Source organism: Adiantum capillus-veneris, chromosome 1, assembly GCF_014529385.1.
Source record: "Adiantum capillus-veneris isolate H3 chromosome 1, ASM1452938v2, whole genome shotgun sequence".
Taxonomy (NCBI): Eukaryota; Viridiplantae; Streptophyta; class Polypodiopsida; order Polypodiales; family Pteridaceae; genus Adiantum; species Adiantum capillus-veneris.
Genome location: NC_140931.1, coordinates 48,399,901 through 48,471,989, shown reverse-complemented (window position 1 = coordinate 48,471,989; position 72,089 = coordinate 48,399,901). Strand labels below are relative to the sequence as shown.

Genomic DNA, 72,089 nt, shown 5'->3' with positions numbered 1-72,089 from the left:
GGCGGGCAAGCAGACAGCGAGGGGCGCAGGGGGTGAGATGATGCTTGTAGCGCCTTCCCTGAGGCTCAGACAGGCACGCTCGTGAAGCGAAAACTCCTCGACATCCCAGGGCGACCACTTTCGGAGCCTGTCACGGCAAATTTCATGCTAGTCGAACCCCGGCCCTGCCACTTCATAAATAGGACTCCCACGCCACGTCACTGACGGCGCCGTCGTTGTGCAGGTTGTTGGTAAGTGAGACCGGGTGAGTAAAGAGAAAAAAATATAGGGTTACGAGGGGGAAGCAAGAGAGGCATGAGGAGGATATCAATTAGGAGAAAAAGAAACGCTCTCTCTCTCCCGCTCTCTCTCTCTCGTTTGTGTTGGGGACGACACGGCAAGGAAGGCTCTCTCTCTCTCTCTCTCTCTCTCTCTCTCTCTCTCTCTCTCTCTCTCTCTCTCTCTCTCTCTCTCTCTCTCTCTCTCTCTCTCTCTCTCTCTCTCTCTCTCTCTCTCTCTCTCTCTCTCTCTCTCTCTCGTTTTCACAAGGGGCAAGCCAAGGCGAGGAGGAAGAAGTCAAGCAAGCGGAGCTTGAGAAGAGCTTGTCGAGGCAAGCAAGCAAACCAAGGGAGGAAGCGTGTCGAGGCAAGCAAGTGGGTCGAGAAGAGCTTGTAGAGGCAAGCAAGCGAAGCAAGAGAGGCATGAGGAGGATCTCGATTAGGAGGAAAAGAAACGATCTCTCTCTCCCGCTCTCTCTCTCTCGTTCGTGTTGGGGATGACACGGCAACGAAGGCTTTTTCCCTCTCTCTCTCTCTCTCTCTCTCTCTCTCTCTCTCTCTCTCTCTCTCTCTCGTTTTCACAAGGGGCAAGCCAAGGCGAGGAGGAAGAAGGCAAGCAAGCGGATCTTGAGAAGAGCTTGTCGAGGCAAGCAAGCAAAGCAAGGGAGGAAGCTTGTCGAGGCAAGCAAGTAGGTCAAGAAGAGCATGTCGAGGCAAGCAAGCAAAGCAAGGGAGGAAGCTTGTCGAGGCAAGCAAGTAGGTCGAGAAGAAGCTTGTCCAAGCAAGCAAGCTTGACCAAGGCAAAGATCTCTCAAACTCTCTTTCGATCTCGTTCTTGAAGCTAAGCAAGGAAGAGCTTGGACAACTACAAACCCCTAAGCTATCGGGGCGAGTTTGGAAGATCTCTTAAGGGAAAGTGAAGGAGTAAAATGAGGAATCTGTGAAGGGGGTGAAGACCGAGAAAGACGGGGGGGGGGGGTGTTGAAAGATCTCTCTCAATTTTTCTCTCAATTAAGCATAAAAAGGACGACAGAGGCGATCAGAGGATGCTACATAGAGATAGCTTGCAGAGAATTTGGCAATAATTGAAGCATAAAGATTTAGGCAATGAGTAGAATTAGGTACATGAGACAGATAAAGCGACAAAAGGGAATCTCATCACCGACAATAGTCTGAAGGTTGATTAAGCATTGTATTAAGTCCGGTGTCGTTAACGGCCCGGTTAATCCGGTAAACTGGAGCTTAAACTCCTAGTTAGCAGATGATCCAAGTGACGGTGCTGTTAACAGCCCGCCTTGGCTAAGAATTCAATTGTACTCAAATATTTAATCAATTAATTGAAGGGTACGATGATTTCCAGATTCAGTTGCATCTGTTTCTCTCATTCTCTCTCTTTCACACCTCTCACAACCAGAGGCCCGGCGCCTGCCTGGCTCACGTAGCGAACACATATCCCCAAACAACGCACAAACTCCCCGACTTCAAAAGATTCAACAAACTCATTGACAAACACTTCTGTGACAACAAAGGTGACAGTGTTCTTGGACTCTCTGTCTATTAAGTCAGCCTTCAAATGTTGCGCATAGCTAGCTTTAGGTATTTTATAAGTACCATACTTGCATAACACTTTTCCCTCAAATGCAAAACGAAAGGTAATAGCAGCAGAAAGCTATGATATGGAAAAAACCCTAAGAGAAGGCACTAATGCCAATTGCGAGCCAAAGTTGTCACTTATTGGTTCATCACTCTCCTTTGGTGCGACAAAAGTGGAGCTCGAGTCACGAGGCTGTACAGAGAGGCCTGTGACATAAATATGTTATTCACAACCTTAAACAAGCTTCAAATCATGGACATAATAGAAATACATTACCACGTGCATAGCTTAGAGCTTTTCTTAAGGCTTTAGAAGGGGATGACCTCTTCAACTTTGGAGCAAGATTTTTCAAAAGCTTTGGGGACAAATTGGATTTGAAAGAAGGAGAGAAATGTGTTTCAGGTAAATCTAACAAACCAGAGGAAGCAGGAAGGTCTATCGTAGCTTGCACACCCTCTTTACCCACATTAGAACACTCAAGGTCATCTTCAAAATCAAAAGCAAGTTCCTCCTTATTCAAGTTAGGATCGGTAAGAATGTATTATAAGTTTCGAGCAAGAAATCAAGGCAAAACGTGTAACAATAGCTCAAAACTCAATAGAGACGAGTTCAAAAGGCCCTAACCAGACATTGGATGATCCATGGAGACCTGGTATGTAGGTAGAGCTAAGACTTGATAGTACAAGTCCAAAAAAGGGAGAGCTGAAGTGAGGAAACAACAACACAGCAGAAATATCCCAGCACGTTATCAGGAAGACCAGAGGAGCAGAAAACGCCTTGCAAACTCTATATATAGCTGGATGGCTAGAGGCTTTTATAAAGAATGCAAACGTGATGGATATTAAGAAAATAAGTTGGACAATCATAAGCTAAATATCCAGGTCTTAAAAGCGGATCTCTAGAGAGAGAAGGCTACAATTCAGGTCTTTTAAAAGCCACTTTCTAGTGAGAGAAGATAATAATAAACAAAATTGGAAATCGAGGCAAACAAGTTTCTTCTTTACGGTGGGTGACAGCTGGCACCAAGATATGTGAGAATATCCAAGCTAAAAACAAAAGCCGATAAGATTTTTCACTGTTAACAAGGCATTTATCAGACATACAGAAAGATATAATACATCAAGGACCAAACTCGATTTAAAAATATAAACCCAAGCTCAATCAAAACACCATATGGTCACTTTCATATCCGCAACGAACCCACAGCAGAAACAACAATCCAAAATATTGTTCAAAAATAATAACAAGAAAATAGAAACTGCTTCTTCAAAATATTATCCGTTCAAATAAAGCTAGCTCAGGGCTAGACTTTTCCGAGTATCACAACTTCTATCTGTAGTGACGCAGACCTGCATATGCCATACACCAAAACTGAAGGCTGCAAACGAACACCAAATTACATTTCTATATAGCATGCCAAATCACAAACGCCAAAAACTTGTTACAAAATTCACAGAAAAACCAGAGCATGTTAAGCATAACACAAACCATACACAAATTTCACCCAGCAGCTAGCTTGCACGACATCGAATATATAAACAGTGTTAATTGACAGATATGAATGTGAGACTTTCACAAAACAAATCCATATTACATCAACAAGCCGCAGACAGAGTAAGAAACATAGATACTCCAATCCTGTTAATTCTGCCAGCAACCTGGAAAAGGTACAGATAACCCTCCATCCAGAAAAGAACCCAATATTTGCAATAATAATCTGTATACAATCATAGAACAAAAACGAAGCGAAAGCTGCACCATCTTGAAAGATTTCCATCCACATGATTTCTGCTGTTCCCGCGCATTGTAGCTGAAACCCAGCAATTCACTGCCAATATACAAACATGTAGACATTCAGATGCTCAAACCTTTTAGCAACAACCAAAAAGGACTTAAACAACCACCTGCATCAGCCTATTTCACATGATTTCCACTATCTAACAGAGCCGGCACCGTCCTCCTCACGGGTAGAATACATCAGACGAGTAGAGGTCAAGCATGACATGCCTCCCATCGCATGGAACAATGGGGCACCATTCTTCTCCCGGGTAGCACACATCAGGACGACAGAGGGCAGGCATGAATCGGGCCGAAGCAGCATTCTTCAGAGACAGTGCTTCGACAGAGGGCAAGCATAAATTGGCCGGAATCAGCGAGTCGCAGCACCAACAACAGTGCTTCGGGAACAAAACAGGGGCGAAACCATCGCTGTCCACATGGCAAACCCTAGCGCTTAACGCAAGCAGCACCTAACACGGAACACCAAAACACAAGCAGAGAAACGTGCGCAGGGTTCCGCAGCTTACTCGAGGAGCAATGACACATCCCCTGTCGAACAACGACTTAAGACACACATGGAAAGACCGACTGAGGATACGCGCGTGCCTTCAAACGCCTAGATGGCTACCGCAAGCAGCAAATCAGAAAAAACAAGGCCAGCAGGTACTCACGCCATCTGTGCAAATAAGCTCACGGACGTCACTGAACAGCAGGCAAACGTTCTACAAACAGAAGCCTAACCTAAAACATAACAAACAAAGCTTTAGTCTTCATCGCGCAAGCTCAGACACAGGCTCGGAACCCAAAAGTAATGCAGACACAGAGGTCTCGCAAAGCGGGAGTAGGCGAGCGAAACGAGGTCTCCAGTTATGACCACCCTATAAGTTTTATAGGGGGGCCTTCTTGAGCTCCACCTGATAACGCTCCAATCACAAGACCCTACGTGGCCTCATCTATCCCCACTCACCTAGGATACCCTCACTTAGCATACCCTCGCCTTGCAAGCCTTTCCTCGGCCCACCCAACTCAATCATGGTGCTCATTCATTATTTTTATTATTAAACACCAAAGTTATTCTTTCTAATTTTAGCAAATAAAAAGAGAACTCAACACTATGGCCTTTGCCCTTTGGGCATGCCAAACAAATGAAGTGAGCCAATGAGTGACACATGGATACCCTCTCCTTCCTTAAAACTTTTAAGCTGCATTATATATAGTATAGATATAGATAGAATATAGAAGTATAGAAGACAACAAATGAGTACCTTAATTGTCAGCACGTTGTACCTTGAGGCTACCTTGCATTTTTCACATTCAATGAGGGATTTCCATTACATAAGTGTAGTAGAGCGGCTAGAGCCTAGAAGGCAAGTAGATATGGCTATCTCCATTGGGAGCTTTAGTTGGGATACGTGCACTTAGAGTAAATACATACATAAAAGGTGCAGGGCCGTAGGCCACAAACGAAACCATAATGAACCTTTTGAACTAGAGATCTGTCTTGAGAATATAGCATGAATCACTAGGCTTGTAAAAGAGTAAGCAAACATTGGGAGTTTTGAGTAGCTAAGGGAATAGTTTTGGAGGAATAAGTAGAAGAGTCCATGCAATAAAGTATGTTTTTATTTTGATCATATAATTGCCTAGGGTTGACTTTTTAGACGGGCACACGCCTTTCCAATTTCAAGGTCTTCAATAATAATTTTTAAATAGTTTAATATATGTTGTAAATGGTAGCGCACACTTTTACCCACAAAGGAGGGGCAAACATCGTGCTTGACATGTTATCCCTTTAAAAAAAACAAGAAAAGAGCACAAAAGCACCTTTATGAGTACTCCTTACAAATGCTAGCAAAGCCTTTAATCATGCCCAAACTTGCTTGTTAATACCACCCAACTAGGTCACGTGGTTTTCCCTACGCTCACCATCCTATTCAATCATGCGCCTCTTTGTGATTTTAATGAGAGATGCTATGGTTGGGTTCAGGCGGTGCGGAGGAAGTCGAGAGATCAAGATTTGTCTTCGAGCCTGTTGCTCACATGAGCTGCAGGTAAAGAGGTAAATCACTAATGACTCATGAAAATATTTCATTGGTTTGCAGTTAAATGCTAGCCTTGCTAGCTGCACACAATGCATCATCTTTGTTGAAGTTTGTCTTCTTCTTCGTGGCACTTCGTTCTTTCGGGGGGGGGGTCCCTCTCCATAGGTTTTGTTCAACTTATCTTCCTTTTATTTACCCCTTGTCGGACACTCAGTCCTTAACTGAGATGTATCTCACAACCCCCTCGCTTCGAAGAACTCTCTATAATGTTTTGTTTGCAGTCCCATAGGTCATATCTGACCTTCGTGGATGATAATTGATCTCTCTCTCTCTCTCTCTCTCTCTCTCTCTCTCTCTCTCTCTCTCTCTCTGTGTGCAATGAAAAATCCTACTTTCTTCGCCATTGCCGATCCCCTTCCCCCCCAAGGTGTGAGGGGCAGCCTTGCAAGGGGGGTGTTAAGCATAAGTTTTATTGGTGTTGTACCAACATTGATGTTGTTGATAGACATACAATTATCAGGTGGAAATCCAAAGTGTTGCCTACATGACAAATCACATGGTGTTGATAACAATGCCATATGCCCACATGATTCATTACATTTAGAGGTTGATGGTGTGAGCATAAATGGTGATGACAATCATATGTGCCTAGCAGAGGTACCACGCAACCTTGTTGTTGATGTTTGTGAGCCATTAATATGACATGAGAATCTGATGAGCAGAATCTTTGCGTTCAAAAGAGAGAGGCATGATTGCGATCTTGAATTTCAGCAAGGCTAATTGCAATCTCAGGGAAGGCACGTCGACGCGCCCTCTTCCAAGTAATAAATTTGCAGCAATCTCAGGGAGGGCATGTGGACATGCCCTCCTCCAAACAATAAATTTACAATTGGAAAGTCCAATCTCAAGGAGGGCAAGGCGACATGCGCTCATCCAATGATGAAATATGGAAAGGAAAATATCAAAATTTCTTAAAGGAAACGTTGAGGTGTCCTTCCAATGATGTTAACCACTGGCGTCCACTTCTAGTAGTCATGGGCCAAGCTTGTTGGTCCAATAGGAAAAGGGTTAGAGTGATCGGCGATGAGAGGTGCACTCTAACTGGAACATTCAAGGGTTAGTTGGCTAAGCATGGGCGCCCAAGTGTGAATGGGTGAGCTCATATAAAAGTCACCTAAACCTAAAAATCACTTATTCTCTCATTTGTGCAATTGAAAAGTGCTCTTGCTCCATCTCCATCTTCTTCTTCATCTCCTTGTGTGTGTGTGTGTGTGTGTGCGTGTGAGAGAGAGAGAGAGAGAGAGAGAGAGAGAGTGAGTGAGAGAGCATTGCGACAGCATGGCAACGGTGAGGTGGTTGAGCGTGGCACGACAGTAGCTCCCTCTTCTTTGCGGCGAGGAATTCTCCACGAAGGTGAGCGTAGGGCGGGAGTGGCACACCCTTGCTCTTTTGAGTTTGCTAGATTAGTTTGGTTGTGTGCTTGCATCCATTTGTGGCTCGCACAAAGTGTACGGCAAGTCCCTTGCTTTGACATGTGCGACAAATGCGCCCATTTTTGGCACCGCTGTCGGGGAAATGCCCTGCACTAAGCTCGAATAGCACTCTATGCTGCTTTGTGGTGCAATGTGAAACGTAGGAAAGGTAGAGAAAGAAGGCGTGTGGCTGTTGAGAAGGATTTGTGAAGTTTGTTTTTGCTACAGTGTACTATTTTCTGTTAATAAGGTGTTAGTTTTTTGCTGCAATGTACTGTTTTTTGTTCATAAGGTGTTAGCTTTAAGGTATTAGTATTAGATCTCTAATGTTAGATCTGTAAGGTACAGTAAGTAGATCTATTAGTTAATTAGTTGTGTGCTAGTGTGTAACGGTAGCTCTATTAGTTGCAAATAGGTAGGTTAAGTGTGTGTGTGCTCACGCGCACAGTGCAACCGCGACAACTTTATTCCAAAAAAAAAAAGGGTAGGACCGGAATCAGGAACATTCCCCAGGCCCAAGCCCAAGCCCAAGCCCACGCTCAGGCTCAGGCCTTAGTCACTCTTTGCAATTACTTATTTTAGCCTCACGTCTAAGTAAAAATTGACCCTTTTGAGGAACATAGGAGCTCGGATAACCAAACGTTGTGCTGTAAAACACACCACAACCCCGTGAGAGATACAATCATTTCAAGCTATCACACGCTCTAATCAAAAAATCGATCGTAAAAAGACATTAAAAAACATCAAAATGAGTGAAAAAGGGGTGCAAAACGCCCAAAAATCCAAGCGGCTAACCTTTGAGGGTATTCGTCGACGCTTGTAGGGTGCCAAAGGCACATGCATCTGCACTCTAGTCGTGTGCTAGAGGCCAAGAAACTAGCGAGCATTTCGACTTACGCAAATTCTCGATACCCACCTACCTTAGGTTCCGGGCCCTAGCGGGAACCTAGGTAGTACCACTCAGGACCCGCATATTACGTCTAGTGACTCTTCCTTTGACTACAATGTCATGGAGGGTTACCCAATGTCTAATCCTGATAGCTCAAGGCAAGACATGCATGCCATGGGCCCATGGTCAGGGCCGAGCGTGCTTAGTCAGTAGAAGGAAACCTTTAGTAGAGCCACTCGCTCCGAACATAGAGCTAACAATATAAATGAGGGGGGTGGGGAAGTAAATTCTCCATTCATGACCAACGTAAACCACATGCTCTTGCAGAGTGTGCATGTAAATACTCTATTCATTGCACCCTTTGACTCTTCAGAGCTATTCCAGATTATATTACCTGATGGTAGAAGCCTTGCCAAAGTGCAAGAGGTTGAGTGATATATCATTGCGGCTAGGGAAAAGGAAATTGAGAGCTTACGCAAGGTGGAGCAACAAAGAGAGTTAAAATAAAAATCCCCTATGTCCATATCCTTGCTAGGAGAGCAATCGAGTGCTCTTGAATTAGTGACCATTAAGGATCAACCCATAGAGAGCCACATTGCATCTAGTTCAAAGGACACCCATAGCACCTCAATCCTAGATGGAGCGTTCCTAAATGAGAATTGGGAGTACGAACTACAAACTAAAACTCTAACCGACCTATACACAGGTCACATCTATCACGTGGGTTGGTTAGATGTCCTACAATCCACAACGGGTGTTGCTAGCATAGAGGAAGAACAACAAAGAGTGTGTGACGTCATCCATAGGGTGATTGAGCTGGAGAGGCAGAACAAAGGAATCCACATGTCTTCAACGGGTCTCTGTTACCATATACATGTGGTAGTGATGTGTGTGAACACACTAGGACCGTCTTTAGGAGGTTTTTTCCCCCGTGCATTGTATATACGCCCATCACTCTAGGGCTATCAATTTTTTAATTGCACACTAAGTAACACACTCTCTATTGTGTGCCTTGAGCTTCCTTCATCTTCTCCAAGCTGTGTGTGTTTCTCTGCAACCCTAATTCCAACAATTGGTATCAGAGCAGGTCACGTCCTCCCGGGCTTAGTTGCCAGCTGCTCCAGAACATGCCTGCTCACTTTCTCCGATTTCAGTGAGCTTTGGCAAGCGTTCACAGGTCGAAAAATATTTTGGGTAAGCTCATAGAGCTTGGTCTGCTCAGAATTTTGATTTGGACTCATTTCGGCCTCCGTTTCCACTACAGGCAGTACTGCACATGCTATTTCATCATTTTGTGCAAAATTTCTGTCAGTGCCATTTTTTGCATAACAGGTGCCTTATAGTCTTCTACGGTTTGTGCTATATAGCACCGGTTGTTCTCGCTCCATTTCTCCTATTTTCGGGCAGTTTTCACATCAAGTGCAGCATTTACCATGGCTGACAACAACAACACAGATGTGTTCAAGATGTTTGTTGTTGAGGACAGGTTGGATGGGGACAACTACCCTATGTGGGCTTATATGATGCAACATGTTCTTGTGTCAAAGGGTGTCTGGAACATTGTGCAGGGCATTGATGTACGTCCTGGTTTTGAGGATGTAGGCGATGTTGAGGATGTTGCAGGTCTTGCTGCAAGGATTGCAGCTGTTAGAGTTGTTTTGCCTACGGCAGAAGAAGCTCGTTGGGATGTTAAGGATGCGTAGGCTCATGCATTGATTGCGTTGTCTGTGAAGCGCACCATTGTTCCTCACATCCGTTCAACAAAATCTGCAAAACAGGCTTGGGATATTCTAGCAGGTCTTTATGCAAGACGCAATGAGGATAAAATTGCTTTGCTGCGTAAAGAGCTGGAGTCGAAGATTATGCATGAGGAAGATGATATGGACACTTTCCTTGCTAGTGTCAAGGATATCAATGAGAAACTTATTTCTGCAGCTAAAGTCATTTCAGACAGTTCCCTTGTGCAAACTGTTCTTGATGCCTTACCAGATTCTTACCAGAATTTTGCTAGTACTTGGAGACTTATGACCCAAGGAAATCCAGAAGTTGTCAAGTTTGATGCATTATGCACATTGCTGTTGCAAGAGTCACTTTCCAGAAAAAACAGTACAAGGCAGCATGCAGTTGAATAGGCTTTTATTGCTTCTCAAAGAAAGGGTGGTAACAGCAATGCAACCACTTCTTATGGTTCTGCTGCGACTGGAAAAAATTATGTTCCTAATGCTTCTGCTGGCAGCAATTCGTCTGGAAATTCTGGTGATAAGGGCAAAAAGAAGATGCGTTGCCATTATTATAAAGCCAATGATCACTTGATCAAGTCGTGTCCTAAGTTGAAGGCCAAAGAGGCTAAGAAGAAAGAGGGTGGTTCCACTGCAAATGCTGGTTCCACTACAAATGCAGCCATTGTTGAGTCTTCTGTGAAAGGAGACTGTAATGCTGATGTTGATGCAGAATGGGCTTTTAGCGCAGAGTGCACTTACAATCCTTCTGTCCATGATGCATGCTTGTCAGTTGCTGCAGATTCACATGTGTGGTATTTCGACAGTGGTGCTACAAAGCACATTACCTCACATCGTGAATTGGTTACCTCTCTTGAGTCTGTCCCTCATGGGAATTCAGTCACTTGTACCAACAACGCCTCTTATCCAGTTCAGGGAGTTGGAAAGGTTGTGCTTACTGCTGCTAATGGCAGTTCTTTCACACTTGTTGATGCACTTTATGTACCTGGGATCGAGAAGAATCTCTTGTCTGTATCCGCACTGGCTAGACTTGGACTTCTAGTCAAATTTGTGGATGACAGATATACAGTTCATGATCTCAATTTTGGTGATGAAATTGTTGCATCTGGGCTTTTGTGCCGTGGGCTGTATAAGCTCACTTTGTATGACAAGTGTGGACAAAATTTTGCAAATGCTGTTGCAGATTCAAGGGCTATTTCAGATGCAAAACTTTGGCATGCTCGTTTTGGTCATCCGAATTTTGCCAGTTTGCTGTGTTTGCAGAAATCTAATATGGTTGCTTCTTTGCCACCTCTTGAAGCACCTGTCAAACATGTTTGTGAAGGCTGTATTTTGGGTAAGATGTAGCGTTCTAAATTTCCAAAGGATGGTTTAGTTCGGCCACATGCAGGTTGTAGCTTGTGCATAGTGATGTTTGTGGGCCCATGCAAACTCCGTCCTTGGGCAATTACCTATACTTCGTGACTTTCATTGATGATTACTCCAGGCATGCATGGGTATTTCAACTTAAAGCGAAGTCCAAAGTTTTTATGTGCTTCAAACAATTTCTGGCTATGGCTGAAAATGTCTCGAAATGTACTATGGGCACCCTCCGTTCAGATCGAGGGGGGGAGTATATGTCTCATGAATTTAATGCATTTCTGGCTAGTCGTGGGATAAAACACCAATGTACAGTGCCTTATACACCTCAGCAAAATGGTGTTGCTGAGAGGAAAAACAGGTCACTGGCGGAAATGGCACGATGTATGGTCAAAAGTCAAGCTTCACCGCATTCTTTTTGGCTTGAGGCCATCATGTGTGCCACTTATGTACTTAACAGGTGTCCTACAAAATCTTTGCAGTCTATTACTCCATATGAAGCATGGCATGATAGAAAGCCTTCTATTGAGCACATGCGTGTTTTTGGTTGTTTTTGCATATGCTTTGGTGCCACAAGTGCAGCGCAGAAAATTGGATGATAAGGCTGTCAAATGTATTTTTGTTGGTTATAGTGCTGAAAGCAAAGGTTACAGGTTGTATCATCCGCACACAAAACGTATTCTGGTTTCTCGGGATGTAGTGTTTGTGGAAGATTCTGTTCAGCACTTACTGTCATGTACTAGAGACAGTAATGTAAGCTCACGGGACATTTATGACACTTTGTTGCCTCTTTTCAGTGGTAGAAATACGAATGTAAGTTCCAATGAGGCAAATGTACAGCCTATGGGGGTTTCTGAAAATGTTACAGATCAGCCTATTACTGATGCAGATGTACATGATGTACTTGATGAGGAAAGGGCTGAAAATGAGCAGGCTTGAGGTATGCCAAAATGGCTAGTGCACACTTTGCGTGACAGTAAATTGGATGCACCTTTGTCTATTCGTACTCGTTCAGGCTCTCGCCATGCATCTTATGCATCAGATTGTTATGCTTTGGTTGTGTCTAGTTTACATGATGTTGAGGAGCTTCTGTCTTTTGATGAAGCACAAAATTCAAAAAATTGGATGGCTGCCATGCAATCAGAATATGATACACTTATAAAAAATGACACATGGAATTTATGTGATTTGCCTCCTGGCAAAAAGGCCATTGGTACAAAGTGGGTTTACAAGTTAAAACGCAAGCCGGATGGTGAGATCGATCGCCATAAGGCTCGACTTGTTGCAAAGGGTTATGCACATCAAAAAGGCATTGATTATGAAGAGACTTTTTATCCCACTTATCATATGACTACTATGCGTTTTCTATGTGCATTGGCAACTCATTTTGGTTGGGATGTACATCAATCAGACATTGTTACTGCTTTCTTGAATGGTGACATATTTGAGGAAGTTTATGTAACGCAGCTTCGCGGTTTTGTCATAAAAGGACAAGAGGACAAAGTGTGCAGATGTAAGAAGGCTTTGTATGGGTTGAAGCAATCTCCTCGTGCTTGGTATGAGAAATCTGACACTCATTTGGTTAAACGAGGCTTTCGTAACAGTCCAACAGAAAGCACATTGTATGTAAAGTGTGAGGATGATGTATTTCTCATTGTGGTTCTTTATGTTGATGATTTGATGATCACTGGACCAAATGAGAGACATATTGCTGAATTTAAGGCTGATTTGAATGCTACTTTCAAGATGAAAGATTTGGGGCTGTTGCATCATTACTTGGGTATAGAGTTTAAGCAGTGTGATGGTGGTATTGCCTTGTGTCAGAAAAGTTACAAAGAGACATTGCTATGTAAGTTTGGACTTGAGGATTGCAAACCTATTGCCACTCCCATGGAAACAGGTTTGAAGTTGAGTCTACATGATGCTGGTGATCCTGCTGATGTCACTCTTTACCAAACTGCTGTTGGCTGCCTCATTTATGTATGCAACACGAGGCCAGATATTCAGTTTGCAGTCTCACAGGTCAGCAGATTTATGCATAGCCCAGGGTCTAAGCATTGGCACGCTGTCAAGAGGATTTTCCACTACCTTAGTGGCACTTTACATCTTGGCTTGTTTTATCCCAAGGGGGGATCATTGCCGCCAGACTTACATGCTTTTTCGAACTCAGATTGGGCTGGTTGTTTTGACACGCGAGTGTCCACAAGTAGTTTTTGTTTCATGCTTGGCAGTTCATGTATATCATGGTTGAGCAAGAAGCAACCTACTGTGGCCACTTTGAGTTGTGAGGCTGAGTATAGGGCAGTCTTCACATCTATGGTTGAGTGTGTATGGCTCATACACCTTATGGCTGATTTGGGTGTTGGACAGGACACTGCCAACACTATCTACACTGACAGTCAGAGCGCATTGGCAGTTTGCGAGGAAACCAGTTTTTCATGCTCGCACAAAGCACATTGAGGTGCATTACCACTATGTCAGGGAGAGGCTCTCAGCAGGAGAGATCAGCTTGGCTTATGTGCCAACACAGGACAACCTTGCAGATCTTTTCACAAAGGAATTGTCTCGTGAGAAGCTTGAAGCTTTCCACAAATCTTTGGGCTTACTCCCCTTTGTGGACTGATCCTGTCCTCAGGGCATGGCACTTCCCTTTACTCATGTGCCAACTCTCGTTCACCGCATCACTCCAGGGGGTATTTGTTACCATATACATGTGGTAGTGATGTGTGTGAACACACTAGGACCGTCGGGGCATTGTTTTCCTCTTTAGGAGGTTTTTTCCCCCATGCATTGTATATACGCCCATCAATCTAGGGCTATCAATTTTTTCATTGCACACTAAGTAACACACTCTCTATTGTGTGCCTTGAGCTTCCTTCGTCTACTCCAAGCTGTGTGTGTTTCTCTGCAACCCTAATTCCAACAGTCTCATGAGATTCTTGGATACAAGGAAGGCTAAACAACCAACCTTATCACAAATGGAGACTCCCTTGGTAAGATCAATGGATCCTCCATATGTTGTTTCTCTAGGGGTCTCAGTGCAATCTAAGCCCACAAGTGATAGCTTTACCTTTCCAAGTCTAGCTCATCTTTCCCTTGATGACACCACGGCTACCATGCCTACCCCAATGATAAACATGCCAAGAAACACGCCATGGACCTCATTTGTTAGTAAAGCACCACTACATGGTAGCTCAATGCCTGCAACAGTACCTACAAGTGTGTACCAATTGTATACACCTATAGGTCCTCGTACTCATGTAGTTCCTACCCCTCCCATTGTTTCAACAACCTATGCTCCACAACCACAACACCCAAGCTCTTTTTTCCATGGGACCATACCGGCTAGCATTAGCATCTTTCCCTTGATGTCACCACGGCTACCATGCCTACCCCAATGATAGACATGCGAAGAAACATGCCATGGATCTCATTTTTTCGTAAAGCACCGCTACATGGTAGCTCAATGCCTGCAACAGTACCTACAAGTGTGTACCAATCGTATACACTGTATAGGTCCTCGTACTCATGTAGATCCTACCTCTCCCATTGTTTCAACAACCTATGCTCCACAAACACAACACCCAAGCTCTTATTTCCATGGGCTAGCATTAGCATGTCACATCCGACGTCTACTATGCCTAGGGCCACACATATGAACTTTGGGCCGCCACATGGCACAACACCGTACCAAACGTGCATGGTGGGAACGGAAGCTAAGCCCTACACTATTATAAATTTTATGTGTATACCTTAAGTATGCATAAGTATATGCATTTTCCATTTAGCATGCAAAAAGCTAGTTGAAGTCTGATGTGTCACTCTTGTTGGGAATGGGCTTCCATCCCGTGCTTCTTTGTGAACCTCTTCTTGGAGCCATGATGAAATGAGCCTATAAAACATACCTCCTATCTACTAGGAATCCTAGGTGGCATATGACATGTATAGCATGGCCAAAAGTGGCCTTAGTCATACTATACCCCATGAGGTGTCATTCTACACATAGTAGGTGCACTTTGGAGTGATTATGGACCTAGAAAAATCCCTTTAAAAAAGTGGCTACGAGTTTGTTTGATGTCATCCATGATGTATGCCAAGCTCTCTCTCAATTTTTTATGAAGCTACTTTATGCACATGTTCTCACCATAGCTCAACAACTCTTGACATGTGGCGGCAAGGAGAAGATATTTGGAGAAAGATCTAGAAGAACCTCTAGATATTTCTTGAAGAGAAAGATCTAGAAACTTTGAAGATAATTTTGAGATATTTGGAAAAGAGAGACACTTTTCACACAAATCCCTTGGATATTTCTAAGCAAATATCTTCTTCTAGAGGCAACTTCACCTATAAATAGAGCCTCTTGCCCCTCACTTGGGCATCAAGCAAACCATCAAGCAATCAAGCGCTCAAGCAATCCCCATAATCAAGCCACTCTATCAAGACATCACCCAACCTCCTAGCCATCTCCTTGAAGAAAAATTTCTCTCAATTTCAGCCCAACACATCTTGAGCTTGCTACTTCGTGCCTCAAGCCTTCTATCTCCTCACTTGTAATACTCATACACTCTATGTAACTTTCTTTCGTCAATAAAGACGCATTGTTGATGGCTTGCAAACGGTGTTGGGGACTACTACGCAATATTTAATTCATCAAGTTGGCTACAATACCACAAAGTCTTGGTTGTGCTTCACTTCTTTGGCTTGAGCTTGTGTGGGTCTTTGTGTGTTGGTTGTCTCTCGTATCTCTTTCCTCCATTGTTTGACTGCTTTTTGAGCTTTCTTAGATGAATAACCCCAATGGTGTAACTTTTCAGCCCTTTCACTTTGTGCAACATATTAGAATTAACGTTTGTATTAGCCGTAAAATCCACTTCCAACAGAGAATTGTGTTACTCTTTGGGCCGGAAAGACTGCAAGAGATTCTCTTTCTCCACGTCCTCTTATTTTGCCACTACTAGACTACTCTAATTCTTTTGATGTGCACATATTTATTCTCCTCTAGGGGTTGAGTCTTGCTTTCTTAATATTACTATGAACCAAGAAGACTTGTACACATGGCTCACTCTTATCGCTAGGCAAAATATCTACATCTTTGGAAGCACTAAGTTACAGTTTCAAAGAACCATTCGCATTCTATTTGGAGCACAACGACTTGCTGTTATAAATGCATTGGTGAACCCTTTCATCTTACCTTTGATTAGATACGATCAAAGCCTCGATGTTTTCATCTTTGTTTTGTTTTGAGGGTTTCACGTGTGCGTATGTGTGTGTCTGCATGTAAGATTCCAATGGTTTCACACAATGTATTTTCTACAAACACTAAGCTTGCTTAAGTGAAAAGCTTCATAGTCTCCCCACAAACCCTCACAGCTAGAGGCCCGGCGCCTTCCTGGCAAGACCGCCAAATCTTTGACAACGTGGAACCCAAGGGCTTTCTATGTGCCAAGCCCAATGCCAATACCTACTCCACATGTAGTCTCTGGAGCACCTTCACCCATGGTGCCTGCTCACTTAGGTGACTTGGCAACATTTGATCAAGCTATCGGTCAATCTATTGCTGAGAATATGTGTAACATGCCTGATAGAGAACCTAGAAGTAATTAAGGTAGTACAAATAGCCAAGATCACACAAAAATTTAGTGGAGATGGGGATGTGAGAAAGCCTATCGACTTTAGCAGATCTCACCAAGGCCATTCAAGAGAGACTTAGAGACAATCGTGCTCCACAAAACAATCATATGTATCCAAGAAGAGAGCAACAATGGTGCTCAGTATGCTATGGTCCGCATAGTACCAGTGAATGCCCTACTTTTAGAGTAAAATTTAATGGGAATTGCAATGCCTGTGGTGGGAGGTATGGTCATCAAGCTAAGGGTTGGATAGTATTTAAGCGCGCGATGGCCAATAGACCAATCTTAGCATGGATAGACACACCTCAAGTGCCTGCATTGATGCAGGCCCCACCTCTTGAACAAACGTCACAACAAATGGTCTCTAGGGCCCAAAATGTTGTTCAAAAAACACCCTTACCACCTCTAGTGCTAGGATCGCAACCACCACATTCGAGAATCACGTCTGTGAATCAAGTGGGTTGTGAGTTATCTATTGCTTGTTTGGAAGGCTATGAGGAAGATATAGACCCTAATATTGCCAATGGGATTGATGCGCTTGAAGAAAGTCCACAATACTACATGGAGGACTATTGGAGACAAGTCAAACATGTCTATCAAGTAGTTTCTTTTGCTGCAAGAGGCCAAAATATCAATTACACTGCCAAGAGACCACCTCTTCAATGCTATGAGTGTGGAGGTCCACATCGCGTGGCCGAGTGTCCTACTAGGCTACAAAAGAATGCCACACTAATGCAAACCAATCAAGCGAGCACGTCTACAATGCCGATACTCATATAAATCAATGTGGCATAGATCATTTGATTTCCCAATGTTCAAATAATCCAAATGCGCCGAAGATCATGCCATTAAACTTGATTGAGGTTATTGAGGAGCCAACACAAAGTACACCTGTGGTACGAGTAAACCTACTCACATGATCGATGCTCCAAAAACAAAATTATATTCTTGAAGAAAGAGACACGGCATCAATTTCCCAATCTCAAGAAAAGAAGAAAACACGAAGGAAGAGATCGCAAAAAGCAACAAAGCCAGTCCCCAGTTCAAAGATAAACATAGGGACTGGTGATGACCCTGTACATATGAACGACGTTGAATAGGATTCTAATTCACGTGAAACCATGGAGACCAAAACGACCACTAAGAAAGAAACCAACAAGGAAGATCATCATGAGCCACAATGGCTAGGACCCAAGAAGAAGATAGGAACTTACCCAAACTCTACAGATTAAGCAAGTCAAGCAATTAAGGAGTTTGGTAGAAGATACCCAAAGGGATCTAGAGCCAACACCTAGGCAGATCCACATTACAGACACAGTATTCCCTACACAACAACAACCTCACCAAGTCCATAGACCGCCATACCTAATGTCATCCAAGGAGAAAGTGAATTAAAGTCATGGGAAAGTGGACATACTCACTTCTTGCTGGAAAGAATGTTTACAGAGGGACCACCTGACCCTATTGAAGAAATGGAGATCCCATCTTCCCCATGTCAAGGGATTGAAGCCCAAAAGGTGCCTTTAAATATTGTTGATTTCATGGCTTCAGAAGTCAAAACCACCATCATGTCCAAACTATATGGAGACCCTGAGCTATTCTTAGCTCTTTGATCTTTCCTCAATGGAGAACTGAAAGTTGGCCTACCACAGTTTGCACAGATGGATGGAGCTAGGGAGATGCCAATAGAGGAGGAACACTTAGATCCACAACCCAACCTAGATGAGAACCTTGTTGTAGAAATACCTCTTAACAAGTTGGGACGATACTTTGAGGGTGATGAATCCAATGCAACCATTCCAACCACTACCAAGGGATTAACTGTGAAGGGAATCCTTGATGGTGGCGTTGAGGCTAGCATTGTGACTAAAAATTGCTGGGAAACTATGCGAGGACCTCACCTTGAGACCACAACCATAGTAGTAAAGATGGCCAATGGGTCTATTGTTAAACCTATTGGGATTCTAGAAGATCTCAAGATCAAGGTCTTTGGACATAAAATAAGAAATACCTTCATTGTTATGGATTTCTCCAAGCACACTATGGCATCTGAGATGATCTGAGGACTTCCTTTCATGAGGGAAGCAAAAATTGTGCATGACTGGTCTAAAAACCATGTCTACTTGTTGCAGTTCCAGGGGTGCTTCATCTCAAAAGAAAAATCCATCTACGTATAGGATGTCTTCTCAACTACGCATAGGATGTCTTGCTCTGCCTCCTCTGCTCTACTCATGCATGCCCTGCTCACGTCCGCTCTACTCTGCTCGCGCCTGCCCTGCGTTGCCTTGCTGAGAGAGAGAGAGAGAGATGAAATGAAATTTTATACTAAACATCTTCAAAAGGTCAAAATGACCTATGAGATCAAACCGATACAATCTTGGTGGATCTAATACAATGTCTGGGTACAAAAATAAAATGAAGTGAAAAACTAAAATCTTCACTGATAGATGTGAACTAAGCAGCTAGCTGGAATTGTGTAGGATATGAGTAGGGGGGTGAAAGTAGTGACTTGGGGCTATTACAACACAATGTGGGTGTGCGTGTGGGAATATAGTGGGTGAGAACTGATACAAGATGATGAGCAAGGTGTACAATCCTCAAAAGAGCTAAAACATAGGAGATCCATCATTGTTCTTCGCTGGCGGATCTCATCAATCTCCTCCATGGTAGAGAGAGAGAGAGAGAGAGAGAGAGAGAGAGAGAGAGATAATGGTCCATTATTAATGCACTTTTGAAGTTCGAAGCCATAATTTGCAAAGAATTCTAGTAAAATACATGAACTTAGAACGTTATGATGATGTAGACAGGTTGACGAGTACTTTGGATGACAAGGGCTTTCCCCCTGATTTTGTAGCATGCACTTTGTTGATTGATATGAATTGCAAACTAAAGAGGCTTGATAAAGCTAGAGAGATGTTCGATGGAATACGTTCAATGAGCATGCAATAAAATGATTGAGTTTTACTCTGAAACTGGGAATCCTGAAGAGGGAGAAACATTGCTAGCAAAAATGGAGGAGGAAAAGCTGCATGTATCTGTTGATACTTACCTTACGGTTCTTAATGGCTATGGGAAACAAGGTTAAGCTGTAGAGGCCTTGAAAATTTTCTCAATTATGAACGAGGATGCCTTCTTAAGGTTACAGATGGCGCCTGGTATCTACTCAGCTCTTATGAATGCTTATATTCACTCAAATTTGCTACCATCTGCTGTCCTCAAAATGGAACATATGATGAATTCAGGATTTGCTCCTTTAGATGAGTCAGTCAGCATGCTTACTGCTGCCTTCGAGAAAAAAAATCAGTTTCAAAGGGCGGTAGACGTGCTGCTAAAGCTAGAAAGCATGGCGATAAGGCCCGGGGTGGAGACTCTGATGACGCTAATTGGATGGTTTGGAAAGCTGGGCTTGGTTGAGGAGGCAAAAACTCTTTTCAAGAACCTCAAAGAGAAAGTCGATGTTCCGGATTGCAAAGCTTACGCTAGTCTTTTTTCAGTGGATGCTAGAGCAGGTTTCGTTGATAAGGCGAAGGCTCTTCTCGCTGAGGAGGTTGAGATTAATGCTTCAGCTTACGAGCTAATGATTGTTTCCCTGCTGGATGGCAAGGATCGTGAGGAGGCTCAGTCCATGCGAGATCGGATGATTGCCCAAGGTCTCACCCCATCTGATGAGGTATTAGGAATTCAAGCAGAGAGCTTTCTTGCAGGTGTTAGCGAGCCTTCAGAAGGAGCAACACAAAGCTTAGGGATAGAAACCGAAAGTTTTCTTGCGGGTGTGAGTAAGCGTGCGGAGGAGGCACCCGACACTCTGTGAGGAATAATCACCACTCTGAATTTCATGTCAGCTTCTTTGAAGTCTTTATTGTTGCTATGACAGAGTGGTGCTCTTTTTCGAACCTTTTTCTTGAGTAGCAAGGTATATCTTCAATCAAAGTACGTATACGACATCTACAAACAAATGTTTGTACATTGATTCCACATATTTATCAAAGATTGGACAACGTTTCAACTGTTTGAAATGCTTATATTGCTTGGTTACAATCGTAGGTAGTTGTGATCATGGCAATCAGCTAAGATTCGGGCAGAGATAAGCCTGAATCATGCCAGATTGTCAGATAGCAAACAGGTGGTTCTTTTATTGATTTATTTTTTTTTTTTCAAAACTCACAATTGTGAGTGAATTATATTGAGCAGCCGAAAAAATTACAAGGTTTTGTCATGCTCATGTTAAGCCATGACAACATCCAGGAATCATAATTACAACGGCTATAAGGGCAGCCACTCCTACTGATGGCCAAGGTTTGCCCCCGGTATTCCGTCTACTTACAGCAAGGCACAAGTAGTCCTAGACCACTCCTCCGACTGATGCTTGCGCCCGAGTGCCCATATTAGCGCTTTGCTTTCCTGTATAATTTCTGCGAAGCTTGCCATGTCAAATCCTCCTTCAAACACACGGCAGTTCCTTGTTTGCCATACATTATGAAAGAAGAAGTATCTAACAATCTGAGTGCTGACGAGGACTACCTGAGTTTTTACCTCCAAAGCATAGGTCAGTCTTGAAAAAACTAATTTTCCATGTTCTCTGGACCCACTTGCATACTTTCCCTGCGAGGCCTTTTATAGCTGGGCAGTCCATGAAAAGGTGGGCCAGATCTTCACTAGTCAACCTGCACCCCAAGCATCGATCTAACCCAATCCCTCTCTCCTGAATCTTCACCCCCGTCGGTAGAGCACCCCAAATAACCTTCCATAAGAAAACCTTCATGTATTGTGGAACCTTTGGCTTCCATATGTTCTCCATTACATGTTCCCACCTTTCCTCCGGCCATTGCTTTTTCCATATCTTATTAAGGGGGCTAGACCAATTCTTCTTTTGCATCATTGTCTGATAAATGATTTTATTATGGGGTCTCCACAAGAGACTGCTTCCAGGCCATTTCCAGGCTTTCCAGTCCAACTCCGAGTCATAGATTTTGGCATCACTAGATTGTCAAGTTCTTTCATCACTTTGTGGACAAGCAAGACCTCCAAGCTATTGAGTTGGTACTGAGAAATCATAAGGTCAATGGTTTTCCAACTCTTGTTGGCATTGTCCCAGAAGTGCTCAAGTCGGATCAGACCCTTATTATTCAACTTCCTTGCTGTCTCAATCCAATAGGGATTTTGTGGAGGATATACAACTTTGGAGAGCCAGGGGGACCAATGTAAGATGGAGTTCTTAAAGTATCTGGCTTCTTCCCCCCACTTTAAGACTCTTGCTACTCTATTGGATTTTCTTACCAATTCTCCTGAGCCGCCCCCCAGTCTTAAGGTAGACCACGCCGGGGCAAGCAGCATGTCATGAATCTCCACCCCTCTCCACTTTCCTCCCTTCAAGCCAAGTTTAGCTGCTTCTATCATATCTCTGATCATAACTGCCCAAACTTGATCCTGTTTAGCCAAGGAAACCACAAATTTGGCGCAACAAGCTTCTGCATGGGTCACATGGTTAAGAATCCCGAGGCCTCCTTGATTCCCCAGCCAAGCAATAGACTCCCAACTGGCCCATTGGCATGGCCTGGAAGATTTCGTGTTATTTTTCCATAAAAATGTTTTTACTGGTTTTAAGAACTCTTTCCAGTGACACTTAGCCATCTTGAGAAGCGGGCTAGTGAAGGCAATATAAGGCATCATGAAGGCATTCATCACTTTTTTCCGACTTGGGAATGGGAGAAGAGCATACTCCCACCTACTCATTTTTGTTTTGATTTTTTCAAGCACCCACTCGAATCTTTGCTTGTGAGTTACGTCCACCCCCAAGGGGCTCCCAGATGTCTAAGAATCTTTCCTTTTGTGACAATCTCCCCTGATCAGACAGAAGGATCAAATGAGTCATTTTCTGATAGGGAAATCATCCTTGACTTCTCTATATTACACTGGGACACCGAAGCTACCAAGAACATTTGTACAATCTCCATAGCTTTTTTGATGACCTGGGGGCATGCCTTCAAGAAGAGGAGACAATCATCTGCAAAAAATTTTGCCAGGAGTTGTCTATTTCCTAGTAAAACAAGGCCTTGCACCTCCCCGCGCTCAGCACTAGCTTCGAGCTTCGTGATTAGAGGATGTGATCCTATGGCGAAAAGTAGGGGGGCAAGAGGGCATCCCTGTTTAATAGACCTTTTAACCTCAAAAGAGCCCACAATTCTACCGTTAAATAGGAGCTCTGACTGGCTTCCAGCCCCCATTACACGAACCATCCAACAGAGGCGCGGCCCAAAGCCTAGAGCTTCCATGATGGCTTCTATATATGTCCATGTTATTGTGTCATAGGCCTTGTCCAGGTCCAACTGCATTAGAATGCACTCCTACTTTGTGACAGTTGCGTACTCTATGCCCACCATTTCTGCCAATATGTTATCGTATATGGACCTTCCTTTAATGAAACCATGTTGATGGGGGGAGATGATCTTGGTTAGTAAGGGGGCTAGTCTGAGGGCCGCTGCTTTAGCTATAATTTTGTAGGCCACCGACATCATCATTATAGGGTGCCAATGTTGTAGTTTAGAGCAGTAGATCTGTTTTGGGATGGGCTTGATAAGCGCTCTCTTCACACTTGTCTCCAACGACCCATCGAACATGGCTTTATTAACCAAACTTGTGATTGGGGCCTTGAGATCATCCCAAAATTCTGCATAGAATTCCACTGTCATCCCATCCCGACCAGGGAAATTTTCCTTGCCAAGGGCTTGCAATGCTAGTGAACATTCGTCTTCAGAAAATGCCCATTCCAAGTTATTAGCTTCTGAGTGGGGAATTTCCTTTTTAACACTCTGTAGTAAGGTCCCTCTGGCTTCCTCCACTTCTTGGGACTGGGTCTCCAGCCGTCCAATGATTTGACTGAGATAGCTAGCATCATACCAGCCATTTCATCCCGGTTATGAACTGCTGTCCCTTTCTCATCATCGAACGAGCGGACGTGGCCCTGGCTCTTCTTGATTTTTTTAGAGCCCTAAAAAAATGAGCTTGATTGGAGGCTTCTGGTTGCAAATAAATCTCCCTAGAGAGAAGTCTAGCCTTTTTTATATCTTCTATCTACTCATTAGCGAGGTTCGATTTGGCTTCAAACCATCGTTTGTGTTTGCCCTCAGTAGTCTGCCCATTTTATAGTGGTAAGCAATTGTACCTCCACTGAAAGATGCAACAGGTGATCCTCCCTAGCTTTCTTGATTTGGGGGCCCGAGGTTTTGATTGCTTTCTGGATCCTCCGAGAAAAGAGGTCCCACGCATTGTGCTTGTTGAGGTCGACATATTTTTTTAGCTTACCCAGTGCTTTCTTGGCTAGATTCCTAAAAAGAGGGTCTTTGAAGAGGTGCCCCTGTTACCAACAGTTCTTTTTAACCTCTTGGGGCCTTCTCCTCCTCTTTATTCTTCTTAAATTGAATGCGCAGAGGAATGTGATCCAAGAGGATTGTTGTTGGGACTACCTTCATTTCCATCAGCGTTGGCATCCAGTCAGCTTGGTGCGAGCAATAGCATCTGTTCAGTCTGGAGGCAGTGCGGGCATACTGAAGGCTTGTGTAGGTGAACCCAAGAGTGCTGTTCCATGGGCCAACATCCCATAAGTGGATCATTGCCCACTTTGCGCACAAACTTTTCCATTTAGACCTTTCTGAGCCAGCCACCAGCACATTGGAGGATCCTGTTCTATCCTTGATCTTTTCTACCATGTTAAAGTCACCAACCAAAAACCACTCCCTTCAATAGGGGTATCTCTGACATGCATCCATAGTTTGGCTCTATATTTTGCATTGCAAGAGCTATACACATTCACAATGGTGAGGGGACGCCCTTCCCATCTGATTCTAATCCGCAGGATCCTGCCGGATGGGTGGTCAAGAACCAACTTCCGCTCCAATTCTCTGTCCACAATGCTAAGGACGCCACTGAAGGCGTTATTTCCTTCTCTATAGAATACCAGTTTCTTTCCTAGCATCTGCTTTCTCTTGCTATGGGCGTCTAAATGGTGTTCCTGAATGGCCCAAAGTTGATTGTCTTCTCCTTTTTTATTTCCTCCCAAAAAAAAGTACTCTTCTTCTGGGTTTTCAACCCCTTTACGTTCCAAGATTGGATAGTGAGAGACTCCATCATTAATACGGAGTTCATTGGGATAGAGGAACGAATTCTTCAGCATCCGAATCATTCCCCCCTGGTTTCAGGAGAATCCGGGGGTTCCAAGTCAGAGGATTTATTTTCTTGCAGTGTTGCAAATGGATTGTGCAGAGGGATAATGAACCCCCCTTATTTTGAAGGGGTGGAGGATGCATTAGATCCTTTCACCTCCAGCGTTCTGACGACTTGCAACACTTTGGAGTCTCTTACTACTGCCTACACTCTTTTGGCTCTTTTCAGACCCGGACTTGGACAGCCATCGCCGTTGTTACTGTCATAAATTTGGGGGTAGCAGCGGGAGTAATGATCCTATTAATATTTCCTCTACCTTCAGAAGCTTGTTGTATGGGAACCGATTCTTCCATCATCTTTTCCTTCATCTTTGTATCCATTTTCTCACACACCATCCCTCCTTCACCCTTCCCTGTATTTGTCCCTTCATTATTGTCTCCCTGCTTCTCAAGCCCTCCCATCGGGGATTCCATTTTATTGGGGCCCTGTACTGCCGGAGCTGTAGTACCATTAGAATTCAATGGGAAATCCTTGGCAAAGTGACCAAAGTTGTTGCATTTAAAACATGCCCCAAAGTAAGTTTCAAAGTTTAGCGGAATGGTAACAAGCCCAACTCCGACATTGATAACCATGCTTTTAGGTGGCGTTTTAGACAAATCCCATCCTATACAAACCCTGTTTGAAGTTCTGTCAAACCCTCTCTTACTAGGTATAAATAAGGGAGTGCCCAGTTGGCTAGCAAGCATCCTGAGATTATCCCACAGCCAGCTAGGCAGTCCCACAAACTCTACCCAGACCGGATGAACCGCTTGCAAAGATTCAGCCGAGTCGAACACTAGCTCCCAAGGCACCACACACACCGTAGTCCTATTAAATACTAGGGGCCCTTTGTCGAGGATCTTATCCACATCAGAGGCCTCTTTGAATCTCACTGAGCAAAACCCGTTAGCTAGGTATGAAGTACTTTCAACTGCTCCTCCATGACCAAGGATTTGAGGGCCTTGCAGCCATTGGATCATCTCAAATCTGTTCGGGATTCTTCCACTGAATCCAAATACAAGCGTCATCTTAGCTTGGATGGCTAGCTGTTTTTTTATCCGTGCTGGTGGAATCGCTACAGTAATAGCCTCGACAACCTCCACATGTTGTGGAGGAGGGATTTTTAAAAGCAGAGAAGGCTCGATCTACCAACCCGTCTTCTACCAGCACACTGAGTTCTGAATGGGAGCAAGTTCTTTTGTTGTTGTTAGGGCCGGACTCAAGCATCTTGTTGACTTCCAAGAGCTCTTGTTGCAGTCTAGCTTTTGTATTCTTTAGGTTTTTGATATCCCCTGCACTTGACATCCCTTCTGCTGAGCTTTTTCCATTATCCCTAGAGTTAGGCCCCTTGAGTATGCTAGCAAACGATATACCTGGCCTGCAAGTAGCCGATGAACTTGACGCTTTATTTACATTCACACAGATTGGTCCCTGAGGAACCCCGTCTTTGATGGTTTTTACTTCGAATTTGAACCCTTGTGCTGAGCCCATTTTCACTCCTGTTTCCTCAGAGGGGACTTTTTCGGTCGGAGCAATTTTGAGCTCTTGCATGGTTGATACCTTTGGCGAGCTGGGGCCTGACATTTCCGTGTCATGCTCCGATCTCAAGACCAAGACGCCGCCTATATTCATTGGCACCGCTAGCTCCGTTTCGGACATTTTCCTTGCCGCTAATATCTGCGAGAATTTGCAAATGTCATCATTTACGGCGAGACCGTCGAATTCCATTAGCATATAACCTTTAGTAGCTTATCAATCGCTCAATTCCACAATTGGGCCAACCGCAAACTCCCGGCTTTAAGGCTCTGGTGTGAAAGGGGTACCATGCAAAAGGGAGGTCTTAAAGAGCAAGGGTGATAATTAACTAAAGCTGCCAACGATTATTAACACTTGCTACCAACGATAATTAACGTATGTTGCAAACGATTATTAACTATGATGCCATCGCGATTATTAAGTGCTGAGGGGTATTGTGCAGCAGGTTGAGTGGAGGTGGGCGTGCTGGAGTGGGGGGGGGGAGATGCGATGCACTAGCAGCTTGGCGCTACCCTATTCATCTCCTCCAAGCCGCTGAGGCTGACATCCAAAAGCTCCCTATTTTGTGGGTCCAGAATGGCCTCGGCGCACAAGGAGCAGACCTCGCAGGTGAACAAACCTCACTCCGGAGTATGCCACACACTCATGCACAGCGAGACCTAGTCCCAAGAAGCCTGCACGCTTCTTCTACCCTGCTACCGCCATCGCCACGCTACTATTGAAACTTTCTTCTGTGTCATGCATTTTTCTTTCATCATTTCACTTCCTAATCTTACCGGAATGCTCATACTTTACTCTTTTATTGAAATGTTAACGGACGTCATTGTCATACCAATATTTTTGGTTTTGGCCCCCCTTCTCTCTCTCTCTCTCTCTCTCTCTCTCTCTCTCTCTCTCTCTCTCTCTCTCTCTCTCTCTCTCTCTCTCTCTCTCTCTCTCTCTCTCTCGTGTCACTACCGGTTGAACAAATGCTAAGCCTTGTATTGGCTTAAGAGTAGCAGAGTCACATGCCATATTTAACTTATAGGTCTTTGTTCTTTTTTATCTTGCTTGCCCAATGCCTTCTTCAATTCATAGCCCATGGGGCAAGCGCGTGCACGCACACCCGTGTTTTCCAAAACTTGGAAAACCTAAAAATAAGAGTCATATTGAATATATTTAAGGTTTTTAGATTTATTTTCCACAATTTCAAAGGTCATCTCTTATAGGTCTTTGCTCGTTTTGATCTTGCTTGTCAAATGCCTTCTTTGACTCACAGCCCATGGGGCAAGCGTGTGCATGTGCACGAACGCACACCCTTGTTTTCCAAAACTTGGAAAATGTACAACTAAGAGTCATATTGAGTATATTTGAAGGTTTTAAGATTTAATTTTCCACTATTTAAGAGGTCGTCTCACCTTCAAATGTTTAATTTGGCAGTAAATTTCAAATTTTGTAGGTGCGAGGTTTATTTCGAGCATGTGCAGTATGCAAACACGTTCTCTCATAATGATTTTCACACTTCGCAAGGAGTACCAAAATGTCATCCAAAGAGTTTCATAAAAAAGTCACTAGGTAATTTATTAAAAAACAATTTTAAACACTAAATTTGTTGTCCATCTTTCCCACTTCAAGTTGGGTGCCATGTGCACACACAAACTTACACACCTTTCTTTGTTTACCGATTTAGCTCTTCACTTATGGGTAAGGTCATTGAACCCTTGCCCATGATTCTTCCATACCCGTGTGAACAGTGTCTATGATGAGATTGCCTCACTCCATATTCTCTAAGTTTAATTTTGCCAAGAATCCCCATCAATTTAAACTTTTCTATGGAACTTCTCTCCTAGATTTCCCCCCTTACTCACTATGTGATATGAGGCACACTTGCTAGTTGGCCTTCTTTGACATCGCTCATACCATTAGGGTTGCACTAGTCCTCTCAATTGAGCAATAGATCTGAGTTCAAACTATGCAATCTATAAATCATGCCGAATAGTGAGCGGTAGTATACTTTTGGCCGAGGAGGGGCTCGCCCAAAATGGAGGTGGGTGCGTAAGGGATGGATAATAAATCATACAAAACACACACACGTTGGCGTGCACGTGCTCACACTATGTTTTATGCAGTCATGATTTCAACCTTGTAGAACGAGTCCAATACTTAAACACCAAGCTACACATTCATTACTCCCCTTTAAATAACAAGACAACAAATGAGTGCCAGTTTAATTGTCAGCATGTTGTACCTTGAGGCTACCCATCATTTTTCACATTCAATGAGGGATTTCCATTACATAAAAGTAGTAGAGCGGCTAGAAGGCAAGTAGGTTGAGAGACATGACTATCTCCAGGGGGAGCTTTAGTTGGGATACGTGCACTTAGAGTAAATACATGCATAAAAGGTGTAGGCCACAAACGAAACCATAGTGGACCTTAAGAACTAGAGATATGCCTTGAGAATATAGTATGCATCACTAGCCTTGTAAGAATGTATGGCACACAAGGAACCGCCGTGTGTTTGAAGGTGGATCTAAGGTGGCAAGCTTCACAGAAATTATACACGAAAGCAAAGTGCTAATATGGATGCTCGGGCGCAAGCAAAACTTGGAGGATTGGTCAAGGACTATTGGTGCCTTGTTGTCAGCAGATGGAATGCCTAGGAAGGGGGAAAACCTTGGCCAATGGTAAAAATAGAAGATCTCAGAAGGACATGGTAATTGACCTTGTGTATCAAGGATAGGGAGCGGTTCGTAAGGGGTGGCTACCCATATAGCCAATGTAACTGTGGTCCCTGGATGATGTCATGGCTCAACACGAGCATGGCAAGACCTTGTAATTTTTACAGATGATCAATATAATGCACTCACAATTGTGAGTTCTGCTTTTTTTTTTTTTTTAAGGGCTTGTACAAGAGTAAAAAAACATTGGGAGTTTTGCGTAGTTAAGGGAATAGTTTTGGAGGAATAATAGAAGAGTCCATGCAATAAAGTATGTTCTTATTTTGATCATATAAGAGCCATTATTGCCTAGGGTTGATTTTTTAGACGGGCACACGCCTTTCAAATTTCAAGGTATTCAATAATAATTTTAATATATGTTGTAAATGGTAGCCTTCAAAAACAAGGTGAGAGATCACAGAGGCCTGCAACATGATGAATAAATGGGGAGTGGCTATGTCAAAGGTGGTCAGAAGGTAGCATAATGTATGTCGCGGAGTGATCGGTCCAGTACATGTAGCTGGATCCTGATTCGTATTCGAAGATTGCAGAGCTCGCCCAAATATGGTCCAAAGAAGATCCGTACATAGTTGTAACATCTTTTACCAATTGTCGGATGTTATATTTGTTTAGGAAAGAGGAAAGCTGATATTAGGAAGTATTAGGAACTTTAATGTCAATGTTGAAGTCACCCAAGATAATGATTGGAATTTCCATAGTGTGTTGTTGAAGCAATGTTTTTAATACGTCTATTAAATTTGTTAGCCTTGTTGAAGGTGAATTTTAAAGGGAAACTATTTTGATGATTTTGTTGTTTGTGAACTTGATTTTTGTATGCAACATCTCAATTCCCGGACGAGAAATATTCCCATGGTCAAAGTGGATTAGTGTTTCTTGTTGGAGAACTGAAACACCCAGCTTTGCATTAAATTGGTGTTGTAGAAAGCCTAGTATTGGATGTGGTATTAATTTTTTTAGTCTTGTCTCTTGCAAACAAAGTACATGCGATGTCATGAGGATGGAATTTGTTGTAATCTTTCTTATGTGTTTATTGAAGGACACAATGTTGAGAGATTGAATTATAATATGTGTGTTTGAGTAAGCTTTTAATGACTTTTGAGTGGAGATCCATTTAGCTTGTGCTTTTAGGCGATCTAGTTCTTTTAGTACAGGTTGGTAGACCTTGATATGGGAAGGTTGTATTCTTTTGAGCAGGTAAAGATTAGTTGGGTCTCGGACGCATGACAATGCTGTGTATGTGAGACCATGTGTTCTTATGTGTTCAGGATTGAAGGTTAGTGTTTGCAATATAAGACCCTTGGAGCAATGAATTGTTCGAGCACTAGCTGGTTGCAATGGGAATTGGTATCTGGAGATGATGTTCAAGCTTTTTCCGACTTGGAATTCACGAACGACTCGTTCTACTGGGGTCCATTCTTTGTTAATGGTCGATGAATACAATGCTTGATTTTCATAGCGTTTTCTCTTTCCAATGAGAGAGTTGGAGAAATGAACCTAAATTATTGTTTTTTTGCTTGTTTTTGTACTCCCCTTCTGCTCCGTTAACCAATCCATCAAGAATATCCAAGTTCCCTGCGCATAACTCGACAACAATGCCTGCTTTTAGGTTGAGTGTGGAATGCAATCCTCTAGTGGATTTGGGATCTGCAAGAATGCTAATTGTTTTGTTGCATGAGTTATTTCTTTTGTCAATAGCGATGAAAGTTTGAGGCGTTCCCTCCATTTGATTGAAAATGGCAATATTATGAGCGTCCTTTTCTTTGTTGGAGTAAAACAGATGAGAAACTTGACGGTTGGTTGGAACAGGTCTATAGTAGTTGTTGTTAAGATATTCCAAGTCCTTAGAAGTATGTTGTGCAATTCGAAGTCTATTAAGAATATCTATGAATGTTCGATCATTTTGTCGCATTGTTAGTGTAAGTTCGTAGCATTGTGGATGAGTGTGCCAATATGATGGGAAAATTGCTTCTAAAAGCGTATGTTTTTGCGAGAGTATCCTTAATAGAGCTTGCCTGACACAGATCACCACAAAGAACGACATCCAACCCACCTAACGATTTATCGTGATTGCGCTTGATTGCTTGCAAACAAGAGTCAGTCATGGAGAATACTCTTGAACCTATCAAGGAGACCTCATCAAAAACTACAAGTCTCAAGTCTTTATAAAGGAGAGAAAGCGCATTCAACTTTTCAGCACTCAATCTTGTTTGTGTAGAAGTAATTAGAGGCAAGTAAAGTGCTAAGTGGATTGTGGTGCCACCAATATTAAAAGTTGCCTTTCCTGTGTATGTCATTAGCAATGCTTTTGGAGATTCTGGACTTGGTGCGCTTCTATGGTTGTAAAATCGTTGCAATGCTTCCACTAACAATAGTAATGTGAATTTTTTTCCTGTTCTTGCACCTCCTATGAGAAAGAGGTGTATTTGTTTATTGGGTTGAATTCGTTTTTTCAACATTATGTCGTCAAATATGTGTCGTTGTTGGTCATTTAATTTGTCAATGCCTGCATGGAAGTCATCATTTTTCATGGAGGTGTACTTGAAATGTTGCAAGTGGAAAGTATTTTTAGAGTGCATATTAATGTGCAGGTCATTAAAAATGTTTGCATCATGCGAGGCATGTGAGTCATTGTTGGTTGTACTAGTTGTGGTCGGGGAGGAAATGTAATACATTTGGTTTTTTTCTATTGGGCTTGGGTCTTTATTGAACTTGAGCTCATTTGATTTTATGGCTTGTATATGTTCATTATATACATCACTCCATGTACAAGATTCTGTCAAATGTTGGTCTTCGTTATTGTCCAAGGAAGGTATAACAAGCATTGTTCTCTATAGTGGTCTTTTGGGTTTTTAAGGATGTTATATTTCATGAATCTTATGATCTTAGCTTTGCCCAATGGTTTGTAAGTCGTTCCGTCTTGTTTAATTGTTGATGCATATTCAGCCAAGCATAGATGATGGAGACTTTGTGGTCTTTCAGCATATTTATCAATAATGTTTTGGAAGAATATGTTTGTGTCAGATGAGTGTAGTTTTTGTAGAGATGCTTTTCTTTTGAGAACTAATGCACATTGATCAGGAGGGTTAGTACTTATGTAAACAAAGTCACGAGTTGTAGTATGGAGTGGTAACGATAGCGCTATGTAAGATGCTTGTTGTGCACTAATTTGTTGTGTGTTGAGAATAGTGTTGCCGACCTTACGTAGCCGCTCAATTGTTGTTGCGTTGTTGGCCACACAAATATCAAATTGAGATTTTATTGCTGCTATCAATGTGTTGTCGATTTTTGTCATGTATGATGTGCAATAACTTGCTGCACCATGTGCGTTCAAGACGAATTGAATATCAGTGTTTGCATCCCATAGTGTTGCAATTGTGGGGTTGAAATTGTTTGTATAAATGTCCTTCATGTTTCATTTCAAGAAGATTGTTGCTGCAGATAGTGAGTTTGTTATTGCCAAAGTATATTCTTCGAATGTCAAATGCACGCTTTGTAACCATTCCTCAAAAGAAATGCTAGTTTCAGTGGGAAGTGTATCGAGGCTATTCTGAATGCATTTAAAAGTTTTCTTGCTTCTCATCTGGTTGTCGTAGTCATTGCTAGTCGGTCTGAGAATGATTTTGAATGGCATGGGGAACCTTGGGAAGGCAAAACAACAGGATTTGCCTTTCTTGAGGCAAGTTTTTCTATGATGGTGCGTTTGTATTTCATAAAGGTCTGATGGAAGCTTGGAGCCATATATACTTATGTACCTGTCTACGAATGCCACAATAGCATCATCTGTGTCATGTTCAAATATAGGAGCTTGTTCAACCCATAAAAGACCATGATCATGCTGGCGTGGCCACGACTTTGAAACTCTATCACGAAGAAATAATCAAGAAGTTTTCCGCATAATTTGCTATCGTTTAGTGTTCTTTTCATGGCTGTGAAGCGGTTAAGGTAGAAGTGAGCTGTTGTTATTGGATCTGCTCGCACCAAACGTCTACGGAAGGAGCTATCGCTTTCATCGCTATCTTGTTTAAGCGTCACTATTTGTTCCAAGGCATCAACAAGTTTTTTCCAACGTTTTTTAGCTGAAGAAAATGTCACAAAGAAAATTGGTGGCCCTAGTTGTCGAATCATGCCGAAAACATTTTTTTTATATTTTTCTTTGTAATTTGGCGAGGTACGAAGCACTTCGAAGTCTCTGTATCCTAGTTGTGACGAGACTACTTTTCTATGTTTGTGTCCTGACAAACATGTCCAGCAAACAAGGATCCTCCCTCAAGTTTTGCTTTGCGTAGGCATATCCAAATGGAGGATAGTATTTTTTGCGTCATGATTTTCACTGATTTGAAAAATAAGTTTTCGATGTTGAGGGCAAAACGTCTATCTTTGTGCATAAGCTCCCATTTGGCTACTGTTTGGTAATTTTTAGATACGTATTGGTGGTATTTTCTAGGCTCTCCAAAGTAGATCGTAGGAAAACTGAGCTCCTCATAGAACACATCAGCAAATAAACCAAGTGGATTGTTCCCCTCTAATGGTGCGACATACAAAATTTTATTGTTGTAATCAACAACTTGCTCAGCAGTAGTGATGTTGTGCAGGAGCACATCAGTGTCAATAGCTTCCTCGTTCTCCATCTCGTATGTGTTTGTGTCTAGGGAAAGTGATGAGTGTGAGATTTCTTAAAAGTGTGCAAGCCATTTATCATTTATGGTTATGTTTTCCTTCTTGTACAAAGAGGTATGAAGAAGAGGTGTGTGGCCTTTAGTGTCAGCAATGGTCTAACAAGGCCAGATAAGTAGCAATGTGTGTACTCAAGCTTCCGTTTGAGCCCTATCAAGACTGAAGCCTCATCTTGGATAAATCAAGGAAGAACTTGTTGTGTTTTTTTTATATTTTCAAGGACATTCATGACACTGCCTCGCAAACCATATTGGCCATCATAAGTTAGTTCTCAAATCTTTGCGAATGGTATGCGGATGGAGACCAAGCATGCTTCGACATTGTTCAGTTGTTGCAGGACTGGCGGTAGAGGGTCGTTAAAGCCCAATGTATGCAAGCTCTCAAACAGCAGCATAAATCTGTTTGATTTGCGTTTGCATGCACGACAACAGAATAGAGGGGAGCATCTTTTTCGTTTTCCACCTCCAGCATGTAAGCACAGTGGAGGAGTGAAATGCATGACTTGCGAGCGAAAAAACAACCGGCCACACTTTTCGCATGGATATGTAGGTATGTCATTAAGCCTCTTTAGGAATTTGTTTACAATCTTGTTTTTTTGTTGTGAATGAATGGAAGGATGTTGCTGCAATGAGGCAGTCTCTGTGAGCTTTATATACCTTAGTCGCTTCAATTTTGTTGTAATTGCAGAGTGTGTATGGACACAAAGTGGTTGCTTTTCAATAAATAGATCTGCGATTTGAGTAGCTGGTTTGTGCATGTTCTCTCTCCATAAGTGGGTTAATAAATCACACTCTTCAATTGTCCAATAGACAAGTTTACGACGTGATTGTGAAGTCGTGAAAGCATAATATATGAAGCCGATAATAGATCCATCTATAATTAGAAGTCCTTTTTTGAACTGCTCAATTGATTTTCCAACTACTTGTTTTTTGTTGTGTCCACTTGTAGCATTGTAAAGGATTATGGTAAGTGTTTTTTCGAATTTGTGAGCGAAAATATTGATGACTTCCATTGTGAGACTCATCGATGTTTTACAAGTATCGTATAAAGCATACAATTGTATAGCTCTTTCACTGAATGACTCTAGCTGTGATCCAAAGAAGAATGAAGCTGAAGAGTGTGTGATAGAATTTGTTAAGTGGTTCTCAAACAAGCATTGTTGCATTATAAGTCTAAATGACTCAAAGCTTAAGTTTATTTGCGATACACTATGGAGTGCTAGAAACAATTGTTGATTAAGAGGATGTGTTTGCATAAATAGCATGTCAATGTCTATCTCTTTTGGAATATTGAAACCAGTAGGATTTTCCATTATAGAGAGAGAGGAAGAGAGTAGTGTTTGTTGTTTTGCATATAATTGATAGATAGAGAGAGGAATTGAGGAGTAGACACAAAGAGAGAGAGAGAGAGAGAGAGAGAGAGAGAGCTTGTGTGTTGCTTTACAAGCAATGGACACACACACACACACACAGAAGAAGAAGAAGTGTGTGTGTGTGTGTGTGTGTGTGTGTGTGTGTGTGTGTGTGTGTGTGTGTGTGAGAGAGAGAGAGAGAGAGAGAGAGAATGTTTTGTGTATCTATGTGTGCATATTTGTATTTGATTCTAGATCGATAGAGAGAGAGAGAGAGAGAGAGAGAGAGAGAGAGAGAAGAGAAGAGAAATACAGAAATGTTTTGAGTTCTCAATTCACGGAAGAAGCGAACAATACTTACAAGCATAACCACAATACTTAGAACCACAACCAAAAGTGTGCAAAAGCATGTTACAAAGAAGTAGAGGATGGAAGCATTGGTTTTGTTTGAGGATATAGTTAGAACAAGCAAGAAAAATAAAGGGTAGCTAGTAATGAAAAGCAAACATTCACAAGACTAAGATTCAGTTTGATACGCCACCACATGGCCACTCGCGTTGATTTTGAAACAGCCAAACCGTGAGGTTGTTGCTAAGATATCTCTTGCCTCGGAAACGGACTCAGTGTAAATTTGGTTGAAGGTTCTATTCAACGCAAGCACTAAATCGGTTGCTGCACCAATAACTTGCACATCAAGAATCTTTTTGCTTACAGCTTCGGTGTTGTGATTATTGTGGTGTTGTTATTGCAAAATCCACAATAAGGTGCCTGCCTAAGTCTACACACTTTTGTGGATTTACAATTCGAACAATGCTTCTCCAACAACACATATTGAAGTTGACGAATCGGAGGGTGCCAACAACCTGGACAAGGCAACTATGTAAGAAAATGAGAGAAGTCACTTCTGATATATCACTATATGCTATATGAGTACACCTCACGATTGTAGCCCAAATTTTTGGTTTGAGCCTGAAAGACGGCGGCAAGCTCCTCTCTGAGGCGTGCACTACGAACAGGCACTAGAATTGTAACATCCAGTATTGACAAGGTATTGGCCTTGGCAAGGAATGCACCGATGTTTCTTGCAACGCACATTACAGGGCCATCAACAACCATTTCTTGAAGCAATTGTTGGCAATCATCTTTGCGAGAGTTCACAAAACTCAGCTACAGGAAAAGATTAAATATGGAAACAAAATCAAAAAGAGCATCAATATATCATGGAAGATTTCAAATATATAATAAAAGAGCAAAAAAACAATAAGCAAGATAGGTCAATTCTTACAAATGCCTTATCTGATGGGAGAGGACCATCTGCAATCAGAAGGTCACCAACAGACCCACCAAATCTTGACTGCGAGTTGTGCTTTTGTAAAATAACAAAAGCAAGTGTGCTCAATTGAGAACGTCCACTCGAAGATTGTTGTGCACCTATCTCATCAAGAAATGCACGTATCTTGCAATCAGGGGTAAATGTAAGAGACACGGGGAAAGGTTCCGTTGTGCTTACAGCAGTAGTAGCATCGATGTACAAGGAATACAGTGCTGACCTCCCATCTGCCCTATTTTTGCGTCTGACAACTGGGCTGTCAATGTGAACAAAGTCAATGAGGTGGAGCTTGTCTACGTAGAGCTATATGTATGGATCATTGATCACCACCGTAATAGTGTCGATGCATTCTTCATCAACCAAGTCGAGCTTCAAGTAACGTTTGTATTTTAGTTGGTCAAGACTTAACTTTGTAGGTTCCATATAGATTCAATATCTGGCCCTCAATACAGAATCGTGGGCTTGAGTCAGAGATATGAGTGATCAAGAATTGTGGGAGAAGACTTTGAGGAAATAGAACAATGCTAAGATCAATAGGCTTCTTATCTAGTTGAGATGATTCACCCAATCCATACAAGCCAGAAGGTTGAACAGAAGGCTCAATTTCAATCGGGCTCGGATCGTTGGCATTGTTAAGAGGTATGTCCTTAATAGGGTTTGGGACAATTGTTTCTTGGAGTGGCAAGGGAGGCTCAATAGAAAAAGGCTCAATATCAAGAGGTGTTGGCTTGTTTAGCGCATGGGATGGAACAACTGTTTCAACATATGGTTCCTTCTTGATATTAATGTGCTCCACCACGGGTTGCTTGTCTACATAATCCAAAAGATAGCAACAAAAACAAACAACTCTATGAGTTGATGAAATCGCTCTCAGAAAGACATGTTTTTCGAATAATGAATACTCACATGCAGAGTTCACCGGGTCGTTCAAATGAAACAATGCGCGTGCAGTAGGCTTGTGAGGCCTATGAAGGTCCTGCTTCGATCTTTTGTGAGACACTGCTGATGTGCAAGCAGTTGGGGGCACGTCGAAACGTTTACCGCTTGAGATAAGCGTACCTTCTGCCAACCTTCGAAGCTCTGTAGAAAATTAATTATGAGCACCTAACACCTTCCATATACAATGAAAATTTTAATAATGATAGGTAGAAACACAAGCAGTCATTTGTCACACGAACTGTTCAAGGTGACAACCTTGCCGTATAACTACTCCTTGTATATCAAAGCACCTAGAAGACAAAGAGGCGCTTTCAATTATAGGAAGGTGGTAATCATATGAGAGTGGCAAATGTTGTTGCGATACAAGTGTATGTATGTCTGTGTGGGTTGTAGAGAGAGAGAGAGAGAGAGAGAGAGAGAGAGAGAGAGATGACACATGACACAAGACAAGATAATAATTCTTATCCTCATATATTACATAAGTAGCTTAGTTATGATGAAAGGAAGTTTAACACAAAATATGATGACCACAAGTCCATAGATGGCCTATTGAAAAGAGAGCATGTTGACCAAGTATGATTACTCAAGACTGGCCTACCAATTGGCTTCTTAAAAGATAGCAAACTTAAGAAACGCTTGTATACACGATAGATGGCCTATTGAAAGGAGAGCATGTTGACCAAGTATGATTACTCAAGAGTGTCCTACCAATTGGTTTCTTAAAAGCTAGCAAACTTAAGAAACGCTTGTATGTATCCGCAAATATGACCTAGAACATTGATCTTTGAACTACATATTAGAAGGATTGTAGTCGTGCAAGCCTATATTCGTGGAGAAAAGCCACAATGCGGGGACGCGAAAGAAATCTTAGGTGTGTCGTACAGCACATGCATATGAAATGATCAAGCCATTTCGACCTTTGAACCATATAGTAGAAGGATTGTAGCCGTGTAAGCCTATGTTCATGGAGAGAAGGCACAATGCGACGATGTGAAAGAAATCCTAGGTGTGTATGCTCATCGCTTAAACATGTCGAGGGTTATGAAAGCTAGATTTTAAAAAACCAAGAACGGCTTGGTGGAACGCGAGCAAAAAACCAAGACTACACAAGCACTCAATAACAAAACAAGACGACAAGAAGAGAATCAGCGAAGCAACCATCACATTTCCATAACAATAATCAAAGTAAGCATGATTAGACAATAATATCGAACAATCTCACAATGAGTAACACATTCATAATGCCGATCAACAATAGATTCGATGATACAAATTCTTAAAGAGTTTGGCCAAGAAAAAATAGTAAGTAGAACAAGACAAAAATCTTCAATAGGTCTCACCGCCTTCAAAATCCATGCTATCAGCACCATCAAAATCTCCACTGCTTACGTACCATTCTCGACCTTCAGGAGCAAAAAATCTCCCACTATTTGGAAGCCATTGCCAAGCAAAGTAATTTTAGCACAAAGTATTTTCGCACAGTTCTTCAGATACACAAAGGCACAACAATGCCTGCTTTTATAGAATTTCACAAGAGGTCTTCAAAAGTGACATTCAATTCAACTTCAACAAAGGCATTTGTTTATTGTAGGCTGAAAGAGCACGTTTGCCATAGCACATTTGTTTATTGTAGGCTGAAAGAGCACGCTTTTCCTCTTGGCAAAGTCAAGGTCATGGCATCGTGGAAAAGAAAGGTCATGGCATGTAATGCCTTGTAAGGCTATGCATCCTCTCCACCACTGATAAGATTGGACAACCACCTTGTATTTTCTATGGATAATCATATCACATTCATGGCATTCCTAAAGGCATGGCAAATTTTGATTTGTCATTCCAAGCACTTTATGTCACCTATACTTCCATTTAGAATGACATTGTTAGAGTTGCGTCCCACTGGGCGCATGCAATGCATAGGAGGTAGATCACTATACGCTGCAAGCCCTCGACCTGTGGGACGGCTCTCACATGCCCTCTCATGAAAGCATCTCAATGAAATAATGCGGGGACCTACCACTTTTCGTCAAAAATAGCAGAAGTCTCTCCATGCACTATACAATGAAGCAATTTTTTCAAATTTTGGCATGGACAGACAGAGAGAAAGCACGAGTAGCATGGACAAAAAGGGAAAGATTGAGAGGGCTTACGCGTCCTCTTGCAGGTGTGTGTGGGGGGGAGGGGGGGACGCCCTCCCTTTTCCCTCAAGGCATCCCCTATGATTCTGCGTTTTTTTTTAATAAAATTAAGTTGTAAGACATATTCAAATGTATACGTGGGCATTGGTCCAATTGTCTTGGCCCTTGGGAAAATTAAACCTTGACTCTCATAAGCTAATTATTATGAAAAATTACCAAAATACCCCTCTAATTTGTGAAAATTCCCAAAATACCCCCAATATTTGGTTATAAATTCCCAAAATGCCCTTCAAATTTTCCAAAATACCCCTGGTCGTCAGATTGAATTTCTCCAAAGATAAAAACATTTCTAGCTTTTTATAAGAAGACTTATTGTGTATCAATACAAGATGCTAAAACTAGAATTTGACTTCGTTACGTATGCTTTGGAGATGAAATGCTTCATTATTTTTAGATATAATTGTCTTTTTTTGCAAGGTAATTTGTGAAAAATTACATGTTAAGCACTAACAAACGGATGTCAATTGTCAAAAAGGAATAAAGATTAGAAAATTTTGAACTATTCAACCAAAATAGAAACAAGGGTATTTTGGGAATTTCCGGAAATTAGAGGATATTTTGGTAATTTTTCCTAATCATTAATATCTTGCAGGTAATTTGTGAAAAATTACATGTTAAGCACTAACAAACGGATGTCAATTGTAAAAAAGGAATAAGGATTAGAAAATTTTGAACTATTCAACCAAAATAGAAACAAGGGTATTTTGGGAATTTCCACAAATTAGAGGGGTATTTTGGTAATTTTCCCTAATCTTTAATATCTTGCAGGTCTCCCTATCGACACCTGAGCTGCACATGTTGGTCATGACCCAGCATGTCAACAATATATTACACAATATGAGGAGTCCCTAGGCCATTGCTTTTGGTTATGCCCATATGCACAACTGGTTTTGGCAAGCAATATGTTGTTTATCAAAGTTGAGATTCATGACGGGTTTATGATGTTGGGGGTGGTTGCACGGCTATTACAATTTCTAGGGTATTATACTCTATTTTAGGGCATTCTTATAGATTCGATCTTCATGCTCACACCTTTGGGCTACGAACGATGCACTCTTGATATGCTTCCACACACTATGCATAACTTCAATCTACATCCAAGGGATGCAGGTTTAATTGCGATTTGCTACATCACATTATGGATTATATGGAAGGCTCAAAGTGTTCACATTCTTGGCTCACACCATTTCTTGACGTGTACTTCCTTGATTGCTACGTGTTCAAAGTTGTTGCATACTCTTTAAAAGCTAGTGGGATACCTTTAGATATAATTGTCTTAATTTGTGAAAAATTGAACTCCCATCACTGAAGTACAACGTGGGCAGTGAACTCGCTGCGCTTGTGGAAAAGAAATCCCATGGCATTCAATGCCTCAATTTCCATCAGCCTTGTAAGGCGCAGCAGCCCGATAGCAGGTCCCAGGACGAAATTGCGCAGCCTGCTGCAATGGCCCTCCATTTCGGCACGCCTTCCATATGCGCTGCAGGGCGTCCCCTCTTCCAGGCGCTGCAGGGCGTCCCCTCTATGCTCACCTTCCTATTCAATCATGCGCCTCTTTGTGCTTTTAATGAGAGATGCTATGGTCGGGTTCAGACGGTGCGGAGGAAGTCGAGAGAAGCAAGATTTGTCTTCCAGCCTCGGGCTCACAGGAGCTGGTGGTAAAGAGGTAAATCACTAATGACTCATGAAAATATTTCATTGGTTTGCAGTTGAGTGCTGGCCTTGTTGGCTGCACACAATGCATCATCTTTGTTGAGGTTTGTCTTTTTCTGCGCGGCACTTTGTTCTTTCGGGGGGGGGGGGGGGTTCCCTTGTTCATAGGTTTTGTTCAACTTATCTTCCTTTTATTTACCCCTTGTCGGACACTCAGTCCTTAACTGAGATGTATCTCACAACCCCCTCACTTTGAAGAACTCTCTGTAATGTTTTGTTTCCAGTCCCATAGGTCATATCTGACCTTCGTGGATGATAATTGATCTGTGTGTGTGTGTGTGTGTGTGTGTGTGTGTGTGTGTGTGTGTGTCAAAAATCCTAGTTATTTTCGCCATAGCCGGTCCTCCCCCCCCCCTCCAAGGTGTGAGGGGCAACCCTGTGAGGGTGGTGTTAAGCATAAGTTTTATTGGTGTTGTACCAACATTGATGTTGTTGACAGACATACAATTATCTCGGGCAAATCCAAATTTTGCCTACATGACAAATCCCATGGTGTTGATAACAATGCCATATGTCCACATGCTTCATTACATTCAGAGGTTGATGGTGTGAGCGTAAATGGTGATGACAATAATATGCGCCTAGCAAAGGTACCACGCAACCTTGTTGCTGATGTTTGTGAGCCATTAATATGACATGAGATTCTGATGAGCAGAATTTGGCCGTTCAAAAGAGATAGGCATGATTGCAATCTTGAATTTCACCAAGGCTAATTGGAATCTCAAGGAAGGCACGTCGATGTTCCCTCTTCCAAGCAATAAATTAACAGCAATCTCAGGGAGGGCATGTCGACATGCCCTCCTCCAAACAATAAATTTACAATTGGAAAGTCCAATCTCAGGGAGGGCACGTCGACGTGCCCTCATCCAATGATGAAATATGGAAAGGAAAATATCAAAATTTCTCAGAGGAAACGTTGAGGTGTCCTTCCAATGAGTTGAATTTCTCTTTCCCTATTTCATCCTTGAGTGAGGGCACGTCGACGTGCCCTCCCTGAGATTGTAATTTTTCAATATTAATTAGTTATTTTAATTCTTAGTGGGTGGTTTGAAGGCTGCTTTTGGCAAAGAGGGTTATGTGGCTGAAAAAGGTGCTTTTATTGTTTCTTTGTGGACTTTTTCACGCTAAGGGTGCTTCATCTCAAAAGAAAAATCCACCTACGCGTAGGATGTCTTCTCAACTACGCGTAGGATGTACAATCACCTACACGTAGGATGTCTTGTTGTGCCTCCTCTGCTCTATTCGCGCCTGCCCTGGTAGCATTTACTCTACTCTGCTCGCGACTGCCCTGCGTTGCCTTGCTGAGAGAGAGAGAGAGAGAGAGAGAGAGAGAGAGAGAGAGAGAGAGAGATTAAATGAAATGTTATATTAAACGTCTTCAAAAGGCCAAAATGACCTATGAGATCACACCAATACAATCTTGGTGAATCTAATACAATGTCTGGTACAAAAATAAAATGAAGTGAAAAACTTAAATCTTAACTGCTACTTGTCAACGAAGCAGCTAGCTGGAACTATGTAGGATATGATTAGGGGGGTGAAAGTAGTGACTGGGGGGCTAATACAACACAATGTGGGTGTGCGTGTGGGAATATAGTGGGTGAGAGCTGAAACAAAGGATGATACAAGATGATGAGCAGGGTGTACAATCCTCAAAAGAGCTAAATCATAGGAGATCCATCATTGGTTGCTAGTGGATCTCATCAATCTCCTCCGTGGTAGAGAGAGAGAGAGAGAGAGAGAGAGAGAGAGAGAGAGAGAGAGAGAGAGAGAGAGAGAATGGTCCATTATAAATGCATATTTTTGAGTTTGCACCTTTTTTAGGACACTTTTGAAGTTCGAAGCCAGGATCTGCAAAGAATTCTAGTAAAATACATGAACTTAGAACGTTATGATGATGTAGACAGGTTGACGAGTACTTTGGATGACAAGGGCTTCCCCCTGATTTTGTAGCATGCACTTTGTTGCTTGATATGAACTGCAAACTGAAGAGGCTTGATGAAGCTAGAGAGATGTTCGATGGAATACGTTCAATGGGTTACATGCCTAATCTTGGTGCATGCAATAAAATGATTGAGTTTTACTCTGAAACTGGGAATCTTGAAGAGGGAGAAACTCAGCTCTTATGAATCTTTATATTCACTCAAACTTGCTACCATCTGCTGTCCTCAAAATGGAACATATGATGAATTCAGGATTTGCTCCTCCAGATGAGTCAGTCAGCATGCTTATTTTGCTGCCTTCGAGAAGAAAAAATCAGTTTCAAAGGGCGGTAGACGTGCTGTTAAAGCTAGAAAGCATGGCTATAAGGCCCGGGGTGGAGACTCTGATGACGCTAATTGGATGGTTTGGAAAGCTGGGCTTGGTTGAGGAGGCAGAAACTCTTTTCAAGAACCTCAAAGAGAAAGTCGATGTTCAAGATTGCAAAGCTTACGCTAGTCTTTTTTCAGTGGATGCTAGAGCAGGTTTCGTTGATAAGGCGAAGGCTCTTCTCACTGAGGAGGTTGAGATTGATGCTTCAGCTTATGAGCTAATGATTGTTTTACTGTAGGATGGCAAGGATCGTGAGGAGGCTCAGTCCATGCGAGATCGGATGATTCCCCAAGGTCTCACCCCATCTGATGAGGTTGAAAGAGCTTTATTAGGCATTCAAGCAGACAGCTTTCTTGCAGGTGTTAGCAAGCCTTCAAAAGGAGCAACACAAAGCTTAGGGATAGAAGCCAAAAGCTTTCTTGCGGGTGTGAGTAAGCATGCGGAGGAGGCACCCCCTCTTAACTTCAGCGACCTTCCTACTCCCACACCCACTGCTTCCTACTCTCATCACCTACTCAATCTCCTCTAATTCCATTATGTGGAATCTTCACAAGATGCTCAAAATCTTCACCCACTCTCTATTTCAAAGACCACAACAAAACCACTTCTTATATCACTTTTCATTACTCACATTTGAGCCCATCACGTTGAATGTCCAAACCACTAGACTACAAGCCTACAATGGTGTGTAGGGTGGTCTTAATCATCCCCCGCCCCGCCCTCCCTCTTCTTCTTCTCCTGTTTTTTCCACTTATCTTTCAGCACTCCCATTAAAACTTTTCATTCAAAATTAGCCCCACTAACTTTTTTTTTTTGTTGCAAAACTCACTATTTCTGAGTGAATTGTATTAAGCACAGCATGACCAAAATACCCCTTTTATTTGTAGAAATTCCCAAAATAGCCCTCAAATTTTAAAAATTCTCGATATGCCTTTTCATCTATTTTGGTTGAATTGTTCAAGATTGTCTAAACTTTATTCCTTTTTTATGATTGAGATCCATTTTTGAGTACTTAGCATGTAATTTTTCAAAAAAAAAAGGCAATTATGTCTAAAAATAATAAAGCGAGGATATTTAATCAAGTATTTTAGGAATTTTGAAAACTTTGAAAGGCATTTTGGGAATGTATGAGAAAATATTGCGGTTTTCTGGGAATTTTTTAAAATTAAGGGGTATTTTGGGAATTTCCACAAATAAGAGGTATTTTGGTAATATTCTCTTTTTTTGAGAGGGGGGGGGGGGGGGGGGGGGGGGGGGGGAAGAGTATATACAATGGTTGTGATTTCAGTTGTCACCAACTGAAATCACACACAAGAAGTATTGAAAACTAAGAGTGTGTGAGTAAAGAGCCTCTAGCCATAAATGCTAGGATGTATTTTAAGATCCAAGAAGCTGTAGAAAAGTAGAAAGAAGCAAAATGAGAAAGAGTATATACAATGGGTGTCACCAACTGAAATCACACGCAAGAAGTATTGAAAACTAAGAGTGTGTGGGTAAAGAGGTAAAAACTGCCACAATCTAAGACTACTATCATCTTTCAATTAGAAAGGATATCTTTTTTTTTCCCCTCGAGAAAAAGATCCTTCTATTTGTTAATAAAACTGCCCATATGGCTACAAACCACCTCTACTAAAGGGCTACATCATAAGCATGGGGAGACTCCCAGAGTGAGCAAACAAAATATATACAATGAGGGGTAAATCGCAAAATGGGAGGCGGAAAAAGCCACACTGGTGGCCGGTAGTGCCATCTAGGCACACCCTGAACCATGGTGAAGAAGGGCCCTGTGTGCCAGAGTCGTAGGAAAGCCTCTTTGCGCTCCCGCATGTGGTCGGACCTGCCCTAAAGTCTCTCAAACCTACCCCTCAGAGTGTGAATTAGCTCCAACCAAAAGTCACGAACAATCTCTATTGGTGGGACAGGGCATGCCTGGAAGATGCAAAAGCAATGGGCCCGCCAAATAAATCAGAGTGCCAGGGTACAAAGGAGCTCCCAACACACCACTCTCGAAGGATAAGCTCTATGGAAGGCTACAGTGTAGGTTGACCCCCCTAGATCACTGTCATCCTATTGGTGGAAGCCAAGTCAAAATGGAGCGCACGGCCCATGAGAGTGGACCAAGCTACAACACCCCAAGTGTATTGTTGAGTTGTGGAAAGAGATGGCATCAGTCAAAGAACCCAAAGCCAAACCTATTGTGCCATGGAATAGTTCCATAGACAGTGTCGCTGACTCTCCAAAGGATGGCCACAAGCTAATGTGACACCCCATTTGAACAGATCCCAAGGTGATTGGATGAAGAGAAGGGATCCCTGTTGTGCCATGGGATAGTCCCATAGACAGTGTCGCAGACTCTCCAAAGAATGGCCACAAGCTGATGTGACTCCCTAGTCAAACAGATCCGAGGGTGATTGGATGAAGAGAAGGGATCCCTCCAGAACCACTCTCCAGGGTCGCACTGTACGTGTGCTAGAGGGCAGCTCTCCCAAGTCCAAAGCTGCCAGTGGCTTGTCTCAAGATCTACTAGGTCTGGATCTATGTCACAGGTCCCCCCACATATACCCACAACTTGTATTCTTTGAAAGAAACACTCTACAAACTGTGGCACCTCTACTCAGACTCTGTGAAAAAGATTCTCTCCATGAATCTCAAAGAACATGTGGGGTACGGACTCCAAGCAAGCTCAAACAACAATGAGAACCTCTAGTCCCATGAAGGGCCCCATCCATCTTGCAGTTGTTGCCACTAGAGGGGTGATTCACTCAGCTACTGCCACTAGAGGGGTGAGTCACTCAGTTGGTAAATCCTCTGTAATATCCTGATGCTCTGCACCCCCCTCATGCCTCGTAGCAGGATGCTCTGAGCCTCCTTGAACAATCCTAAAAAATGTAGCCAGTCGTTGAGAGTGCGGGCTAGACCCTTTACCATGGGACACCAAGAAACATGAGGCCTACTACCAACCAGGTGGCCTCTCTAAGTGCTACCCATGGGGTTCCAAATAAGGGGTTGCCTCAAGTGATCCTCCGTGAAAGTGGGATGATGCTACTCGAGGCCACTCCTCAGCTGCTCTCGAGACCTAAGCAGGCTCACAACAAACCGATCCTCCAACCTCTTGTTCAAACCGACACTGCGCATCTCTGTAGAAATCCACCTGATGGAAGGGCTCCAAGGGCGGCCTGCATGGGGGACTCAAGCTTAAAGATGGTGAAGCAACAACTACTTCCAGAGCTCCTCCCTTGGAAGCAGTGCTCTGACCACAAACTTCCCAAGGAGGGCTCTGCTGTGCTATGCTGGGACAATGATCCCCAACCCCTCCTGAGAACATGGTAAGGTGATGACCTTCCATGCCACTTTGGCCCACGCTAGCCAGGTGTCGTGCCGTGACCATAAAAACTTCCTGATCAGCCTCTCTAGCTGGCTAATATAGGAGCTTGAGAAGACCCAACAAGACATGATGTACCACATAGTATCCAACAGCACCTGGTTGACCACGACAATTATGACTGCCAAAGAAAGCCGCGTCAATCTGCAGTGAAGCAGTTTCCTCCTCATGGACAGGAGGAGGGGAGTAGTTTGTTGCTGAGGGGACAAGTCCAAGACAACCTGACAACCCAGATAGTGTACTGGAGTCCCTAGGGGAATCCACTGGAAGCCCTCACTTGGAGACCAATTAGGTGTAGGAGCACTGCCAAATCAAAAAGCCGATGTCTTCCTTTGGCTGATCAGTGCTCTTGATGCACATTAAAACACCTCAAGAACCTGCTCACACATATGCAGATTGGCCCCTTGGCACTCCAAGTACATGGTTGAGTTGTCAAAGCAAAGTCAACATCAAGTAGCTTGTCCCCCCTATAATAGGGATCTCTAAACCAGGTAAGCCAACCTGCTGTGAATTCAAAAAAAATCTCATTGGCTTAGCATAGAAAAGAAAGAGATAGGGGGCTAGAGGACTACCCTGTATGACCAAACGTAAGAGCATGAAGCGTTCCCCTCTCCCCCCTGCCAAGGGCACCTGACTGTGTGCACTTGGAGATGCACAAGGGCAGATGCCTCCCAAAAGGTGAAAATGTTGTCAAGTATACTATGTTCCTTGACAGAACCTGTCTAGGTCCCATGTATAATACTCTCAAGAAATGGTTGGATCCTCAAACTCAAAGCCTTTGCTAGAACTTTGTAGGCCGAGTTGTGAATGGTGATGGGTCGCCACCACTACCGAATCTCATCATAAGAAGCCTCCATCCTTGGGAATACTATAGATCGATCCCTCACTCTTGATGTCAAGCATCTCTCTAGTGTGCAAGATGTACTAATAGGCACTCTAAAGATCCGAACCAAGCAAGTCCAAATAATCCAAAAAGAAGCTGGGAGTCAAACCATCCTCCCCTAGACAGCTACCTCGGGGAAATGCCCATGAGGGCCTCATGGAGGTCCTTTAGCTAGAGAGGAAGCTCTAGTGTTTGATGCATCTCCTCAGTAACAAGGCTAGGCATCTCCAAATTTGCTCTTTGCATGCAGCTTGACACTCTACTGACTGAGGCTCAACTAACAACAAGAAACGATAGAAGTCAACAACAACTGCACGCATATCCTCAGGCTCTTAAGCAACTGACCTGTCAGATCTCGTCAATTGGCCCCAGCGTCTCAAAGAACTCCCTTGTAAATCTATCACCCACCTAGGTCCATTGAGATGCCTATCAATGGAAGGCAAACTCATGCCGCTACTCCTCAATGCTAGTCATCTCCTATCGAGCCTGTTGCATCTGCTCCTCCAACCAAGGACTGTCAAGGTGGTGCTCCTATATTATTTGTAAGGAAGAATGCCCCGTCGAGGACACTTCTCCTCCTCCCTGGCTATAGCCAAGCAAGCTGCGAACTCTTGGAGGAAGAAACAACTAAGCTCAACAACTCTAGACACTCAAGACTCCCCTGCTAGTAGAGTGGTCGCTAGAACGATTTGTAGAGTTCCACACTCCGTGTGTAGACGGAATTGAGAGCTTGCCTCTCGGATTTTCCCGCATGGCAAGGAATCGACCATCGAGTCTAAGAATTAGAATGGAGGGGTCACTTCATTTTTTGTGCTCGTAAAAAGATTCTCCCTAATAAAGATTCTCTCGAGGGAGGGTTACCAGCCCATTTTTTGGTCCCTAATAATGTGTCGATCTTCTCCCTCATCTCTTTTAGTTGAAAGTTTATTTATTTTCAGCTTGTTGATTATTCGTATGCGCTCCCGTTTGTGACACTTGACCCCTCCTAAAGCGCTATTGACACAATTCCATTCGCATTTCTGTGTTAAACTTCATACCTTCTGTACCACTAGCGAGCATCATCCTTCCAAAAAAAGACAACCACCAACATTTGCCCCTCATCCACGATGTGCTTGTTTATGCATGCAACTTCCAACTCCTCTAGGAACACCAAAACATCCTCTTAAGCGCCACCATGGAACTCGGGATACATAAATGTCATTGCAACAACAAATTTAGAGTAACTAGAATGCTCCCCTGTGGAAGCACCAAAAAGCTGTGAGGAAGAAGAAAAACTATCTTGACGCCTCTATAGCTTCGCCTTCACTTACTTTGCAAATACACCAACACAAAAAATCCTTACCAAACAAAGGAAACCAAACACTCTTTTTCTCAAGTCCCCCGAATTGTGATACAATGTAGATAAGCTAATACATAGTTAAGCAAAGAGAATAAGAACTTAATAGGGGATTATAAGATGATCCTCAACCAAGAACCCTCAGCTACAATAATTCATATAGATAAACCCGACAAAAAACCTCATAAAACACATTAATAAAGATAGAAAAACTCTTGAAAAAGCTTTTATTTACTGTTATAGGCTGTTGCAAAAAATTCTACACTTGAAAATCGAGAAATCTGAATACACAAGCGCATACAGAATGTGCCAAAACCCAAAAAAGACTCGTGGGCTGCAGATTTCCAACGTTGATGAGAAATTTGTGAGGAAAACACTAATTTCTAGGTCCAAAACTGAATTTTGACCTCTTCTTGCTTCTCCTTTGTCATGCAATCCCAGAACGTGGCTTCTCTCCCCTCTTTCACTTAGAAACTCGCTTTCCTTTCGTAAATGGTCATTTGTCCTCAAACTACCCAACTTACACACCAGAGCTGCCACTATTTTTTACTTACTATATTTACAATGCATAATGTTACAAAGTGCCTCTACCAAGGCTTTAAGATCTTTTTAAACAAGAGCCATCCGTACATTTTATACAAAGAAAGAAAATCGTTTTCTAAAATCGCCCAACAACGTTTTTGAAACCTTGTGTTTCTGATCATCGCATTCCCTAGAAGACAAATATTTATACTTCATTGGTTCTCATCTATTCTATTTCAAGTTTCAAACTTCAAGTAAGCTATCAATTCTCTAGCAACATAATACACCTAATGCATGTCTTACTCTAAAGATTGACATGTTGTGCAAAGTGCATGAGCATATAGTTTCCATCTAGGTATGTCCGTATATATACAGAACTTATAAAACCTTTTGGAAGGCATTTCAGAAGTAGGCCAAAACCTTTGAAATTGATCTAATCAAGAGCTAGGATTAGACTTTTTTCTATGCTAAAAAGGTTCTTATACCACTTGTTACATTATGGTGGAGACATTACAATATCACTTACAATGATAGAGAAAATAAATCATTGCATCCCTTGAGAAAATATAGGTTTCATTGACCCTCATACATGAGCATTGCAAGAGGTTACATCATGATATGATACATCATTCCATGTCTCATAAGTCCTGGGTGCACTCTAGCACGTGGTTTCACATAGGTGCATATAGGCTATCACATCAATTATGCCAAGTAGACATCAATGTCACAGCCCCAACAATCAAAAGAATGAATCTATCTTCTTGTACCAAGCTCAAGGAGCTTGCTTGGCTGCAGAGTCTCTTCTCACAACTTGCAAATTTTGTCTCTCAATCTTAGAGCCTCACAATCGTGAGGTTATCTCTCATATACCTTCTGCAAATCACCGTCAAAAAACGTGGGTTAGGTCCATACCAGCAATTATCACTTGAGGGCAAGAATAGGTTGTATTCTATCGCTGAACAATGGGGCAAGATGTCAGGTGCAGCGGAAGTGTTTATGGATTTAGCTCGAATCTAGGTACTCGGCACAAACACAAGGGAGACTTTACTTCACTTGAAAGAATTGAACTGAACTGAAAGAAAGAGACGAGAGAGAGAGAGAGAGAGAGAGAGAGAGAGAGAGAGAGAGAGAGAAGACACGGTATGTCCGGTCCCAAACCCTCAAGGGCGCCCTTGCTCTATTGCCATAGCAAGTTCTTTCTTTATTCTTGCACCATGGGTCATGATGCTATGATGCTAAGTGAGGACTATGTCGAGGACGACGGCAAGATCTGTTGGGTTGATGGGTGAAATCTGAAAACGCTAAGTCTTCTGGCCGTGGATCATAGTAACATGGAACGGCAGGTCGGGGTCGGGAACAAGGACGTGATGGCAAAAGTTAGGAAACAGGGACGGGGCGAAGCGGCAAAAAACAAAAAAGAAGTTTTTTTTGGCATTTTTTGACCCACACACATAGAGCATAACTTGAACCACAAACTTACACTAAATAGACCAAAGACATGAGTCATATAGACGCAAATGTGCTAATAAAACATCGATGGCACGAGAATCGAGATGGACACAAAATGAAAAGTACATGCCACAAAGGCTCAAAATGAGTCAAATTTCAATGTTAGTTTTTCAAATTTTAAAAGTTGACTGTTGACTAATGTTCCCTGCCGTCCCGGACGTTCAGGTTGCGTTCCCATCTGGCAGGCAGTCTGCCATCCGTCCCCGTCCCGGATCCGGGCGTCCCCGTCTCTAGCCTCCATCCCCTGTTAATATGCTGTGGATCTGCTACTGCGGAGCTAATCTGCAACTGCCGAGTCGTACAAGGCTGGGAATGCGAAAACGCTGGCTAATTGGGGCTGAAATTGCAAAACACTAGGACTGTTTTGGGCTGAAAATAAACTGCTGAAAGATCTGCAACAAGGTGGCACTTGTGGCAAGGATTTGCTACTGGATGGGGTCGGGCTCAACGAGGCTAAGGGCTGAAAACTGAAAACGCTAGCAAATCTGGGCTGAATCTGCAAAACGCTAGGCAACCGGCGAGGATCTACAAAAACGCCAAGGCTACCACTGGATCTGCAAACGTTGATGAAGGCTGAAAATGCTGATGCTGTCAACTTCAAAAAATACTGATGTCGATCGTCCTTCAAAGACATGGCGATGAAGATGGGCACTGGTTCTGGATGCTCCATACTGAGGGTACTAAGAGGCTAAGAAGTCCGGGTAGGGACGCGAAGCTTCCTTCAAGGTAAAAAAATAGGCAGTTCTTGGGGTTCCTTGGTCCTTGGTTCTTCTTGGATTCTTTAGGTTCTTCTCTTGAGTACGTGAAGCCGAAGCACACACAAAGCTCTCATACCAATGTCAGGTGCAACAGAAGTGTTAATGGATTTAGCTCGGATCTAGGTACTCGGCACAAACACAAGGGACACTTTACTTCACTTGAAAGAACTGAATTGAACTGAAAGAAAGAGGACACGAGAGAGAGAGAGAGAGAGAGAGAGAGAGAGAGGACACAGTATGTCGGGTCCAAACCCTCAAGGGCCCCCTTGCTTTGTTGCCAGAGCAAGTACTTTCTTTATTCTTGCACCATGGGTCATAATGCTATGATGCTAAGTGAGGACTATGTCGACGATGACAACGATGATGTCAACGACGATGATCATGAAGGTGTTGACGACGACGGCAAGATCTGCTAGGTTGATGGCTGAAATGTGAAAACGCTAGGTCTTCTAGCTATGGATCTACTATTGTGGCGGTACTGCGGGGCTGATCTGCAACTGCCGAGTCGTGCAAGGCTGGGTGGGAATGCAAAAACGCTGGCTGATCTAGGCTGAAATTGCAAAACGCTAGGACTGTTTTGGGCTGAAAATGAACTGCTGGCAGATCTGCACCAAGGTGGCACTTGCGGCGAGGATCTGCTACTGGATGGGGTCGGGTAACACTCGGGTTCAACGAGGCTAAGGGCTGAAAACTGAAAACGCAGCAGATCTAGGCTGAATCTGCAAAACGCTAGGCAACCGGCGAGGATCTACAAAGACGACAAGGCTACCTCTGAATCTGCAAACGTTTAGGAAGTCTGAAAACGCTGATGCTGTCAACTTCCAAAAACGCTGGCTGCTCTATGAGAAAACGCTGGGGAGGGTCTGTGCACTGCTGCCTGTGCTCTCCTTCTATCTCTTCTGCCTCTATTGAGCGATTCTGTGCAAGAGAGGGTATGCAACTATGACGGCCTGGACATGCACGTCCTGCTAGAGGCTCACAAAGGTGCCAAGATCAGTCCTAAGCTAAGACTCGTGCTAGACTATGGCAGAAGCATGTCCACGTGGCGCAAGTGAAGTGCCCACGTGACACAAGAAAGATTTACATCACGGCAATCCACACAGTTCGGAACCAAGGTCTCATCATTCTCAATTTTGAGCCATTGAGGTAAGCCCTTAACTACCAATCAAGTTTTATGCATATTCCACAAACTAATCAAGTTGTACTCAGCCTTGCAGACCCACTTGGAACCAATGACCTTTTACTTAGCTGCCCTAGGAAACAACTTCCACATACCATATCGCTCAATCGAGTCCAACTCACCTTGCGGACATCAAGGCACAATTCACTTGTAACAAGCTCTACATCCATCTCAATAAATCTGTCCTAGTGATTATCTTTAGATTTTAGATTTACAAGTGTATACAGTATTTTGCAACATAAAAAAAGGTCTAAACTTACAAGCCTCAAGAAAGGATACAACACTTAAAACAAAACGCACTACTAAGAGAGTCTTAACACACACAAAATGCTATAAAATATCAAAAATCAAAATCGAGAAACTTACTTTACTGAAACTTCATACAAACTCTCAACTTTAGACCATTTTAAATCAAGAATAAGATACTGCAAAAACTTCATTCCTAAATGTCAACATCATACAAACGAAGATAAGACAAAAGCAAAAATTCTGAAATCCTACTAAAGATAACAGATTCGAATGAGATTCTACAACGTTTAGAACCCAAACGAGGAATTCCATGGCAAAGTTAATCACAATTTCAAATTTCAATACTTGATAACATGCGATCTTAACTTCACCTGCTTGTCCAAACATGAAGTAAAGACCATCACCTTTGCCATGCATAGCTTGGACAACACCTACACCATGCCTACTCACACCATTTGTAGATGCAGGTTTGTATGGAGTTAGTTCCTAATTAGAGCTTATTTTCTTAAACCAACAAACCAGGTTTATGTCCACCCCCACTAGTTTGAGCCATTTAACCACACCAAAAAAGCCTAAAAGTACTCCATGGCAAAGGTTATAAAAATCATCACACTCTACACGCTTACTAGCTCAAAAAAATTCGTTTACCATGATATAAAACTGTTTTGGAAGTGCCACTTACATCTACATTGGCCACAGTTCTGAAAAACTAAGGAAGTAAAATTATCATGTGCTCTCAGACCCCAGACAGAAGAACAAAAGCAATGAAGGGTTGCAGCCAAATAAATTCTGATTAAAACAAGAGAGACATACCAAAATAGCTCGATGAGCCCTAATTTTGGAGCCATCAGAGCTCTCAAGAACAAGGTCTGAGAATTGCTCAGACATGGCTTCAGGTGCCCAAGTGCGGAGGAAGGCAATGCGGGCATTGAGCTCTTCAATCTCTTTCTTGAGGGCGGCCTCTGCTTCAGAAGCTTCCTCATAGCACTCATGGCAGGTATCACCCCCACGAAGAGGACAGTAGAGCTCCTTGCAAGAGACGCACAGTTTTCCATCCCCTCCATGATTCTGGTGATGATGCTGATGCTGCTGGCGTCCTCTTGACCTTAACGCAGCCCCTGCACCTTGCCTGTGAAGGTGATGGTGGACACGGTGGAACTGTGTGTGTTCTTGTAAACGGTGATATCCATCTTCGTCTTCCTCCTCCTCATAACTGTTCTGATGAGGATCCTGCTCATTGTCTACAGAATGGCCATCATCCTCATCGTCCTCGTCTTCATCATCCTCGTGGTCGTGGTGGTATGGAAGCTTGCTGGCTATGGCTATGGCTGGTTGCAGGCACTCTGGCACCCATTCGGCCCAGTCCACAGAAGAGGATGAAGAGGCTGATTTTCTGTGCGAGACACGCTACGAACGCTCCATTACATATACACAAGAAGATTTAGAAATTTTCTCATGTAGGAAAACGGAGTCTTTCTTAGTGTTTTTCATGCAATGCATAACATGATGAGCTTCTGCTCGAGAGGCACCGCATACCTAGCTAGGTACGATTGGGGGCAGGGGACCGCCGGTGGTCCCCTGCCCCCAATCGTACCTAGCTAGGTATGCGGCGCCTCCCTCACAGAAGCTCATGATGTTGAGGTAAGTCACAATGTGGGAAATATTGTGAGAATTTGTCCAAAACTTCCTGTGATAGCTGAGTGAGAGACAAAGAGACGTTCTTCATATTTGATGAATTGGACCTGCGCCAGGGGCGCTGACATGTATTCACATCTCAACATTCTACTCCTCAAAGGCGTGTCCAATCAAGCTTTTCCATGTACTTAAAAACAACATGAGCAAGAGCTACTTGATGTTGTTTTTTGTAGCAAATTGCACACATCCCGTGCGAATCGATACGAACGTCCTTATGAGCGCACAAGGTCGCTTGGCCGCCTTTGAACCCATGTCCCGGGTCACAAAAGAATAAAGACTCAATCGACCAAGCTAGCTACTTGATGTTGTTAACACATTTTGAAGTTTGGCAGCAAGAAATTTCCATGAATACATCATCCCATCTAACCCATACCTAAAGACAAAACCCATACGACAAGATGAAGATTCATAGTGGCCTACATGAAACTTACAAAGAGAGACAGAGAGAGAGACTGCAAAGATCCCGTAAAGGGCACGCATGCAGGGTACACCCTTATACAAAAAAATGGGTGGCTTGTTTCTAGGCAAGCATTTCCTAGCAAGCATTGTTTCACCCATGGCGAGCTTTTTTTCAAGAAAAATTATGTGTAAAAGCTCATAATTTACTGGAAAAGTGGATAAAGTAGGACTTCATCAAATCAAGGAGCCACCTTCATAAATTCAACATGGCTAAAGCTGGTTACATGGTCGTGGGGCAGCATGTACTCCACTACTGCATACAAGGGTAGGTCAAATATTGGCTGAGGACATTGTGAACCTCCTCAACGGAGAATAGGTTGATGAAAAAGCATATGCTCATTTTGTCTCAAGCCTAGCACACAAAGAAAAACAACATACAAATGTTTACTAGAAGATAAGGCTTTTCTTGCTCTTCAAGCTCTGCAAAGTCGGGACAAGTACAAGATGGCTCTTTTTTAATCTCCACATTGTAGATGTGGCCCTCTAGTGCATTACTATTTAAAAGCAACTTGAAAATCTTGTGAGCTTTCTCCACTCACATCACTTCCTTTGTGATCTCGCTTTCATCTCAAGTGCCTTTCTTATTCGCTTGGTTGCCTCCTTTGAGATTGATAACTCGTATCTCACTCAAATCCCATTGCAAATACTTGTAATTGTGTTACTTCCACCTCCCTCATAAAGGCACCTTCATTGGTTGAATATGTTGTGGGTGTTGCAACATTGGTTGTCTCCACCATGTGCCACCTCTCAAGCAAGCACTTGACTTCTTCCTCTATTAAATTAGTCTCTATAGCTATTGGCCATATGCTCGATGTAGGATGCAACCATGGACATGTTGTGTTCCATTCTAACAATGGATCACATGAAGGGCAACACTACATAATTTCTCGTTGAAGTCCATTAGGATGCTTACGATAGTCCTCAAATGAAGGTGTGGGAATTCCTTTGACACACCCTACAATAACCATTTTTGCACCTGATTTTTCCACTCTTTGTGCCACCACATGTTACCTTGGAGGCAATTGGGATATGTCATATCATACAAAAAGCCTCATTGTCTTTTGGCTCTACCACATACTCCTCCTTGCTCTCCGATTTCCTAATGGGAGTAATGTCAAAAAACTTGATCTTCCTAGGGATTCCTTTAGATTGTTCGCTTTGGGTGTGCACATTGTACTTTAGTCGATGGTTGGAATCATCCTCGATATCCTTTGTTTCCTCTTGTGGTGGGCGGACTCGCAATCATCCATCAAAAGGACTTGCCTTCGATATACAAGACGTCCTTCAATGAATTTTTTTACCATCCTCACAACCTTCATTGGAGTTATGGTTTCATTGTTCATGAACTAAGACCCAAGTCAATGTGCTTTCCCAAGCAGTGATAAGAAATAGTCTTTGTGCTTTACATTATAGAATTTTCCATGTTTGTTGTGCAGTGTCATATAGTGAGATCTTCCTTCAAAACCCTTCCCATGTCATATAGTCATATAGTATTTTACATGTTTGGTGTGCAATGTCATATAGTGAGAGTTTGCTTTGATCTTTGACCTCCTGAACAGCGGGTGCCACATGTTTTTTCAAAAGGGAAAACAACGCCTCCCAACAGAGAAAGAGAAGATTTAGTAGAAGGTTGTGCGATCATGGCTCCACACCCCAAGGATCCATAGGGTTGGAGGCAGGTTTGCTCCCCCACGGAATTAGATCTTCCTTCTAACCCTTCCCATGTAATCCAACTACCATGCTTAAACTCTAAGGAGTTCATGTGTGGAGTGTCCATCTCTTTCGGGCCTCCCTTTATTTGCTACAGCAGAGAGCATGTGAAATACCCAAATAACATGCTACAAGACATAAAACCAATCAAACTGCATACTTGGCATTACCACAAGCACATAATCGATGACGTATGCGAACAGAGAGAGACCGAGAACGAGAGAGCGCAATAGAGCGCGTGCAAGCACACCTCCTAGAGCAAAGTTCTACGTCGGCACTGTGAGAGAGAAGAGAGGAGAGGAGAGAAGAACAACGCAGACACTGGGTGCAATCTCCCCCCGTGCAAGAGTGACCATTTCCCTCTTGCACGTATTTGTTTTATAGATTTCTTAAATGGTCAAAATGAGTACAAACTGTTCGGCCAGTCATAAATGGCCGAAGCACTTGAATAATAAAAAATATACATAAAATGTGATATCCTTCTGCATAGTCCATTATCTGCTGATGCCTTTTCCACCTGTCAGCTGTAATAAAGAGTAAAATAACAATTCCATTACATACCTCTCCGTTGGAAAGCAACTGTCCTCAGTTGCGAAGATAAAAATCTGCAAACCATACTTGTCAAAAACAGTGATTAGAAATCTGTATCAAAACTACAACATAGGAAAAGAAAATTCCTAAAATTAGACAATATTGCTTATGCCTGCCGTCATCCACATACTGCCTATTCTAGTGTCCCATACCACTAGAATAAGTAGTATATGTCATATCCTGATAAATCAAGATATCATTGGTCACAATCATCATTTAATAAATCAATGCCCATCAATCTCAAGTGTACTTCCACAAAAATTGTCGCGACAAAATCATCAGATATCCTGTTCCAAATCCAATTCCAAATCAAAATCCAAATCCAAATATTTGCCAACATATACCCAGTGTAAATCCAAATATCCTTCAATTTGTAAACCCGGGAACAGAAGGATGCTAAGGACAGTGGTGGCCAACCACTGCAGCATGAGTCTGTGATCGGTGTTGCCTAAATTGGCGAATCGACACCAACAAAATCTGCTGCCTAAATCGGTGGATCTGCACTAATGCTGCCTAAATCGGCGAATCTGCATTTGGTATTGTTTAAAATCATGAATTTGTAATTTGTCATGTGTTGTCTGAATCGGTGTAATTGTACCAAGATGAGTATTTACATACTACCTAAATCGGCGAATCTGTGTGCCTGTGTGAACAATGGACTAGACAAGACATAAAGGAGAAAAAAAATATTTACTATGTTGTTGACATCACAGTGCAGTATATCAAAGCACTTACAAATTGTTGTGCACTATCCCATAGCACCGTAGCTGACATGAGTAGCTGCATAGCTTATAGACAAGTCATGTTAGTAAAAATTCCTTGCAGTACAATTAGAAGCCATGATCTTAGTATTGGTTGGAGTATTCAGCTGAGCAGATAATTCAGAGACAGGAAATAGGAACAGAGGAGTGATGTATTTGAGGTACATACCAACAGGATGTAAGAAGTGATTCCATTTAAGAAGTACTAGTGATGACATGAGAGATGTTTGGTTTCCGAAGACATTGTCGGTAAAGCAAATATGAAAAGAGGAGCGAGGTTAATGTACATACCTTGAGGGTATATTGCATCAGAAATATATAAACCAGTGTGTGCGTGGATAATCATAACTTGCATCCCAGGCTTTGTCAAACATAACTTCTTTGTACAAGCTATGGAGAACATGACTATGAAACTTGCACCATAGTATAATTAACAAATCCAAAATATGTTAGTGTTGTGTGAGTAGTTTGAGTTGAAATAAAAGAATATCCCGCCTAACGAGAATTTGCTTCAATATTAGTGTTTGATCACACATTTAAAACGTACAGTGTGGGCACCTTGATTTGAAAATTGCAAAGTTAAAAAATAAATTAAACTGGAACACAAAGAAAAAGTTATCCAGTACCCTGCGGTAAGGGAAATGTGAGACAACTTAGCGGAAAGAAAATTTTGCAACTGTAACGGAATAACATAGATAAACGAAAGTAATAATTAAGCAAAAAATTTAGGAAAGCAAATCTGATTTGTTTGTATAGCGCAATGTAGGAGACAACTGTAACGAGCAAAAGTCATTTACAATGATTAGCCTTGGAAACTGAGATGGAATTTGTAATGGAATTGATATTTTATGATTTAATGCAGCTAACTGGTGGAAAAGACTTGATCGGACTAGCCTATGTGAGAGGATATAACATTTATATTGTACATTTTATTATTCAAGCGCTCTTTATGAGCTTCGGCCATTTATGTCCGGCCGGCCAAGTTTGTACCCACTTTGAGCATTCAAGAAATCTATAAATTAAATACATGCAAGAGGGAAATGCTCACTCTTGCAAGGGGGGAGATTGCACCCAGTGTCTGCGTTATTCTTCTTCTCTCTCCCCTCTTCTCTCTCGCGGTCCCGGCGTAGCACTCCGCTCTAGGAGGTACGAATGCACGCTCTCTATTGCACTCTCGCTCTCGTTCTCTCTCTATCCGTGTATCTTGCGATTATGCGCTTGTGGATGTGCTAGGTATGCAGAATATTCTGTTTTATGCGATTTATTGTGTTATTTTGGGTATTTTGCAGGGAAGCCACGGTTCCCCGCTGTAGCAGTGATATCAGAGCTTTAGGCTACGATTTGGATAACGAATAGCCGGTCATCCCGAGTAGAACTCCATGATTTGCCTCCAACAAATCATGGATCATTACAATTTTATTTTTTTTCTCTTCAGCTAAGTTACATCACCTCTTCTACGCTATTAATTTTTATTTTTTTTTCGTCTCTAAGCTTCTGCTGCAATATTCAAAAACCTGAACATTAGTCTTTCATCATTTTAAGGGCATTGATGTAATCATACTACTTATATATAATAAATATCCGTATTATTTCATATTATAAGCTTGGCAATCAAGTGGGAATATGGGAAACTTAGTAAACTAGTTTAATAAATCATAAGATAACTATCAATGCTAGAAAACATTGTTAGGAACACGGGGTAATTATCTTATAAATAGATAATTAGTTTATCTATTTAACTAGCAAAAAAGTGTAAAATTAGCTATAATTTTAAAGGAAAAATTAGTTAACTAGCTTAGATAATTACATAGTAATTACCAAAGTTAAAAAACATCATTAGTAACCCGAGGTAATTAGCACATGCACAATTAATTAGCTTATCTATTTAATTAGGCTAAAAATGTCTAAAAGTAGCTTTAATTTTAAAGGCGAGATTAGTTAATTAGCTTAGATAATTATAAATAAATTACCAGAGTTTAGAAACATCATTAGTAAGCTGAGGTAATTAGCACATGCACAATTATCTAGTTTATCTTTTTAATTAAGTAAAAAACATATGAAACCAGTTGTAATATTAAAGGGGAAATTATTTAATTAGCTTAGATAATTACATACTAATTATCAAAGTTAGAAAACATAATTAGTAAGGTGAGATAATTAGCATATGCATAGATAATTTGTTTATCTATTTAGTTAAGCTAAAAATGTTTGAAAATATCTATAACTTGAAAGAAAAAACTAGTTAATTAGCTTAGATAATTACACAATAATTATCAAAGTTAGTATACATCATTAGTAAGCCACGGTAATTAGTATATACAAGTAATTATTTTATCTATTTAATTAAGCTAAGATATCTAAAATTATCTATAAATTAAAAAGAAAAATTAGTTAATTAGCTTAAATAATTACACAGTAATTATCAGAGTTAGTATACATCATTAATAATCCAAACTAATTAAAATATACACAAATAATTAATTCATCTATTTAATTAAGCTAAAAAATGTAAAATTAGCTATACATTAAAAGAAGAAATTAGTTAATTAGCTTAGATAATTACACAATAATTATCAAAGTTATTATAAATCATTAGTAAGTCGAAGTAATTAGCATATACACAAATAATTAGTTTATCTATTTAATTAATCTAAAAATATTTAATATTATCTATAAATTAAAAGGAAAAATTAGTTAATTATCTTAGATAATTACACAATAATTATCAAAGTTAGTATAAAATTATAAGTAACATGAAGTAATTAGAATATATACAGATAATTATTTTATCTATTTAATTAAGCTAAGAATATCTAAAATTAGCTATAAATTAAAAGAAGAAATTAGTTAATTAGCTTAGATAATTACACAATAATTATCAGAGTTAGTATATATCTTTAGTAAACCAGAATAATTAGCATATACACAGATAATTAGTTTATCTATTTAATTAGCTCAAAAATATCTAAAATTGATTATAAATTAAAAGGGAAAATTAGTTAATTAGCTTAGATAATTACACAGTAATTATCAGAGTTATTAAATATCATTAATAAGCTAGGGTAACTAGTCTATGCTCAAATATTTAGTTCATCTATTTAATTAAGCCGTAAATGTGTAAAATTAACTATAAAATGAAAGATGAAATTAATTAATTAGCTTAGATAGTTACATAGGAATTATCAGAGTTAGTAAACATTGTCAGTAGGCTGGGGTAATTATTTTAAGCACAAATAATTATTTTACCTATTTAATTAAGATATAATTGATTGATTTTTGTGGTAAATTAAAGAGGAAAAATAGTAAATTGGTAAAGATAATTATATGGAAATTATCAAAGTTAGAAAATATCACTAGAAATTTGGAAAACTTAGACCAAAATTACTTAAGAAAATTAAGTAATGACAATAGCTCAAGAACCCGTTTTTGACTAAAAGTTAATTAAGATAAATAGTTGATACCTCTAAAAGTATATAGGAAAATTACTAAAAGAAATAAATATCGTTAAGAAGTTAAGATTATAAATTCATTACGAAATAATGAATGTATTAAATATTAAGTAAAAAATAAGCCTTTTTAGGCTGAAATAAGAGGAGAAAATTAGTAAAAGAAAAATACTTTATAGAGTGGTCGGTATCAGATTGTTAATGTTTTATCTGATAAATAGATGTCCTTTTATAAGGATATAATCATGGCTCGAAAGAGAACCCGAGCAAATCCTCAATCCGATGAGGATGATACTATTCCCAAGAGGGCTAGAGCATCTTTCAATCATGAGGCCGAGCCTAGTAGTAGACCTACACATGAAAGTATTCATGTTCCGACATGACAGCAGATGCCTGACCAATCTCTGGTGGATTTTCCATTATTAATTTAAGTTTTCAATAATTCATGTTCTTATTATAAGTGTTAACATTGCGTATGTAAGGAGCGAGTAAGGAATTAGGGATTGAATAATTGGCTGAAAATGGAAGGTGTCTTCCAAGAAACCAACGTACATTTGTTTATAAATTAGGAAATAATTATTTTGGGATAGACTGGTTGATTTAGGAAAGATATGATTGATCATCCTTAAGACAACTTGTCTCAAGACACCTCCGACTCCTTGGTATATATGTTGATGAATAATGATGGCATTTCAGTCATGGATAAGTCGATTACTCCCATGAACAGTGAGTTTTTACTCTGTCATGTCTTGATGTTTCTACATAAGTTAGGCTACTATTTTGTATCCTAGGGGAGCCGCTTGGTTGCATGGGTAACTAGTTTTGGTGTACGGGCACCCGAAACTTTGGTGATATTTTCACCCGGAACTATGAATAAGGAATGGGTGTTGTTTTGTCATCTTTAGGTGATCTTGAGACAAGTCGTGTATGGGTCAGGCTTTTCAAGGAGTATTCTAAGTGACTGTACCTTGTTTTAAGTTTAAAGATGTTTGTATGTAAAAGAATGTTTTACAATACTGATTTCTATGCTTGTTTTAATGAATCGCTATGTTGGAAAGCTAAAAGAAACGATTATTTTAAATGTTCAAAGAGTGTGATAGTAATTAAACAATAAAGAAGCATGTGTGAGTGTGGGGTGGTAAGTGGGGATTGACTCAGGTTGTCGATCATGGACGGGTGGACCTGATTAGTCAAGTAACTATCCATCCCCGCACAATAAAAATGTTCAGAAGACTTCTTCAATTGGAAGAGGAGTTCACCAACAGCTGTGCCCTCACATCTACTAGCGGGAAAAAAGTGTTGGTTGAGAATACCCTAGCCCAAATTGGTGAAGTATAGGACCGCAAAAGTTTTTAAATTTAGTGTCTTTTCTAGTTTTTCCACTGTGAGATAGGACTAGGTCTTCTTCTAGGGCTATAGTCCCAAGCCATTGTCAATGGCAAAGGTCTATTCCCTGGATTCTTTTTTTGAGACTCTGATTTTAATAGTCCTGGAGACCTGTCAAGGACCCCCATCACGACTTCAGTGTCGACGGGTCGGGGACCTCTCATTTGTTAAAGGCTATGGGGAAGTCAAAGTGTAGAGAAAATGGTGGGGCTGAAGCCAAATATGGAGGCTTTCATGGAATTTTGACAGAGCAAAAATCTAGTTGCTGAGCAAGAAATGGGGAGCTTCCAAATTGGTGTCAAAAAAGTCATTTTAACAAGGTCTTGGGTGATTGGTTTGACCTCCAAAGGGTTGCAGTGAATGTAGAGCTTCCATGTGGCATGTCCAAAATCCCACACGTGGGGGGTTCATCTAGGAAGCAAGGGTATTTGTACTAGGGCATGACAAGTCTTGAGAGAAGAGAAGATAGCCATAGCCATATCCTACCAAACTGTTGGATAATATGTGCTCAAAGATGTAGAGAAGGAATTGCTCACCAATTGGGGTATGACAATGTTGATGGAAGTAGCAAAGATACCCATTGATATGTATATAATTAAACAGGTGATGTCACTCCATCAACTGTAATGGAAGGTTAATTCCATCCGGGAGTATTGTCTAAAGATGTTTTGGCAGTCCACATCTCCATACTATTGGGTTGTAGTCGCCATTGAATATACAAGCACCAAATCACCCTTCTAAAACTCCTTGTTATCAATTTTGAGTTAAAGACCTATTTTCTTGCATTTTAGCGAAAATATGTGAGCAATTGCAGCAAGATGTTCACCTAATTTCTCAAAGTGCTGAACAAGACAAACCAGCAATTCATGTCCAATCTAATAAAATTGTTTTGCAACTCTTATAATTTCTCAAAGTGCTTCAAGACAAACAAGCAATGCATGTACATTATACTAAAACTGTTGTGCAACTCTTAGAATTTGGATAAAAGTTTGTAGAGGTAGAATTGCATATGAGCCAAATACGATTGGAGAAAGTTATGCTGCATGAAATTTAATACACAACTCTATATGGTCGTAAGAGTAATATAGTGTATTGCATTTCCCAATCAGTATTAGTTGGGACTAATCTTAATATCTTCTTTTTATGTTCTTCCTTAATATAATGTTTGTATGTCCTACTTTTTTATTTATTTTCTACCAAGGAATAATTGAGTGCTTCTATTTCTATGTCTCTCTATTTTCGTTTGTTCATTCTCTTTGGGAATGTCCTATTAGATAGATAATTTTTTCACTATCTTTGGGAATGTTCTATTAGATAGAACATTGTATGTCTCTCTATTTGCATTTCTTCATTGTCTCTGGGAATATCCTATTAGCTAGGTAGTCACCAACCCACTATCTTCCTCATTTTGAGACCATCACAACTTGAAACAACATAACTAATGGTATTGAATCTACTTGATGACATTAACTCAATTTTTCCACATAAGCATTCGCATCTTGTTGTTATGTGTGAGCTTATTTGCACCTACGTGTGTGTGTGAACACCCTCTACCTGTGTGGAAGCTTAATTAGACATGGCGAGTGTGAACTTCCTCTTACGTGTGTAAAGTATAGCCTATTGGATATGTCAGGCCTAAGGTAGGACTGGGTAGGCCAGGGGTCGGGACGCTCATGCAATTCAAGGGGCTATATTTAGCATGCCAAGGGTCTATATATGGCATGAATATGTGGAGAGTTGCATGCATCAACGCCCTGTCTCTTAGATTGGTATCAGAGCTCAAGATAGAGAAGCACCCATGGAGGAGGAGGAAGAAATAGGGTGTGGAAGTCCTAGCATGATGATTCGCACTTTGTCTCTCACTTTGATGCTTTGTCCCTCATCTCAAGTTGCCACAGCATGGGTAGAGCCCCTTTTACGAGGAGGGTTCTCGTCTTGGTGGGCAGCACGGGCAGGGGCCCTTACAAGGAGGGGCACCAAATTGACCTACATAGTAGAGGAAAAGGCTAGCATAAGGGGAGAGTTTTTTGTTAATGTGAAGAAGACAAGAAAGCTACTCATCGCCCCTCCCCCCCTTCCCCTTGTTGTCTATCAACTTGCATGTGGCCACCATCGTTGTATGACATTTTTTTTCTTAAAAAAATCAGTGAACCTAAGCCACCTAAGTATTGTAGCCCACTATAAGGACTGTAAAATTTGGTTGGGTCGCCATGTAGCCCTTGAAGCTTCACAGTGTTTGACGTGGAAATTTTAAAATTTTGAATTGCACCAAACAAAAATCTTGAAGCCTTGGGGATTGTGTGGCTCAGGGTCAACAATCAATGGTCAGAGCCCATGGTTGGAGCACATCTGCAAGATTGAAGGCTTTTGGCCACAAGCAACTGTTCAAGTTTAGGCATCACCTCACGCATGGCTAGATATTTGATTCCCAAACGAGCAAAGAAAGACGACGGCAAAGAGAAACTAGATCACAACTTGGTGAACAACAATGAAAGCACATTAATATCGATGGCAACCTAAGCAAACCCTATGGTTAGTCAAGAAATCTTAATAAAACAAGGTAATAACTATCTAACGCTATTTAAATGAAAACATGATTGAGAATTCATTATTTTTCATCATTTAAACTCGATAGTGAAGTCCTGTTTCACCATAAATTTGATTCATTGGTTGTCTGAAAGCCTTTAGTGAAAGTTTTTAAGTTGATTACAAAAATGGCATATGCATTTTTAGTTCAAGCATTGGGCTGGGAGATGAATATTTAATTGCTAGCCAAAATTTCAATTTATTATATCTATGGTATTGTCAAGGACATTTTCCTATATGTGTGTGTTTGCAAATTAATAAAAAATGTATTGTGAACATTGTTGGAAATTTGATAAAGTAAGAAAAGGAAATTTATATGTAAACATGTCAAAAAACGTCTCTAAAAGTAACGATTGTGACAATGTATAGCAATACATTAAACATTTTGACCTAGTTAGAGGGCTGTTGTGCTTTTGGGCTACAAAACTTGGGATCACTCATTTTTGGTGCATCCACAATAAAGCCTAGCCATTCAGAATAGCACCTTTGCTACATCAGAATCCTCCGACATAAGGTTTTTTAGTATGCTTGAAAATCAAAAGTTTGGCTGTGCATGTATGAATGTACCACCCCTTTGATTGAGAAAGACCAAAGTCTAAAAATAGAGATAATAACTTCAAATTTGCACCACATCAATAATAGAAAAATAAGAAAACAAGGTCAGTATTGCACATCCACAACCTCTCTGTAGAGTGCCATACTCAAACTCCAACATAATATGCTCTCCTTTCTTGTTTAGGATTTTTTGCTATGGTACTACGTGCTTCGGCACCGCCATGATTGCTTCCTATGATCTCTCCTATGTACGTGGCATCCCTATCATAGCTGCTTCTTAGCCATGAGTTTGTCACTATCTCTGCATCCATAACTCTTGGCTTTATGTGATGGCATCTTAGCCCGCTTCTCTTTCTCAAGCTTTGCTTCCTCCACTAGGAACTTCCTCATTCCACAATCGCTTCTCTACTTCAAGGTTGATGGGCGCATTTCTCCCACCATCTTTCTCCCAATGTGCATACTTTTCCCATCTCTGACTCCATCAATTTTCCATCCCAAGTTTTTCCAAATAGCCTCTCACATGAGAAATTGTGATGTTCTACTCATAAGCCCTTTCTCCTCTGTCCCCTTCTTGTTTCACACTATCTATCCACCAAGCGCTTTCTTACCTTGCATTCTACCAGACTTTCAATCCTTGACTCTTTGCTACACCTATAATCTGTGTGAGATTCCTTCAAGATTTTTACTCCTATATTCATCTTCTATCCTCGATTCAACCCCATTGTTAATGCCTCTATCTGCTATTGCAACATCTTTCTTGCTTCTTTTTTACTACTCTAGCATGTCCCCTTCTCTTGAACAATGCTTGTACTCCTTCAAGTTTTGTTTTTTATGCGAAAATCACTTTGTTGGCTTTGACTAACACCATTGGTTCACACATTTCTCTCTCCATCTTCTACACTTCTTTGTCTCCTTTCTTGATTTGCATCTCACTTACTTAAAAAATCTATCTCATTTCCTGTAGCTTCATTTCTAGCTTCTCCCAATGGACACACCAAATGAAGGTATGCCTTCTAAGCACCAATAAACATAAAAACCAAGTCCAATCTTGAAAAATATACACAAGGAGCTTGGCTCCTAGCCACAAAATTTGCAACAATATACTCAAGAGACACACACAAAGGCCTCTCTCTCTCTCTCTCTCTCTCTCTCTCTCTCTCTCTCTCTCTCTCTCTCTCTCTCTCTCTCTCTCTCTCTCTCTCTCTCTCTCTCCCCCCTTTTCTCTCTATCATGATCTTGCTATGTTGTTTCAATGTTCTGTGGCTATCATTGTATAATCTTGGTAGGCAAGTAGGCCAACTCTATCTCTAGTGTGAGAGCCATGAGCCGTATCCAGATTTTGTGCAGGATGGTGGTGTAAAGTATTATTAATTCTTGCTTGACGTAGTAGTGAGAGTGGAATGCATGAAAAAATAAGTAAATAAAGCAATCAAGTCCAAAATAACTACAAAAAAAATCATAAATAAAGTACAAAACAAACAAAAAGAATGCATGGAAAGAAACAACAATAAAAATTTTGGAAATTCAAAAGAAGTGACATTACTTTGAGGCGATGACTTCCACTTTGTTGTAAATGCTAGTATATTTTCTATAATATACAGGTTAATTAGTTCTACCTATATAGAGCTCTATCACCATGGAAGGGGTGTTGTTCTTGTAATTAAACAATAATAAATTTATTGTCTAGACTAGGGTAGTTTATAGTTATTGGATTAATTAATCACCTTGATTATCTATTCTTAGTTTCTATTGGTGAGGTTTGAGTTTTTTATTGGTAATTCTCTATAGATGTTGGTTAGTGAGGGTATATATGCATACTACGCTATCAATTTATTGCACTATGTTTAGTGCTTATTAATTTGTCATTTTTTGACTCATTGCATGCTTGCTTGTCTAATTGATCGATTGATTTAATGAATGGATATAGACAAAAATATCATTCATGTTTTATAGCAAGTTAGAATGACCAAACTATAGTGTTTTGTGTGATGTGCATGAGGACGCTCGCATTTGAGGAGAAAAGAAATTTTTTTCTTTTCAAAAGTTACAGTCAAATGTACCTGCAAATTTGGGGGGTTTGCAGTGCCATATAAGCAAATTAAAGTGTAGCACATCTGTATTGTTTGTCAAGGACAAATTCTCATTTCAGTGGGGGAGGAATGTCAACCCCTAAACATTTTCATTGATTGTATCAAGCTAGGGTTAAAATTAGCTACTTTAGGACCATGTTTAAGATTGCTTTTGTTAGATTTAATTTTGCTCTAATAATATTTATGAGTTTTGTGCATTGTAGGAGCATATACATCTAATTAGCTGCATTAGTATCGTGTTTAAGCTTGCTTTTGTCAATTTTACTTATTGTCAAATAATATTTATGAGCTCCATTTGGAAGCACACTCGTGATGGGTATTAGCCTAAAACTATGGCCTAAACCTATGAGTTCCATTTGAAAGCACACTCGTGATGGGTATTAGCCTAAACCTATGGCCATAGTACTAGATTCCATAAGTTGTTGCTAGTCTCTTTCTAGTCAATCTTGTAGGGTAATATCTATATAAGAAGAGGAAATTGAAATAACTATCATTACACAAGTGTGAAGATTGGATATCTTGGTTGCCCATCTTTAAGGATAAATCTAGAGTTTGAGACTTGTTGATGTAAAGTTTTGAAGTCTTTTGGGACCGTCTTTACGATCGTGTGAGAATGTGAGTTTAAAGAAGATATCAAAAAAATGTTTTCTTATGTGTTTCAACATGCCTCATCATGGGAGATGTGGGCAACAAAATTCATGGGACCCGAAGAAGTGGTTGCTAGAGAGGAACTAAGAGAGAGAAGAATTTTTAAGCTCGAGACTATTGTCAAGATAGATCTTAAAGGATTGTCCTTATGACATTAAAATTTATCCTCTTAAGAGAGTGAGTGTGGGATCAAGACTTAAATACCTTAATTGATTTTGTTTTATTTTAATAAGGAACCAACAAGTTAAAAAGAAATTGAAATTTTCTAGTTCTGATCTAGAACATTATGAGGGAAGAGTCATGGGATGCATGGGGGTTGCCAGAGAGAGAAAAATAAAAGCGGGGGAGGAGAAGAAGAGAGTTGAGGGAGGTTGCATGGATGTGGATCCTCCCATGGGGAGGGTGCATTGTCCTGTGTGTAAAGAGTGAGAAAAAAAAGAGCTTTGTCATTGTGTAGCACTAAGCAAGAGCAAGAAAGGGGAGAGGAGATTGACAGCAGAGTGGGAAAGGTTTTTTGTGTGAGTGTGTGTATGTGTGTATTTAATTGAGTGAGAGAGAGAGAGAGAGAGAGAGAGAGAGAGAGAGAGAGAGAGAGAGAGAGAGAGAGAGAGAGGAATCACCGCAGGAATTCAAGAGCGAGGGAAAGCTAGAGGTAGAATTGAGTAGGTTTGGAGAAGTGTTCCTTATGTGTGTGTGTGTGTGTGATTTTGATGATTATGTGTGTGTGTGTGTGTGTGTGTGAATGTTTTTTGATGATGCATTCTTGTGTGTATGCTTGATATAGTATATGTGTGTATGAGAATTAGTCAGAGAAAGAGAGAACCATTCCATGTAGCATAGAAATTTAGAGCAAGAAGAAAGAGAAATAAGTTGATTAAAGAGAGAGTAAGAAATTGATTGGAAGGCAAATTAACATAGGTGGGGTGTGGTGTGTGTGTGTGTGTGTATGTCAGCATGTGGGGTGTGTGTGGGTGTGTGTTCAAGGGTGTGTTTGTGCGAGAGTTGTATGTGTATTTGGGTGTATGAGCCAAAAAGGGAAATTGTGAGAGAAAGAGATATAGAGAGAATCGATGGTAGGATAGAAACCTACTAGAGAGATGTAGAAAGAGACCAAGACAAAGAAGCAGAGCTAGAGAGATGTATGAGTATGTATTAGCATACATGATTGTGTGCGTGTATAAGTGGGAAGATTGTGTGTGTATCAGGTAGCAAGAAACATTGAAAATATTTGAATGTCATGGGCAAGAAAGAAGAAGAGAAATTATGTTCTATAGAGAGAACCATTTCAATAGTGAAAGAGAGAATTTTCAATTTTCAAACAAGTAAAGGAAAACCGACAAAGATGAACGAGATCACAACTTGGTGAACAACGATGAAAGCTGTCAGGACAAGGGTTCTGTAGGGGCAAGGCCCAAACCTAAGGACTAGGATGGTCATGGACTTCGGCCAAGGGCCGGGCTAGACAGTGTGGACAGGGGATCCGTCTAGGGCAAGGGGCTAGGAGCCCGCCTATATAATGGGGGGTTGGGAGGAGGATCTCAGGCCTAGCTTCCCTAGTTCTTACACTAGTATCAGAGCTTAGGTGGCCTAGGAGGTCTCTCTTCCACTCTCTCTCTAAGCGTTCTCACTTTTGGCTCCTAAAAGGAGGGCTTTAAGGTGTGAACCGTGATCTTTTTAGAGATTTTCCCAAAATAGCAGTCGTTTTTGTCTATTTCGGGTACCGTTTCCCGATTGGGACGCCTCTGTGTGGTGCACGAAACTGCGCAAGCTTGGGCTTGGGAGGACGGCCATGGCTTCAATGGTTGGATTCCAAGAGATTTTGTCTAATTGCTGCTGTGCAAGGCGCACACACCTCCCCATCCTTCCACGATTTCTCAACACGCTGTCTGCACAGAAATCGTCAAATTTTGTTTTCTTTTTCACATGGCATGGCCAAAGATTTTGGTTTTTTGAGCCTTTTCCCTTCTTGGTGGTCTTTCCCACAAGAAAAGCAAGTCACAAGCAAGAACCTCCTTGATCGGTGCAAGCATCAAGCCATGTCGGCTTTCCCTTTGAGCTTGACGGCTCACGATTCCGCTCAGTCCTTGCAGAATTTCCAAATTTTTGAATTTTTACACTTGTGACGGTTTTGCTTGGCGTTTATGCACCATAATCGTTCGCCGATTACGGAAGCTTTCAATTATCAAGCTTCCTCAAAGCGGTGACGATTCAACCATCTCGACTACAAGATTTCAATCCTCTTGCAAGCCAACGACGATTTTTCGAGGTTTGCTTTCTACACCGATTTTGTAAGTTGTTTCTTCTTTGACGGTCAGTTGCTACGACGCACAAGTGGAGTTAGCAAGGCTCCTATACTTTGCGAGTGCTCTCAATATCAGGTATTTTTTCTGAGTACTTCCTTCACCGCACTCTGTAGCCATGGATTCGGATATCAATATGACATTTGATTTTGAGCAAAGTACTCCTGATGCTACCAATGATGGCCCGCGGCCGGATCCTCTCAAGGAGAGTACCCACGACGCTACGACAGGAGAAGATACTTACAAATTCCTCGATATTCAAGAATTTCGTGCACTTCAGACACGCATGACAATCTTGGATGAAAATATCAAAGCT

At 41.5% G+C, this 72,089-nt stretch overlaps 2 protein-coding genes and 2 pseudogenes across 2 annotated transcripts; 2 read left to right on the top strand and 2 right to left on the bottom strand.

Moving 5' to 3' along the window:
- The first annotated feature begins 19,491 nt into the window (after positions 1-19,491).
- On the top strand, positions 19,492-20,572 carry LOC147464677 (putative pentatricopeptide repeat-containing protein At5g52630; annotated as a pseudogene).
- Positions 20,573-35,757: 15,185 nt separating this feature from the next.
- On the bottom strand, positions 35,758-41,159 carry LOC147464676 (uncharacterized; annotated as a pseudogene).
- Positions 41,160-43,258: 2,099 nt separating this feature from the next.
- On the top strand, positions 43,259-44,600 carry LOC147464675 (pentatricopeptide repeat-containing protein At1g19525-like). Its single transcript, XM_086509911.1, has one exon. It carries the CDS (start codon positions 43,540-43,542, stop codon positions 43,963-43,965), a length of 426 nt encoding a protein of 141 aa, XP_086366037.1. The 5' UTR covers positions 43,259-43,539; the 3' UTR covers positions 43,966-44,600.
- Positions 44,601-50,271: 5,671 nt separating this feature from the next.
- LOC147464674 (uncharacterized) lies at positions 50,272-55,493 on the bottom strand. The gene is made up of 4 exons (XM_086515391.1): positions 55,396-55,493; positions 55,231-55,288; positions 54,360-54,953; positions 50,272-50,723 (listed from the first exon to the last, which is right to left on the bottom strand). The coding sequence occupies exons 1-4, from the start codon at positions 55,491-55,493 to the stop codon at positions 50,706-50,708; spliced, it is 768 nt and encodes a 255-aa protein (XP_086371517.1). The 3' UTR covers positions 50,272-50,705.
- Between the last annotated feature and the right edge of the window lie 16,596 nt (positions 55,494-72,089).

What these genes read in the sequence shown, in the direction of transcription:
- LOC147464675 (XM_086509911.1), top strand. Translation starts at nt 43,540, where the DNA reads ATGAATCTTTATATTCACTCAAACTTGCTACCATCTGCTGTCCTCAAA.
- LOC147464674 (XM_086515391.1), bottom strand. Translation starts at nt 55,493, where the DNA reads ATGGGTTCAAAGGCGGCCAAGCGACCTTGTGCGCTCATAAGGACGTTC. An exon ending in GCTACAAAAAACAACATCAA is followed by an intron (nt 55,289 to 55,395) that starts GTAGCTCTTGCT and finishes CCCCTGGCGCAG; the next exon opens with GTCCAATTCATCAAATATGA. An exon ending in TCACTCAGCTATCACAGGAA is followed by an intron (nt 54,954 to 55,230) that starts GTTTTGGACAAA and finishes GAGCGTTCGTAG; the next exon opens with CGTGTCTCGCACAGAAAATC.